The 64760-nt window shown below is 32.9% G+C and overlaps 1 protein-coding gene, 2 long non-coding RNA genes and 1 other non-coding gene across 4 annotated transcripts; 2 read left to right on the top strand and 2 right to left on the bottom strand.

Moving 5' to 3' along the window:
* Positions 1-1970: 1970 nt before the first annotated feature.
* On the bottom strand, positions 1971-5317 carry LOC127266523 (FT-interacting protein 7). Its single transcript, XM_051296783.1, has one exon. It carries the CDS (start codon positions 5244-5246, stop codon positions 2235-2237), a length of 3012 nt encoding a protein of 1003 aa, XP_051152740.1. The 5' UTR covers positions 5247-5317; the 3' UTR covers positions 1971-2234.
* Positions 5318-21254: 15937 nt separating this feature from the next.
* On the top strand, positions 21255-23190 carry LOC127266440 (uncharacterized). Its single transcript, XR_007842142.1, has 3 exons — positions 21255-21335; positions 21770-21826; positions 22946-23190. It is a non-coding gene; the product is annotated as an uncharacterized LOC127266440 (long non-coding RNA).
* A 3681-nt stretch (positions 23191-26871) lies between these two features.
* Positions 26872-28820, top strand: LOC127266439 (uncharacterized). Its single transcript, XR_007842141.1, has 3 exons — positions 26872-26952; positions 27387-27443; positions 28563-28820. It is a non-coding gene; the product is annotated as an uncharacterized LOC127266439 (long non-coding RNA).
* Positions 28821-44375: 15555 nt separating this feature from the next.
* LOC127266656 (small nucleolar RNA R71) lies at positions 44376-44482 on the bottom strand. Its single transcript, XR_007842190.1, has one exon. It is a non-coding gene; the product is annotated as a small nucleolar RNA R71 (small nucleolar RNA).
* Positions 44483-64760: the final 20278 nt, after the last annotated feature.

The following is a 64760-nucleotide window of genomic DNA, read 5'->3' on the forward strand; positions in this document are numbered from 1 at the left end:
TCATCGTTATCCTCACCTTAGTCATTTTTGTTACAACTGAATTTCGGAATTTACAATCTTCAGAGAAGAGATCAACACACGTTCGTCATCTTCTTTGGACTTCTAGATTAGATGTCTTCAGTTGGATCACCTTCAAGAGATTAAGCCCAAATTCAATTGGGCTGCCGTAGGCCACTTGACTTCATCGATTGATGATTTTTCTACTGCAACTATTGATCAAAACAAAAAATCCATATCTACTATCAACATACTTGATCCAAACAAATAATTTGGATCGATAGTCTTAAAAAATATTTAGATCGGGCCTCAAATTTGGCAGGACCCAACTCATTGCTATTAGTTATTTCAGTTGGAAATTACAACCAATAATACTATTTCTATTGAAAATCGTATAGAATAAATTCTATTCATTTTAGTTTAAAATTACAATAAATAACACTTTTTATATCTAAAATAATCGAAGCATAACCATTCCGAAAAACACCCAATGCTAATTGGATCGAGTGAAAAATTATTGCGCATAATGAAATACGAATTAAACTAATATTTGATTATGTTGGAAAGTGTAAAGGCCTGTTTGATTTGTATTGATTTATTTTTTATCTTATTATTTTTTTGGATTTCTGTATTTTACTATGACTTCTTTTGTTTAAATGATAGATGTATGTTTTATAAATATATATTATAAAAAAATAACAATGATGATTATGATGATCGTATATTTACAAGAAAAAAAATTCAAAGATGTCGTTATAGTAGATAAATTTAGTAAAAAGATCAATTTTAATAAACACTAATTTGACACTCATGTTTTACAATTTTATTATTATTAATGATGTAAAATTTCGCTACAGTTATTTTCTTGTTAAACTCAAAAAAAAATAATTCGCTGCAATTATTTTCTTATTGAACCAAAAAAAAAATTAAAAGTAACATCATTTTTTAAGACAATATTACTGTTAATAGTGATAAAAAGTATGAATATTATTAAAATACCTAATTCAAAAGTTTTTCGATAAAAATAAATTGGTCAATTTATTAGCTTAGTATGTCGGATCGGCCAAATCCTTTTAACCCAAACCCTTTGACCCAATTGTTGAGCCCAAACTCATATGTCATATCTATTAGCCCATTTGTTTGAGAGATTAGTTTTTGGGGGTAGTTATGAGATATAGAGAGATTGGGGGTTTTGGAAAGTTACTAGTTTCGAGAGGTTTGTTGGGTGTTTCCGATGGTTTCCCGGGGGGGTTTTCGATGAGTTCCAGTGAGATTTAGAAGACCTTTATGATGGTCGGTTCCGGTATATGTCACTGATCTCCACTTGAGATGCGGTTAGCTCCGGCCATTCGCACCACAGGGATAGGGATGACCGCTGCTGCTGGTTGCTGTTCGTCGTTGTCAACGGAAATTGCTTCTTCTCAAATTCCAGAGATAGAGTGGTGCTCTAATTGCTTCCTTTAATTAAGGCCTATTTGTGTTTGTTTTAATCTCATTTTCAGATTTTATCTTAGTCTTTGTTTAATTAATTATTTTGGATTTTGCTTCTACTAATATTTAAAACGCACAAATAAATCTTTCCTCATGGCTGATAATCTTATTTTAAATTTTTAAATTTTTGTCTGATTACACACTTTAATCTTATTTTAAATTTTTAAATTTTTTTAAATGAAAATTAATTAAATTAATTAATTATCTAGATAATTAATCTCATTCTTATTTAGGAATATATCAATAATAATATACTTTAATTAACAATATATATATATCGATCGAAAACAATAAAAATTAAAAACAAATAATAAAAGTTGGTCTAGATTTTCAAATTTGTTTTCAGACGTTATTATCCAAACGGTGTGTATACGCAATACTTTTGAATTTATTCAATTTTTAGGAAAACATGCATAAAATACATTTTGAAATTCCAATAATCTCTAAAAATATTTATCAAAACAAAACATGTATTTAAAATATTATCTTAAAAAATTATTTTGTATTCAAACGTAGCCATTGTAGGTAAAGCTTAGCAGCAGCCGAAGAACAATATAGCAAGTACCGCATAGCGAGTTTATAGACAAGAAGACGGCTTTGGCCGCTAAAAAAAGCATAAGTCACCTCATCCCCGATAGCAATAGCCGCGATTCGAACCCTAACAGCCGAAGAATTTGACTAACTAATCCGGCAGCCGGTAGTCGCGCATTTAATTCGATCCATAATCGTTCAGTCCAACTCCGGTTTCAAAGAAGTGAATCCGATCTAGCCGGCAATCTTTTGAAGAAATTGACGGGTACCGAAGGCAGCTTGCCCCGAAAGCGCGGATGGCGCAACACGTAAAGGCCAATTAACACGGCGACAACTTGGAATGGCGTAACGTATAAAAACACGGCCCAAATCAACGAGAATATTATGAAGATCGCCGTAGCTCGCGGATCTCTCCAGCTCAATATCGACAGCGCACGCTCACCCTGCGTCGCCATATCTCCGATCACAGTTTGAACTCTCCCGGCGACACTCCGCAACCTGTCATATCTCATCCTCACAATGTCCGTCGGACGCGTCGTCGGGAACGTGTCGAATTCCTCGTCCAATTCGTCGGGGTTAGTCATTTCGGCTCGCGAGAGCCAGGCGTCCATGTGGGGCGGAAGCCTCGGCCTAAACCGATAGTTCCACAACCCGATCACGAATAGGTAGAGGAAAATCGTCGGCAAAATGAGCTCCGGATAGCAAACGAGTATCAAAAACAGGAGGTGCACCAGAATCGTCGTGAGTGGGTTTTTCCAATGGCAAATCCCGTCAAACCACCGGAAAACGTATGTTACGCCGGAAAGTAGCGACATTATCCGGTGGAAGTTTGCTTTGCTACGCCTAAGGCTCCACATATGGTAATCGACGTCTAACATATACTCAACGATTTCCCTCCGGAGAGGGGGCTCGGCTCGGGATAGTTTCCCGGCCACAATTTGCATCGCCTGGTGTCGCAACCAGTCGATGTGCCTAACCGATATCGGCTGGACGTAGTGCATTTTCGGTAGCAACGGCTTCCCGTATTGCACGACCATGTTTGCCCACGCCGTGCACGTAAACCGTATCGCCAAATGGAGTTCGCCGTGCTTTTTCAATCCCGACGGGGAAAGAACGAGCAACGGATACGCGTTCGTATAGACTCGATCCGTCTCCAACGTCGAGAGCCGTATTCGAACCTTCCCGATTCGTTGATCCCTCGAATCGTCCTTCCCGTTAATGTGGCAATTATCAAACACTCCAACGGTTATCACTGTGCACGGATCGTAAACTTCCCAAGTGTACTGCTCATTCCATCGAGGATGCAGCGTATCGAGCAGCGTCCTCGTCCGAACCCACTTATTCCCGTACTTTGCGACGCAATACGCATCCGTCATTTTCCCATCGCGACCCTTCATCGGAAGAAGATTCCTCGCGCTCAAAATCCCGACTTCGAGTATCCCGATACTCGGCTTCCTCAAATGCTTCGAGGACGGCTGCAAATCGCTGCTAAAATGCGTCGACTCATCGAGCACATGATACCCGGCGTCTATACAAAGCCGGAGAAGTATCCGGCTCGCAAATTTCACCTCCTTTTTCTTCTCCCCTTCTTCCTCGACCAGCGACGGTTTTTGCAACGGGAACCACCGCGGATCCGGCAGCTTCGCCGTCTCGACGCGCTGCGGAACTTCCCTAACCGGAATTATAATTCGTCCGATGGGTTCGTCCTTTCCCGAACCAACCCGATCCTCCACGCTAATCATAATGTACTCGTCAAAAGGCTCAGATGCGACAAACATTAACTCCTCATTCCACTCGGGATTCATATTCTTCGGCGACGGCCTCGTCACGCGTATTTGATACCCGAGCTGCACTTTTACGAACGCCTCCGGCATTCGACCTTTATCGGATGGCGATATTAAATCCTGCGCCGCGATTATATGTGCGCGGAGGTAATATAATTTGGGCGAAAAATATACTTTGGATCTGGTGCTGACTAAGCTCTGCTGGCTGACATTGTGTGCGTCGGAATGCCACGCCTCCGGGAAGGCCTCGTCGGCCTGAGTGCCCATCCAGACGGCGAGCATGATCTCGCCGTTGTCCGGCCGGCCTTCGCCGCGCTTATTGGCCAGACGGTACCACTGCGGCGCCAGGGGGCTGTCCGGCGGGACGCGCTGGGGGACTTCGGCGACGTCGAAAACGACTTTTCCGACGAAGTCGTCTTTTCCGATGTCCTTGTCTTTGACGGTGACTTCGATCAGATTGCTCTGTAATCGTTCCTTGGAGAAGGCGAAGACGCTGTTCCAGATCGGGTATTGGTTTTTTTCGAGATGTTTGGTGACGCCTTTGTAGTTTCCGACCTTAACTTCGACGTAAGGATCGAGGCTGCCGGAAATGTCCATCACCGGAAGATCCCGAGCTTTGACGACGTTCACGTATAAGAAGTTCATTTGTTCTACTAAATCGTATGTGCTCGCGGTTTTGTCTCTTCCCCAGTATCCCATACGCGCCGCAACCGGCGGCCGCGTCTCGACGACGCCGTACTCCGGCTTCTGCCCCGCCGGAAATTGCATCTGCATTACGGTCGGTGCTCCGCCGGTTCGGGCGAAATCGGTCCGCGAGGAATCGACGAAAGGGGGTTTTTCTGAGGGAGGGGGGCCGCCGCCGGAGGCGACGGAGTAGAAAGTTCTAACCTCTTTTTCCTTCTTTTTCTTCTTGGGCTTTTCCTTGAAGTAGAAATACTCGTTTCCGCCATTATCGTCGGTAGGGGGGGAATGATTCTCGGCCGATTTGTGGTGACTCCGATCGGCGGCGGTTTCGGAGTGCGGCGGCGCGTCGTCGTCGGAATCGAGTGGGTCGGCGGGGGCGGCGTAGATTTTTAGAGCGATTTCGCCTCTGACGTGAGAGAAGAGGCCTCGTTTGTCGAGGGGGTAGCGGTGGACGGCGGCGTCGGGCTGGGAGGGGACGGAGGAGCCGGAAATTCGAACTCGGCCGAGGAAGTTGCGGTGGTGGCCGTGGTGGTTGTCGTTGTAGACGGAGACGTCGATGGTTTGGTCGGGGAGAGATCTGGGATTGGGGATTTTGAAGAAAAGCTTTTCGTTCCAAATAGGGTTGAGATCTTTCGGCTTTGTGGAGGTTCTGTGGCGCTGGTTCTCAAATTCGACTTCGACGAAGGGACTTGCGCTGCCATGGCCGTCTTTTGGCATGAGATCGGTGGCTTCCAGAGCTTCCACCACCAGTTTCGCCATTGAAGGGAAGGTTGGTGGAGAGAGAGAGAGAGAGAGGGGAAAGGGGTGGGCGGATAAACAAGAGCTGTAATCGTCTTGTCTTCTCTTGTCTTTACGGGAAATAAATATTAAGCCTCTGTTTTTTTCTTTTTTTTTTCAATTTCTATTTTTATTTTGGAAATATTTTGAAAATAATATATGAAATGTGATACTATTTTATTATAAAATAAAAAATAATATTTTTGATATTATATTTTCTTAAAATATTCATGTTCATGAATATTAAAACTTTTAAATATATCTCTATAAATAAAATAATTAGCATATAATTTTTTTATTCATTATTTTTATTATGTTTCTTTTGTTTAAACTTTTAAAATTTTGTATTTTTTAAGATTTTATTAAATATTTTTTCAAATATTATTTTCATATTAAATATTCATGTTATGTCATAATTAATAAATATTTTCTACATCCAATAAATTTATACATTTTTGTCTAAAAAATTATGTATTTTATATGGATAACAATTTCTTTTTGCATATTCTTTCATTTATATTTTTAAAATTTACAATTATTTACAAATATGTCATAATTATTTACATAATCAATTTATCTAAACTTTTCTATCATCTTATTAATTAACTTATTCATATAATTTCAAAAAATATATATCAACTAATATAATACTCTTTATGTCTCACATATTTTTTTCGATTTGTATTTTATATAATTTGTTTTTTTTTAAATAATAATTATAAATTTTAATTATATTTTTTTAAATTTTTTTAAATTATATTATTTTAATTTTAATTTTAATATATAATTATTTTTTTATATAATAATTATTTTTACTAATATATTTTTTAATATTTACTAATTATATATTTTTTTGGACTTCTTGTATCTATATATATATATATAAGAGTTTGTTTCTTTAATCAAATTTTTTCAAATTTTATTATTTGAACTCTGCGTTTTTTGAAAAAAATATATTTTTTTCTATCACAAGATATTTCACCAAATATTATTTTAATATCAAACTCAAATCAAATTTTCTCAAACTCAAGTATATATATTTTTGTAAACAAAATAATTATAATATCATTATATATTAAAGTATTTTTTATTTTTTTGAATAATTTCATATTTAAATAAATATTTTATTTTATGAAATACTATATAAAAAAAAATTGAATTTATAAAGTTTTAAAAAATAAAAAATTCTAAATATATTGAAACAAAATAATATCTCAATAATTAATAAGTGAGGGCGATGGCAAAATTAGTTGGCGGTGGGGATATGTTACTGACTGTGGTGGGTGGGTGGGTGCGTTTTTGTTTTTATATTTATATTTATATTTTCCAGTATATTATTATTAACCAATAACAGAAACAGTCACGAGGATACAATTAAAAACAAACAAACAAACAAAATTTGGCTGTATAATTAGGTAGTAACCAAAATAAAAATAAATAAATATAAATATAAATAAATAAAAAAATAAAAAGAAGAAGAAGAACGTAACTACACATATATCGATAATTGAATAGACGATTAATTGGGTGGAGTGGGGTGGGGTGGGGTGGGGGCAGGCACTTGTATTGAGTGGAGGATTGATGGCCTTATAATGAATGGATCAATTCATGCAAACGAAGAAAAACTTTTCCAAAGTCGTTGTTTACTTGATGGCCTTGCTTACTATGTAAAATATATATATATATATTTATATTTAAACACGAGTTTTAATAAATATATATTACTAAAAGAAAATGATGATAATTGAAAAAAAAAAATAAAATTGTGAATTTTAATTCTCAATTAAAAATCATGTATAGTAATTTTGTGATAGTATTATGTTATAACTTTTTGTGAGGATTGTTTTGCATGTAATATTTGTATAAAAAAAAATTACTAAGAGCTTTTCATGATTTCAAGTAAAATTTAAATAATAAAAATGTTATAGATATTTGTATTTGTCTTTTAGTTATTTTGTCACAAAATGTCATATAATATTTTTATGTCTAATTTAATTTGTGGCATAAATAAGATATATATATATATATTTATTTACAATATTTTAAATTTTAACAAATATGAATCGCTTTGCTCCCTCGACACTATTTTTTAATTAAGATTCTAAAAAAATAATAATATAAAAATACAATATTTTATATAAAAGTCAAAACATTCATTATGAAAAATCAAAAAATTATTGCAAAAAGTAAAAAAAAAATCAAATATTTAACCTAAATAATATATTTTATATTTTACACAATTCCTCGTATCATACTCCAAAATTGTTTCATCTAAAAACGTTGTGTGAACGGAGCTAATTATCATATAATTTTGTGACTCTTTAAAGTCAAAACATAAGTAATGATAGTATCCATAATTTTTACATTACAATAAAATATTGTTCACAACTATTTAAATTAACAATAAAAGTAACAAAATTATCTCTAACACTTTTTATTTTTTACATTATGAGTTTAAGGGGTTATTCTTGCACACAAACAATTTTTATTTCTATAAAACAGTAGGAAAATCATAGTAAACAAAACCTATTTTCTTTTATAGAAAATAGGGGTTAGTCAAAAAATTCATAAAAAAAGAAAATTAACTAAAAAAATTTGTTTCTCTTCTAACAAAATGTTAGAATCCCCGAAAACAGATTGTGATTTCACAATATCGACACAATGAACAAACACAACCTGAGAAGACTTAAAGATTTAAAGATTTCAAACGCGATTTTAGTTTGAAAAATTATAAAAACCTTAAAAAAGTTTACCAACTCTTAAGGTTTACAAAACCTTTTTGTATTTTGACTCCAAAGAACATATTTGTACAAAACAGTGACTATTTACTCGATTTACACCTTTTATTTAAAATTTTTGAAATACAAAACAACGATTTTGTAACAAACTAACCAAATTTAGTGTCAAACTTAACCAAACTACACAGATCTGTAGCGATTAAGCCACTAACAACACAAATCACACACGACCGATGCTAAAAAGCACAGATCGAGTGGGATTTTGGCCGGTATCTAACAAATCTATTAGGAAAAGAATCGAAACACCAAAAATTGTTTGATTCAACCAGATCCTTTCGTAGATCTAAAGACTTACAACAAAAAAACCTCAAAACTGAAAATAACACTCGATTTCGAAACCGAAAAACACCAAATAGTTCTGATACCACTTGTTGTTACTAATCCAAGATCAACAACTCATATTTGCATAAGAATATCCCGAATCTAACGAAAACTTAAAGAATCTTTTATTATTACGGAAACAATTTACTTGGACTCAGTTTTACCCACGTATCAACCAAACCGACATCGAACATACATCCAAGACCCAAACCACAAAGACTCGCCACAGAATCGCAACTAACACACAAACCCGAACCCTAATCTACGGAAACACAACGATTTCAAGCCTATTACACCACGAACAACATATACATCGTGAGACACTAATACAGGCACAAATCGATTAAATTAAACCGTAGAAACATCAAGGGAGAAGGTGCGCGTCGAAGGAGAGAGAGAGTTTCCCAACTCGCTGGAGAACGCAGGCGACGTTGAAGGAATCGCCTAGGGCTGGAAGAGAGGAATCGCGATATGTTCTCGTTCTGTATCTCAATGAATGAATCATTTGAACCGGTTTAGGGCAGCTTTATATATATAAAAAGCAAACCGGTTCAGACTGGCCTGGTTCAGGCCGGACCGGTTCAGACCCAACAGATCAAGCCAGCAAGTCTCACACATATAGGTTTAAAGGCTATTGTGAAACCAAGGTTACTAAACTCCGATCCTCACTTTGTGAGTGATTCTCGAGTACCTCGGTTGAATAGTCACGAGTGTATGTTGTAATAGATAGGTTATATTTTTCTTTGATTGCCTAAATTGCTTGCTATGATTGCCTGATTATTTGCGATAATCTGTGATTGTTTGTTTTTCGTGTGATTATCTTGCAAAACAATCTGATTTTGTGTGAAAATTAAATAAATAATTTTCTGAATTTTTTGTAGAATCCGAAACGGGTCTTTTTGGGAAAATAAAATCTATTTTTTATTAAAAACAAAAAATGGTTGGTAGCTCTAGTTTTAATATACTGTATTTTGATGAAAAAATGAATTTTGCAATTTGGAAACAAAAAATGAGAAGCATTTTAGTCACTCAAAGAATAATTAGAGCTATTGAGCCGGATCATGTAGCTCAAGTTCCTCTAGAGAGGAGAGCTGAGTTAGATGAAATGGCTCACTATATTATAATACTCAATTTAGCAGATCATGTAATTAGGAAAGTAGGTAAGCAAGAATCTGCTTTGGAATTATGGAATAAATTGGATGAACTATACACTCAAACTTCACTTCCTAGTAGGTTATATTTGTTAGAAAAAAATTTCAGTTATAAACTTGATTTGTCAAAATCAATTGATGAAAATCTGGACAATTTTTTAAAATTAATACAAGATATAAAACTTACTGGTGATAAAAATATTGATGATTATAGTGCTATAGTTTTGTTAAATGCAATTCCTAATTCATACATGGATGTGAAATCTGCTATTAAATATGGACGTGATTATGTAACATTAGATGTAGTTATTAATGGGTTAAAATTTAAAGAGTTAGATTTACAAATTCATAAGTCCAATAAGGGTGAAGTCATGTATACTATGGTAGGTCTCTTTTTAGATCAAATAAAAAAGGGTAATTTTGGAAATAATAATAATAGTAATAAAAACCATAATAATAGAAATAAATATAGATCTAAAAGTAGAGGAATCAATAGATTTAGAACTCCAAATAAATGGGGTGAAAGATGTTTTGATTGTGGTGATCCTAACCATTTTATACGTGAGTGCCATAAAAGGAAAATTAATAACGTTACAAACAATAATAATAATAGTAGCCAACAACATGTTAGTGAGTTAGCCAATATGACATTACTTGATCGTAATTATGGTGATGTATTTACTGTTACTGTCGACTGCTTGAATGTGAACAATGTATGTATGAATGAATGACTTATTGATTCTGGATGCACTTACCATATGACTCCATTAAAATTGATTTTTTGTGAATACAAAATTTTAAAAAATTGCACTGTTTCCATACTGATAATAGTGTTTCTAATGTGCTTGGAATAGGTAGTGTAAATTTGAAATTTAACACTGGTTTTGTACTAAAATTAAATAATGTGAGGCATGTACCTAGTTTATCAAATAATCTGCTTTCTTTTGTTGCTTTATCAGATTTAGAATTAGAGGAAAATAGGGAAATGATTGTATGAAAATTACTAAGGGATCTTTAGTTGTGTTTAAAGCTGTAAAACGTAATAATCTATACGTTACTTGTGCTGAACCAATTAATATGTCTGTAAACACAATAAATTCTAATAAAGAGAATAGTGATTTGTGGCATAAAAGATTAGGACACTTAAGTAATAAGGGATTAGAAATTTTACATAAAAATGGATCCTTAGGAAATGTAAAATTTAATCCAGTGTCCTTTTGTGATAATTGTGTGTATGGTAAACACCATAGGGTCCAATTTCCCCATCCCCCTAGTGAAAAACGTGATTTGTCTAAATTTGTGTTTGATTATTTACATGTTGATGTGTGGGGCCCAACTAGTGAGCCCACACATGGGTCTAGATATTTTTTATTCATTATTGATGATTTTTCAAGAAAAATCTGGGTATTTCTTATGAAAAATAAATCTGATGTGTTTGATGTTTTCAAAAATTGGAAAATTAAAATTGAAAATCAAACAGCAAACATCAAAGAAAATTAAATATCTTAGAACTGATAATGGTTTAGAATTTTGTAACTCCTGGTTTGATTTTTTTGTCAAGAAAATGGTATAAATAGACATAGAACTGTCCCCTATACACCCCAACAAAATGGGGTGGCTGAGAGGATGAACCAGACTCTCTTGGAGAGAGTTCGAAGCCTTTTGGCTTCATCCGGCTTGTTTAAAAAATTTTGGGGAGAAACTGTTATGACAACAACTTATATTGTTAATAGATCACCCTCAATTCCTTTGAATGGTACGTGTCCTGAATTTAAGTGGACTGGTAGGAAAATCAAATTTTCAAATATTCAGGTGTTTGGGTGTTCTGCTTTTATACTAATAATGACAAATTAGACCCTATAGCTGAAAATTATGTTTTCTTGGGTTATCCGGAAGGAGTTAAGGGTTATGGTTAAGGTCTAGACCCAGTTTTAAAAATGTCATTAGTAGAGATGTTGTTTTCAATGAAAATGAGATGCCTTGTTTAAATGTTGAAAAATCTATTTTGGATAAATCTGAAATTGATATTGAAAATTTAGACTATAATAATACTCCAAATGAGGTAGAGTATAATATTGCTAGTATAGGTGAGGTAGAAAATATAGAAAATAATGTTGAAATTTGAGTAGGATCAGCTGTGATAGAGGAAAATATTATTGAAATTGATAATGGCATGTTTGAAAATCAAAATGAATCTGATTTCGATAATAATAATCAAAACGAGTCTGTTTTCGAAAATAACAGTAATAATGAATCTGATTTTGATAAAGATAATCAAAATGAATTACAAAATTACCAATTGACTAGAGATAGGGGTAGAAGAATCCCTAGGTTGCCCACTAGGCTTGGTGATTTTAATTTATCTTCTTTGGCTTTTAGTGTATTTGAGAATTTAGATGGTAATGAACCTAAGACATTTATGGAGGCCATAAATTTTGAAAATAAAAATCAATGGTTAAAAACAATGAAAGAATAAATGGATTCATTATATGATAATAAGACTTGGTGTTTGGTTCCTAAACCTCCTAATTGTTCTCTTGTTGATTTTAAATGGATTTATAAAGTTAAACAAGAAGATAGTGGAATTAGGTTTAAGGCTAGATTAGTATCTAAGAGTTTTACCCAAAATGAAGGAATAGATTATAATGAAATTTTTTCCACTGTTGTCAAATTTACCACTGTTAGAGTCATGTTAGCTCTAGTTGTATTTTATGATTGAGAGCTAAAACAATTAGATGTTAAAACAACTTTTTTACATGGTGAATTAAATTAGAAGATTTATATGAAACAACCTTAAGGATTTATTGATAAAAATAAAATAAATCATGTTTGTTTGTTAAATAAATCTTTATATGGTTTAAAACAGTCACCTAGACAATGAAATATTAAATTTGATAATTGTATGAAAAATCTTGATTTTATAAAGCAAATTTGATTATTGTTTGTATTTCAAGACTGTTCAAAAAAAACCAACCTATTTTTCTTCTCATTTATGTTGATGATATGTTGATCATTAGTCCATGTTTAAAGCTTATTGATCACGTGACTAAGTGCTTATGTGATAATTTTGACATGAAACTGTTGGGTGATGCCAAAGTAATTTTAGGCATGTGTATCACTAGGGATAGGAAAAATTCAAGACTGTTTTTGTATCAGTCTATTTATATTTCGAAAATACTTAAGAAATTTTCTATGAGTGATGCTAAATCTGTTTCTGTTCCTATGGCTTTTAATTTTGTGCTAAAGGGATCAATGTCCCAAATCAGAATCTGATTTTGAATATATGAAACGTGTAACATATTCTAATGCAATAGGTTCCATAATGTACTTAATGGTTAGCACTAGGCCAGATTTAGCTTATGCTATTAGCTGTTTAAGTAGGTATATGGCAAACCCTGGTTTAGAACATTGACATGCATTAAAATGGGATTTTAGATACTTAGTTGGTACAATAAATGTTGGTCTTGTGTTTGGAAAATATGCTTGTTGATGTATTTTTTCAACAAACAAAAAGTAAAATTCAAAGATATGGAAATATCCTCAAACTTGATTAATTAGTACCTGAGATTAGAAATCTCTAAACACTGTACGGTACATAAGAAAATTAACTGGAAAATAAAATGCTGGAAATTTTAAAGTGGTGATCCCCGAATCTGACTTTGCTTTTGTCGAAGTTGATTGAAGATGGTTTCTCCAGAAAAATTCAATTCCTTAAATATTCCTTCAAGAAAAAGCTTGGAGCCGTCGCCAGCAACCGCCCAAGACGAAATGTTTTGAAACGTTGTTTGGTCGGTTACATCAACCGTCTCGCCAACCGCATAACCCATCCGACCAAATCAGAGACTAACTGGTCGCTAGACCAAATGACTCCTTGACCGCCCCACCAAGCGACCAAACTACTGTTCACTTAAATGGGCAATCAATTACCAGACCTTATTTCGCCCGACCTCCGTAGTGGCCGTCTTCACAGCCGCCGACCTACTCATCCGACTGCGGACCAACCGACTTGCCTATCCGACCGCAGACCAACCGACTTGCCTATCTGACCGTAGACTTCCCGACCTGCCTATCCGACTGCGGACTTCCTGACCTGTCTATCCGACCGCAGACCAACCGACTTGCCTATCCGACCGTAGACTTTCCGACTTGTCTATCCGACCGCAGACCAACTGACTTGCCTACCGTCCAACTCGCAGACTATCCGACCTGTGGACCTTCCGACCTGCGAACCAACCGACCGGACCAACCGACCGAGGACCAACCGACTTGCCTATCCGACCGTAGACCTTCCAACCTGCCGATCCGACCGAGGACCAACCGACCTGACCAACCAACCTGACCGCAATTTTTTCTCTTTTTCCACCCGACTTCGTGTCTAACTTCCTTTAAAATCCTGCTGTCCTTATTATTATTATTATTATTATTATTATTATTTGTGCTTAACAATGCTGAAAATGTTAAATTAGAGGGTTTTGTGGATTCAAATTATGCAAATGATAGAGATAGTAGGAAAAATACTATTTCTTATGTTTTTACTTTGTGTGGAATTTGTATAAGTTGAAAATCTCAATTGCAACACATTGTAGCACTATCCACAACAAAATATGAATATGTTGCAATAACTGAAGCTTTAAAAGAGGCATTGTGGTTAAAAGGATTAATCAGTGAATTAAGTTATTTACAACATATTGTTATTGTTTTTTCGGATAGTTAGTCGGGAATCCAGTTGTGCAAAAACTCTGTATTTTATGATAGGACCAAACATATTGATGTGCGTTTTCATTTTATATGTAATATTGTATATAAAGAAATTTCAAAATTGGAAAAGATTCCATCTGAGTATAATCCATCCGATATGAGTACTAAAGTTTTGCCTGCAAATAAGTTTGTATCTTGTTTGAAATACATACATTGTGATACTTTTGATTAGTCTCATATTACTTAGAGTAGTAGGTAGGCTAAGTTAATGTTTTGTTCCAACATTATTTTTGGGTGCAGGTAAAGATTATATGGGCGATGATGTACCTCATATCACTCGGACGAAAAATCAGGTGGAGGATTTGTTGGATTTTATAGTCCTTTCGGATCCACCCCAATAATACATAATATACACACTATGCAGCCCAAATTACATCCAGGCCCTGGCCCACATCACAGGCCCACGAACATTAACCCTGGCTCTGAGCCCGCGCCTCGACCCGATGGGGCTTCGCGCTCTTCTTCGACCCGTGACCCGATGGGGCTCCGTGTCTTTTTGAGATTGAGCGCTGGCCGTCCGATTTGGTGCTTGTATCCTAGTCGTTCGTTGGTGATTGACCTAAGTATATATACAGAGAGAGTGAGGGGCGCTGTCATTCGATATGTTCTTCCTCTCTCTAAACACTCGCCTCTCTCTCTCTAGCCTAATTCCTCTCTATCACTCTCACGATATTCCGGCGACTTTCGGCTGTTCCACGGCGGTGCCTTCCTCCTACTTTTGTGTGGACCTTCCCTGGCACCTTTGCTCCCTGTTTTGTTGATTTGTAGCCGCAAGGGGCTCTTTTCAACATGGTAGCCTTGAAGTATTGTTTTGTATGCCTCGCTACGTTCTGTGGGGGTTATTTTTGTCTTGTATTGTGGGTTTCGGGCCGGTGTTATTTGTGTTTGTCGCTAGTGTGTATGTGTGTGTCGATTTTGGCTTTTTCCGAGTTGGTTGACGTTAAGTCTAACCAAACTAGTCTAATATTTTTATTTTTACTTGATTTCGTTAATAAAACTTAAAGATCTATTCTGTATTTTTCTATTATATATATATATATTGTAATTAATAATTTTCGTAATTATTTAGGATGATTTAAATTTTCATAAGATAAAAACCCGAAATTTTACAACATTTTAGTTCTACTTATTGGAATTTTTTGTAACTATTCCTAGTTAAAATATTAATAATTTTATTTAATATTTATTCTACGTATATGCTAATTTAGTTTATTATGGGTATTAATGTCAGTGAATATTTTATATAACTATTTATAACTATTATATAAATAATACGATATATTAAAAAAAACAATTAAGAAAATTTATTAAAAGAATTGACATAATTCAAGAAGCCATTTGCAATACTAAAAAATATATATATATATAAAATAATAATAGATATGATCAAATTTCTTATTAAAAATATAAGTTGAAATATATATATATGTAAATGTATATATTGTTTAATTAACAATGTATACAACAAATAAATTTATAATTAACAATATTTATATAGTTAAAATATAATAACAAACAAAAATATATATTTTAAAGACGATAGCTAAATTAGTGTGCAAATAATTAACGACTATAATGCCACTCGTTCAACAGAAGTGTATGCATTTTGCGCTAAAAATAAATGTAAATAAATAAATATAAATTTGGTGGACGAAGAATTATGGATGTATTCTTTTACTTAAAAACATATTTTTTTAAAAAAAAAATAACATATTGCATACATTAATTATTTTAATATTATTTACACAATTATCTATATTTTATATAAAAAAATATCTTTTTAAATTATTCCACTAAACAAGCAAACCCTATATGCATACGAAAGTTTTGATACTCCCTTCATCCCGCTCAAGATGACCCTCTATATAACACTCCCAGTTGGCTCATACTGGAAATGCTACCGCCATATAGCATCATGAGGTCGTCATCTCCTACTTCATCAAGCCCCACAATACAATGTTACGGCTAAAATTAAGTATAAAAATGCATTATCATATAACTCAATCTGATGTATGAATATTTACAAAATCACGCCCCTAAACAAGAGATTTTCCCGGTTAAGAATTTACATATGATGCATCAGAGACAAATTTACTCACTAAATCCGTCTTTCTATATCCCGAGACGTCCCTGTCCCGGAGGTGCCATGCATACTTGAACAAAATATTTTTCTTAAAAGTAGTTTAGAGTTAAATCTATTTTAAGAACTAATTATGTCATGTCATACTCTTTTTAAAATAAAGTCTAATCACAGTCAATCAACTAATACATGTCATGCTATGTCAATAGTGAAATAATGCAACAAAGATATCGAACTCGGAAACCATGCACATGCACACACATATATATATATATATATACATCTTGTCGAAGTGAGCAGACGGAATAACTTCGGCTTAATAATAATAGACTCACTATATCTGTCAAAATGAGCAAGCCGGAATAACATTGGCTGCATAATAACAAGCTCACTTGATCATCATCAATAAATAGCCGGAAAATTCTCGGCTCAAGGAAGGACCTGATAAACCCATAATAGTATAACGGTCATATGGTTACTTCCATGTACTCACCATATGATTCCCAAAATCAATACATGGATAGCCAAACGTTGTCACCATTAACCATGTCTAGGCCTACCCTGTGTAATGTAGTATACAATCCGTGTAACTTGGAATCACCCGAGGGAAACCCGAAAACTCTACTCTTCTTCGCGCGCCCTAACGAGATCACGTTTGGAGTTTGACATATGACCCTAAACTACCGGTAGACCTCACTAATAGCTAGTCTAATGAGTGGAACAACATCTAATACGAATGATTAGACCAAATACGTTTCAACTACAATAGGTCTAATTCCTGAATGACCGTGCAACTAAGTCACCCAGTTGTCCGACTACTATCGTCCACGATCGCCAAAGTGTTACGGTACATTGGGGTCGAATACCTTAACCTAAGATGATGCCCTCGCCTAGCACTACCGTACACAACGACTAAACGATAAATCCACCGTGCAATATGTGTACAACATGTCAAATAAGGGGCTGTTTGGTTCACGGGCTTTTTTTGTGGGATTGGGATTTTATAGTAGGACATATTTATATGTGATAGGATTTATTGTATTTAAGATTTGGAATCCTATCCTATGTTTGGTGAGTAAGATTATTCGGGATTTATATTTCCCAAATTCAGTTTGCTTTGCAGATTAATTGAAGGATTCGGATTTTTTATATTTAAAATGACATAATTGTCCCAAAAAGGTTTTATTTGTTTTGATAAAAACAAACCCATATAGCATTTTTCTAAATAGCATATGCAATTTAATTATAAAATAACAAAAAAATTAATCAAATCAAATAATTAATATTCACAAAAACAAATCATCCTGCATAATTTACAAAAACAAATCCTGCCTATTTAGCATTGAGGGCATCAAATAACATTAAAACAAATCAAACCAAATAATTAATATTCATAAAAACATATCATTCTGCATAATTAACATTGAGAGCATCAAAGAACATTCAAATAAACAAATCAAATCAAATAATTAACATTCACAAGTTGGCAGTTGAAAAATTATGAATTGAGAGCATCTCATTTCACAGTGTTTAAAATTTGTCAGATGGCCACTTCCTCTAAAACACTTCAATTTAATACAACTACTAAGCAAATGCTATGCAACAAGCCGACATCATATATTATAAACAATAACAACACAATAACAACACAATACCATCATCCAAATGCCACAAGAATGTAATATTTCAGGACATTTGAGTCTATATAGATTCCTAAATCAACTGAACAAGTATTAACATATAGTTCGTAATAATTCATAAACTAGTTAACCAACACAATAGTCTTATGGCAACCCAATCAAAACAATAACCCAAAAAAGATTCATATTCAAATGATACTTAACATTCATTGCTCTAAAATATACTTAAGCCTATTTGTCACCCTCATCCAAATCCCAAAACAATTTGACCTTCTCAATATCAGCTCGTATTTTTTCACTTGCTTTGAATTTTTCAATTGTAGTCAAATATTGCATCTTTGAGATTTCTAATGTGATCATTGAATGCTTATTATCAAAGTCCTCCTCTCGTTCAACTCCCTTACTAAGTGTATTAGACATTTTTTCAATTCCACCACCAAGAAGCATAACTGCATCTTGAAATACTTCGATCATAGGATCAACTCAGCTTTTTTTTTTTCTTACTTTGACTTGGTTTTACAACTTCGAAGGAATCTTTATGAGACTCTTGTGTTTCTTCTTCCTTGTCAGCCTCCTTTTCCATCTCAACAAAATCTCGAACATCATTTCCTTGAGCCCTATCTTTTCCAAATACAATACACAACTCTTCATAATAAGGAATCACTTTGTTTTGCCATTTTTTAGCTCCTTTATTCACCTGTTTCATACCATATGATTATATAGTCATTCTCCATAGCTAACAATAGTTATTTCACTTTTTTACCTTAAGATATGCATCCCAAACCTCAGGTTCAGCAACCAGACAATGGGTAACTGGATCGTAGCTAAATCCACTAGTATTCGATCTATTGAGCATGTCATGTACAATATGCCAATCTCTTTTCATCACTTTTACTTTGATTCAATATGATGTTTACTCAACAAACTTGAATTTGGTAGTTCTTGCTTTAGTACTTGTTCCAAATGTGCTAGATATCCCGTCTTAAAGTCGTTGTCAGCTTTATATTGACCACCATTGACCATGGTCACCAAAGCCTCCACAAGTTTTGTTTCCTCAATATTTTTCCAGGTTCGATAGTGTCGTCCTTCATTCGTCATACCTACAATATACAGGAGTATATTTATAATAATCCTACTAGCTAATTATATAGCAAGCTTTAACAATTATTAAGTAATTCAAGGAAATACATAAAGACAATAACATGCAGTATTATCCGAAATAAGATAAAAAATAAACACTTACTAGAATAGAAAAACTTGTAATATTAAGAAACATGTATGGACTGCAATCCCACTAAAGTAGTACTTATTATTGCAACGAATATCTCTAAGATAATATAAGTCCAAAAATATGACCTCAAATAGTTAAAAAAAAAACAATATAGAAAGACAATAATCCAAAATTAGTGGGAAGCTCGTCAAGTCTAAAACATAGACTGAGCTAAATTATCTCTAAATGCAGTCCACTCGTTTGAAGCATCAATAGAAATTCTATTATCCTCGTCTTCATCCCCATCATTTCATGTTTATTCATCCAATGTGAACGTAGTTTCCAATGGATCAATGATTATTTCTTGTCTTATAAAATTATGAAGAAGACAACATGCCATAATGATACTATTTTTTAATTGAATGGGATAAAAGGATCTGTCACTTAAAATCTTCCATCTTTCTTTCAAAATCCCAAAACATCATTCTATAGCATTTCTCGTAGATGAATGCTTCAAGTTAAAAAAGCTCCTTTGTTGTTGTAGGTTGGTATCCATCATTCAAATGATATCTTTGACCCCTGTAAAGAGCTAGAAAACTCTCTCAATTTGTATAGGCAGCATCAACCAAGTAATAACCTAATAATAATAATAATTAATTATTATTACACTGACTAAACCTATATTATGAAAATTATATTTAGTTACCTGGTCTTGAAACTTTCAACCCATGAGGTCTAATAAGAGCATCTCGAAGTACTCTACTATCAGTTGTTGATCCTTCTCATCCAGCTAATACATAAATAAACTGCATATCTTGAGAACACACCCCTAACGCATTTGTTGCGATACCATTCTTTCGTGTTCTATAACTAGGTTTGTCTACAAGAGGTACTAAGCACTTTATGTATGTCTCATCTAACGCCCAAAGACAATTCTAATAAAAAAAGTATTATTATTTATTTTTACAAAAATCAAATTACAATTAAAAAAAAATGTATAAAGAAGTACGTATCTCCCTTAAACTATTTCCATCTCGAATCGGTTGAGTTTTCAGGAACCGGTTCCGGTTTCTTACGAAATTATGAATATAATTGTAATACCGCATTACAAACACAAGTAAAATACATACTAATGGCTTTATCCGAACGATAGAAACAACTAATTATTGTTCGATTCTTTACATTATGTGTAATAATACGAAGAAAGATAGCAACTTGTTCTCTAATACGAACAGTCCTATTTTCTCGCAACCCTCCTAATGTTTCCAGCATCACACACAACTTTGAAAAACACCTCCGGTTCATTCTAATTTCTGGTATGGTTAGCGTATCACTATCATAAACAAGCCTATGCAATATCGGGTACCGATCGATCTTCGGAGAAAGGTTTGAAATTCTAGGTTTATATTTTTTTTCCTTTGGACTATCAATATCCAACTCGATAAAATGAAGAATACTACAACCATGGAAACTGCATAACAAGATTCCATGTAATTTTCCATTCTTCCTTCTTTACGTTTGTGTGTGCTTAAACTTAATCGAGGCATATCTTGCAATAAAAATAAAAATCCATACAATGAGATACCACAAAAATATACCAATAAAACTACAAAAGGGTATTGCCTATAAATTGAAACAATAGTTAAAAGGAAATAATATTTTTTAACACAAACTGTAATGCCCCGATTTCGGAATGTATAAAATAATATTATTATAGCAAATAAATATTTGACAATAGTAATGGAATCAAGAAATTAATATTTTGGGATAAATTATATTCCAATTTTGTATATTAGTTATAATTAAATAGACTGTTAAACGGATAAATATCGATAAAGATAAATATAAAATATAATATATATAATAATATAATAATAATAATAAAGGTAATGATGATGAAGATAATATTTGTAATAATAATAATAATAATAATAACGTTAATAATAATAATATAATATAATATATATAATAATAATATAATTGTATATATTTATACAAACTCAAACCTTACCTGCGAAGGACGACCAAAGCAGAAGAACGCGAAGGAGAAAGAAGAGAAAAAAGAAAAGAAGAAAGAAAAAGATTTAGCCGTCCGATTCCAATTCCGACTTGGGTATGGTATTCCTTGCTATTCGTAGAGTCCGATTATAAATTTTAATACGAATTTTGATATTGGAGTATTAAATTAGAAATTCTTCAAAAATTCAAAATTGGCTATTTAGCTATTTAATCGATGAATTTCTTTAGCTAATAGCCTATTCGTAGCGCCGACGTTATATTTTGAGAATTTCGTACCAATCCAAGTCGAATAAAAAACGGCAGTATATCGCACCTGCCTGCTTGTTCATACCTTTGCGTATTTTTATTTAATAATCGGGCAATATAAATATTATGAGGTAGAAGGATTTTATAGCTAGAATATCATATTCTACTAAATATAAAAGTTTGGAGCCCGACGAGTTAATTATAGAAATTAGCTTTTGAATAAGCAGGTAGCTCTTGAGAATAAGCATAAAGCTCATCTGATTTGAGTAAATAATGGGACAGGTGTACGTTGGAGGAGATTTGGGTGAAGTTATAAAATCCAGAAAGTATCGGTAGGAGGTAAGCAGTAGGGAATTAAATCTAATTTTAAGAAATTAGGTATTTATGTTGCATGTGATTCTGATTCTGATATTGATATGATATTATGTGGAATCATTTGGTCAGTGCATCTATATATGTATATATGTGTGTGTATATGCATGTGTGAAACTTCGTTTTACGATATTTGATATACGTATTTGATCGTGTTGGTGAATTTATAAAAAGGAGGATAGGTGGGCCGTCTCACCAGCCCTTTTCATTAAATTCACTTATTGACATGCTGCACACATCGCACGATTTATCGGATATGTTTTATGGATCTATCGTTTAATCGCCGTGTGCGGTAGTGCTAGGCGAGGGCATCATCTGGGGTTAGGATATTCGACCCCGATGTACCGTAACACTTTGGCGATAGTGGACGATAGTAGTCGGACAACTGGGTGACTTAGTCGCACGGTCATTCAGGGATTAGACCCATTGCAGTTGAGACGTATTTGGTCTAATCATTCGTGTTCGGTGTTGTTCCACTCATTGGAGTAGCTACTAGTGAGGTCTACCGGTAGTTTAGGATCAGATGCCAAACTCCAAACGCGATCCCGTTAGGGCGTGCGAGGAGGAGTAGAGTTTCCGGGTTTCCTTCGGGTGATTCCAGGTTGCACGGATTCTACTACGTTACACGGGGTAGGGCTAGACAGGAGGGTCCTATCTTCGCTATCACAGACTATGGGGTGTCTTGTGGTTAATGGCGACAACGCTCGACTATCCATGTATTGATTGCGGGAGTCGTATGGTGGGTATATGGGAGTGACCGGGTGACCGTTATATTATTATGGGTTTACCAGGTCCTTCCTTGAGCCGAGGATTTTCCGGCTATTTATTGATGATAGTCTAGTGAGCTGTTATTATGGAGCCGAGGTTATTCCGGCTGCTCACTTTGACATATGTATATGGGTATATGTGCATGAGTTGTCGATTTTGACATTATTGTTACATTATTTCAGTATGGGCATGGCATGGCATTTATTTTGCAAATGACGGAAATTAAACTCTATTTTCGAGCATGACATGGCATATTTTATGTTAGTTCTTAAAATGGATTTAATTCTAGACTGCTTTTAAGAAAAATATTTGATTCAGGTACGCATGGCACCTCCGGGACAGGGGACGTCTCGGGAGATAGAAAGACGGGCTGAATGAGTGAACTGCATCTGATGTATTATATGTAAATTCTAACTAGAAAAACCTCCCGTTTTGGGAGTATGTTTTTGTAAATATTTATAAACTTGTTTTTTTGGGAATAATAAAATGCTTATATAATTAATTTTAGCCTTAACACTGTGTTGTGGGGCCCGAAGTAGGAGGTGACGACCTCATGATGCAGTGTGGCGGTAGCATTTCCAGTACGAGCCAACTGGGGGTGTTACAAGTTGGTATCAGAGCCTAGGTTTGATAGATTTTGGCTCTTTGAATTAAAAAGGTTTTGAAAATAATAATGATATTGAATTGGTTTGGTGAGGTTTGGGTTTTGCGGGTGCATTCATGTTAATGTGATCTATCTTTTATTGTTATGCTTGGTTTAGCTGTGTGCTGAATTGATATTGAATCAGGAAAAATTGGGGGCAGTATCTCGAATTCTCGAGGTGGTGGTGTACGTAGGGCTATTCAAGGCCCAGAGTTTGATCCTTCGTCTGATGAGTCACAGTATCCTGTGCCAGCGCATGTACCAACAGAGGCACCTAGTCAGGATTTCTTTCGGCAGTTTATGGCCGCGATGATGCCTCAACAGAGGAGTTTCATTGATGCTGTGATGCGGCATAACCCACCAACATATTCTGGTTCAGTGGAGCCAGGAGTCCTTGAGTTTTGGGTTGAAAAGATGGAAAAGATATTTCGTGTTGTTCAGGTTCCGCCAGATCAACGAGTTAATATTGGAGCCTATTTCTTGGAAGGCCGAGCAAATCGGTGGTGGTTAGGTGAAGAAGCTGCAGGTGTAGACCAAGTGGATATGACTTGGGATGAATTTAAAGCAAAGTCACGGTGAAGAACAAATATCCTCTTCCGAGGATTGATGATCTATTTGATCAACTGAGAGGTGCAACTATATTCTCAAAGATTGACTTGAGATCTGGATATCATCAGCTAAGGATTGCAGAGCATGACATTCCGAAGACAGCTTTTCGGACTAGATACGGGCATTATGAATTCACGGTTATGTCCTTTGGGTTGACTAACGCCCCGGCTGCGTTTATGGAGTTGATGAATAGAATTTTTCAACCATACCTCGATCAGTTTGTGGTGGTATTTATTAACGATATCTTGGTCTATTCCCCAGATAAAAAGACGCATGCAAAACATTTGCATGTAATATTAAACATATTGCGTGCAAGAAAGTTATATGCCAAGTTATCCAAATGCGAGTTTTGGTTGAAGGAGGTTGCTTTCTTGGGGCATGTTGTTTCTGGAAAGGGTATCTCAGTAGATCCTTCTAAAGTGGCGGCAATCATGGATTGGCCAAGACCTACCAATCAATCAGAAGTAAGAAGCTTTTTGGGTTTGGCAGGATATTATCGACGATTCGTTCTTGATTTTTCGAAGGTTGCAAAACCATTAACTAATTTGCTGAAAAAGGATGCAAGGATTAACTGGGATCACGAGTGTGAGTCATCCTTTTTAGAATTGAAACATCGATTAACTTCAGCGCCAATTTTGGCTTTACCAGTGGAAGGTGAGGATTTTGAAGTGTATAGTGATGCTTCGAAGCAGGGATTGGGATGTGTCTTAATGCAGAATCAAAGAGTTATTGCTTATGCATCACGACAACTAAAACCTCACGAAGAGAATTATCCAACACACGACTTGGAAATGGCAGCAGTTGTGTTTGCTTTGAAGATTTGGAGACACTATCTTTATGGAGCCCATTGCAGAATATTTACTGACCATCAAAGTTTGAAATATATCTTCACCCAAAAAGAATTGAATTTAAGACAAAGAAGATGGTTAGAATTGGTGAAGGATTATGATCTTGAAATTGTGTATCATGAAGGCAAAGCAAATGTTGTAGCCGATGCCTTAAGTCGAAAACCAAGGCATAACTTGGGCTTCATGTCAGTTGCTGATGAACTGTGCCAAGATTTAGCGCGGATGGAAATTGAGGTACTTGGACGGGGTATGACTCGGGGATATTTGCAAATGATACAAGTTGAGCCTGAAATTTATGATCGCATTAGAGCGGCTCAAATGGAAGATAATAAAATGGTTGAGCTTGCAGTAAAAGTTCAGTACGGTCAGACTCAAAATTTTAATATTGCTCCAGATGGGAGTCTTCGATTTCACGGGAGGTGGTGTATCCCAAAGGATCGAAATGATTTGAAAGAGCAGATTATGAGTGAGGCTCATAATACACCATACTCAGTGCATCCGGGGGGAAATAAAATGTATCATGACCTACGTCAACATTTTTGGTGGAAGGGCATGAAGAAGGATGTAGCCAAATTTGTTGCACGATGTTTAAATTGTCAAAAGGTAAAAGCAGAACATCATAGACCAATGGGGTTGCTACAACCTTTAGAAGTTCCACTCTGGAAATGGGATTCTATCGCAATGGATTTTGTAACAGGACTTCCAAGGTCAAAGTCGGGAACAGATGCAATTTGGGTAATTATAGACAGATTGACCAAGTCAGCAGTGTTCATTCCAGTACGTATGACTTGGAGTATGCAGAAATTGGCCAAATTATATGTTCATTATGTGGTTAAACGACACGGTATTCCTGAGGTGATCATATCAGATCGTGATCCACGTTTTCAATCTCGATTTTGGCAAAAATTGCAGGAAGCCTTTGGTACTCAGTTGCATATGAGTACTGCATTCCATCCTATGACTGATGGTCAGTCAGAAAGAACTATCCGTATTCTGGAAGATATGCTAAGAGCTTGTGCTATGGAATTTCAAGGGAGTTGGGAAGACCACTTGGATTTAGTGGAATTTTCATATAATAATAGCCATCAAGCAAGTATCGGAATGACTCCTTTTGAAGCTCTTTATGGTCGAAAATGCAGAACTCCTTTAAGTTGGGACGATATGAGTGATCGACTGATACTGGGTCCGGAAATGATTGAGGAATCGAAAAATAAGATTCGAATTATCAGAGAAAAGATGAAGGCAGCTCAAGATCGTCAAAAGAATTATGCCGATAGAGCCCGACGTGAGGGTCAATTTCAAAGTGGAGATTTTGTCTTATTGGAAGTATCCCCAATGAAAGGTATTAGAAGGTTTGGGATTAAAGGAAAATTGAGTCCGCGTTATGTTGGACCTTATGAAATTGTCGATCGAGTTGGTGATTGGGCTTATCGGTTGGCACTTCCAAATTCTATGGAGCGTATCCATAATGTGTTTCATATATCTCAGCTTCGTAGGTATGTTGCAGATCCTTCTCATATTTTATCTCCAGATGAGATAGAGCTGAATGAAGATCTTTCGTATGAAGAAAAGCCTCTGTGGATCATGGACACAAAGGTCCGAACCATGAGGAATCGAGATATTCGTATGGTGAAAGTAATGTGGTCCAGACATGGAGCGGAAGAGGCCACGTGGGAAGTAGAACAAGAAATGTTCAAGGCATAACCACAACTGTTTAATTAAGTTGCCTTGTTATGTGTTTGAGTTTAGATTTCGGGGACGAAATCTTTTTAAGGGGGAGTGGATTGTAATGCCCCGATTTCGGAATGTATAAAATAATATTATTATAGCAAATAAATATTTGACAATAGTAATGGAATCAAGAAATTAATATTTTGGGATAAATTATATTCCAATTTTGTATATTAGTTATAATTAAATAGACTGTTAAACGGATAAATATCGATAAAGATAAATATAAAATATAATATATATAATAATATAATAATAATAATAAAGGTAATGATGATGAAGATAATATTTGTAATAATAATAATAATAATAATAACGTTAATAATAATAATATAATATAATATATATAATAATAATATAATTGTATATATTTATACAAACTCAAACCTTACCTGCGAAGGACGACCAAAGCAGAAGAACGCGAAGGAGAAAGAAGAGAAAAAAGAAAAGAAGAAAGAAAAAGATTTAGCCGTCCGATTCCAATTCCGACTTGGGTATGGTATTCCTTGCTATTCGTAGAGTCCGATTATAAATTTTAATACGAATTTTGATATTGGAGTATTAAATTAGAAATTCTTCAAAAATTCAAAATTGGCTATTTAGCTATTTAATCGATGAATTTCTTTAGCTAATAGCCTATTCGTAGCGCCGACGTTATATTTTGAGAATTTCGTACCAATCCAAGTCGAATAAAAAACGGCAGTATATCGCACCTGCCTGCTTGTTCATACCTTTGCGTATTTTTATTTAATAATCGGGCAATATAAATATTATGAGGTAGAAGGATTTTATAGCTAGAATATCATATTCTACTAAATATAAAAGTTTGGAGCCCGACGAGTTAATTATAGAAATTAGCTTTTGAATAAGCAGGTAGCTCTTGAGAATAAGCATAAAGCTCATCTGATTTGAGTAAATAATGGGACAGGTGTACGTTGGAGGAGATTTGGGTGAAGTTATAAAATCCAGAAAGTATCGGTAGGAGGTAAGCAGTAGGGAATTAAATCTAATTTTAAGAAATTAGGTATTTATGTTGCATGTGATTCTGATTCTGATATTGATATGATATTATGTGGAATCATTTGGTCAGTGCATCTATATATGTATATATGTGTGTGTATATGCATGTGTGAAACTTCGTTTTACGATATTTGATATACGTATTTGATCGTGTTGGTGAATTTATAAAAAGGAGGATAGGTGGGCCGTCTCACCAGCCCTTTTCATTAAATTCACTTATTGACATGCTGCACACATCGCACGATTTATCGGATATGTTTTATGGATCTATCGTTTAATCGCCGTGTGCGGTAGTGCTAGGCGAGGGCATCATCTGGGGTTAGGATATTCGACCCCGATGTACCGTAACACTTTGGCGATAGTGGACGATAGTAGTCGGACAACTGGGTGACTTAGTCGCACGGTCATTCAGGGATTAGACCCATTGCAGTTGAGACGTATTTGGTCTAATCATTCGTGTTCGGTGTTGTTCCACTCATTGGAGTAGCTACTAGTGAGGTCTACCGGTAGTTTAGGATCAGATGCCAAACTCCAAACGCGATCCCGTTAGGGCGTGCGAGGAGGAGTAGAGTTTCCGGGTTTCCTTCGGGTGATTCCAGGTTGCACGGATTCTACTACGTTACACGGGGTAGGGCTAGACAGGAGGGTCCTATCTTCGCTATCACAGACTATGGGGTGTCTTGTGGTTAATGGCGACAACGCTCGACTATCCATGTATTGATTGCGGGAGTCGTATGGTGGGTATATGGGAGTGACCGGGTGACCGTTATATTATTATGGGTTTACCAGGTCCTTCCTTGAGCCGAGGATTTTCCGGCTATTTATTGATGATAGTCTAGTGAGCTGTTATTATGGAGCCGAGGTTATTCCGGCTGCTCACTTTGACATATGTATATGGGTATATGTGCATGAGTTGTCGATTTTGACATTATTGTTACATTATTTCAGTATGGGCATGGCATGGCATTTATTTTGCAAATGACGGAAATTAAACTCTATTTTCGAGCATGACATGGCATATTTTATGTTAGTTCTTAAAATGGATTTAATTCTAGACTGCTTTTAAGAAAAATATTTGATTCAGGTACGCATGGCACCTCCGGGACAGGGGACGTCTCGGGAGATAGAAAGACGGGCTGAATGAGTGAACTGCATCTGATGTATTATATGTAAATTCTAACTAGAAAAACCTCCCGTTTTGGGAGTATGTTTTTGTAAATATTTATAAACTTGTTTTTTTGGGAATAATAAAATGCTTATATAATTAATTTTAGCCTTAACACTGTGTTGTGGGGCCCGAAGTAGGAGGTGACGACCTCATGATGCAGTGTGGCGGTAGCATTTCCAGTACGAGCCAACTGGGGGTGTTACACAAACAAACAATAAAATAAAATAAAAATACAATACATGGAATAATACAAATTGGAATTAAAACAAATATTTGGAATAAAAAAAATAATCATTCGTATCTATTGTAGCATCGATTAATCGAAAAAGAAAATATTGGAGAAGAAAAAATACAGAAGAAGTGGGGTATTCGAAATTTCCATCCCTATATTTAACCGTCTTTTCAATGTGTGTTCCTATAATATTAAGGCAAAACAGCAAAAAACCCCCTTGTGGTTTACCAAATCTGCTAAGAATCCCCCGTAGTCCTAAAACTCCAAAAAACCCTACTCGTGGTTTGTAAAACGTTGCACACTCGCCCCCCTTTTAAATCACACTGACGGCGTTAAATTTTACCCTCATCAGACCGTTATGCCGTTGTAGTTCTCTCTCTTCTGTTCTTTCTTCTTCTCTTCTCCACAACCTCTTTTTTCCATTTCTTTTCTTCCCCAAATTCTTCTTCACACATCTTCTTCCTCAATTTTTCTCTTCTTCTTCTCCAATTATTTCTCTCTCTTCTTCTGTTTTTTCTTCTTCGCTTCATTCTTCTTCTCTTCTCCTCAACTTCTTTCTTTCATCTTCTTTTATTCCCCAAATTCTTCTTCACACATCTTTTTCCTCAATTTTTTTTCTTCTTCATCTTCAATTCTTCCTTTAAGAATGAAGAATTGGAAAAGAATAAAAATAGTAAGAAGATGATGGGCAGAAGCGGCTGGAGTAGGAAATAAGGAAGGAAGAAAAGAAAGAGAAGAAAGAAGAGAAGGAAAAGAAGAAGAAGTGGAAGAAGGGTTGGACCAGTTTTTTTTTTTTTTCTCAATTTTTTTTCTTTTTCTATTTCTTTTTCTCCAATTTTCTTTCTTCTTTATTTTTTCTCTCCAATTCTTCCGTACGCCGTTGCAACCAGAAGCAAACAGGTTTTTCTTTCTTCTTTCTCTTTCTCTTTTTCCCCAATTTTCTTTCTTTTTTTTATCTCCCTAATTCTTCCGTACGCCGTTTCTTTCTTTCTTTCTTTCTTCTTAGATTGATTTCAAATCTTTATGTCAAATTGATTTCTGAAATTTTTGAGTTTGCTATTTATGAGTTTTGTAGAACACAAGAAGAAATATTTGTTTGGTAAAATAGAAGAAGATCCATGTCCGGTCGATTAATTGTGATAAATTTGGGATTGGTGTCGAATTTGATTGTATTTAACGGATTTTAAATAAAAAAAAATGAATTGAGAGTAAATTATGAAAGTATAGATAAAAATAAGAAAGAAGAAGAATAAGGAAGAAGAATAAGGAAGAAGAAGAATGAGGGAGAAGAAGAATAAGGAAGAAGTCATTAGGGTATTTCAGTAATTTTACACATAAATATATCACTTTATGGACAAAAAATCGCATTTCAGGTGCATGGTATACAACCTCCGTTAAATTCTAACGGATGGGGGATTTTTCGTAACGTTTTACAAACCACAAGTAGGTTTTTTGGAGTTTTAGGACTACGGGGGGTTTTTAGTTGATTTGGTAAACCACAGGGGTTTTTTTTGTTGTTTTGCCTATTATTAATTTCGTAAAAAATGTCCCTCTTTTTTGCTAATCTGCGCAAAATCTAGTCTAAACGGTAATTAGAAGAATATTAAGGGTAATTGAAGAACGCCGTTGACGGAGTAGGCACGTGCCACCCACGTGACCATGCGTTAGACCGAACCGGTTGTCATTAGACCCGGTTCTCCACCGAACCGGTTTGGTTCGAACCCGGTTCGGTGGAGAACCGCTCTATATCTTCTCCAGACTGATCCCATTCCCCCATTTCTCAGTCCAGTCGCAAGAAGCCCTAGGTCCTTCGAGCATCGTCATCCTTAAACGAGCTAAATTGAAGGTAGAGTTCAGTTGCTCGTTCCTCCAATTCTTGCCGGATTTCTCAGAGAATGAGCTCGACGTTTTCATCCTGAACCAATTTCTCAAGAAATCCGCGGATTGTGGAGTCCCCAATCGAGGATATTCCACAGTTGGTGTGTAGATGTGGATATGAGCTCCCATTGCTTACCTCATGGAGCACAAGCAATCCGGGTAGGCGATACAGAGCTTGTCCTAACTATGCGGTAATTTCATTTGTGTTTTTTTTTTTAAAAGAAATTATTATTATTTGTGTTCTTCATTATGAAAATATTTAATTGATTTTAATTTTGTAGAAACGTGGAAATTACTGTGGTATGTTTGAATGGTGGGATGAGGAACCCACGGATAGATATAAGGAAGTGATCAATGCATTGGTGTCTAAAATTCATCGGCTCGACAATATTCAGAAGCGAAAGAACGTCATCAACGTGGATGAAGATGTTGTTGAAGTTGACGTGCAAGAAAACCAATTGATGAAAGAAGGTAAATCTATTGGAAGAAGAAGTTAAAAGGATGAAACGCCATAACAACAAACCTCCGTCGGTGCACGTTGGCTATGTTAAACAGCATAGCAGTTTAATATTACTTAATATGGCGGTTATTGCGCTCATTTTTCTGGTATTCGGCTTTATGGCGATAGTGAACACCACCTCACCTCCGAAATTGGCTATCGCCAAAGGGTAATATTAGTGATAATGTGTTGCGTGATCCAGGTGTTGGATTGTTGTTGCTATATCGTAAGTTGAAATGTTTATGTATTGTGTCGGTCTATTGTGTTGTTGTAATATTTTTTGCTTGAAACTCATCTTTGGATTTGGATTCTCGTGTTGGAAGGAGCATTGCTTGTTATTATATGAAGAAATGTTGTAGTCGTAATATATTTCGCATCTTTAAGTTTGATCGTGATCAATTCGTTTGTATGGAATGTGATTACAAATTGGAGCAGCTTGTGTTGTGTATAGGGGGGACCTGTGTTCGTCTGTATGGAATGTCAATAGTGTGTAGTTATACAACTCAGTGCATGAATCAACCTATGCAAAAATATAAAATAAACAGCCACAATTAGGCAACAGTTGATGAACCTGTGTGCATTGCCAAGAAAAAATAAATGATCAATCTTAAAAGTACATCACATAAACAAATGCCAATACCTAAATCCCCAAATATTTCAAATTGCATATCACATTGAAATACCAACAATCCATGACGTTCCCCATCAAAACATAATTCCCAAGAGTTTTCAAACATATTGATTCACAAGCTGAAATGCAAAATTAAGGGCAGTAAATTTTTATTAGGTGCATGAAGTTTCTACTTCTTCTTTTTGGTGGGTTTATCTTGCTTTCTTAGATTGGCTCTCTTTTTATCATTTGAGGCACCTCCTGCTCTTGTTTTTTATGTTGGCTGGATGTGTGCTTCGATTGGTGCCACGACTGTCGTGCTGCCACCATCTACTTTATTGGAAACACACGATTGTAGGCTGGATAAGGTAATGAAGGTGTTTCCTCCTTTGACAATAACAGGTGTATGAATGGTGTTGGACGTCGAAGGCATCTACAAATAAAGAGAGTCCGTTTAGTACCAGAGTTGTAATAAAAATTGTATCTAACATTCCCAAGAAATGTTACCATACTTTAATTGAAGCCATTTTTTTCCTTGGATTGGTGCGGATTTTCGCTTTTGAACGAGCAGTGGTGGTAGCCTAGAAATACAAACAGCAGACCGGACAGTGAACTTGTGAAATGAAAGCACATATAAGCAGACCATACAGTTACCTGAGTTGGTGTTTTTTTCTTCCTTGGGCTAGTGCATGATCTTGTTGTTGATGGAGCATCACCATTATCCTGTAAGCATTGAAAACAAACACGACGGTTATCAAGTGAAATGGAATTGAAGTGAAGTTTTACAAAGCATACCATTGTCAGATTATCCGACTCCCTAATATAGGGCTGTGAGGATGCGTTAAAGCACACTGTGTTCTGGACATCTCCTCCCAAATCCTCATCATGAGCATTTTCCAGTGGCTCACTAATAGAAGCTCATTTGGGGCAAGTTATAGAGTTGTGCCCAAAACTCTGACACGCTTTGCACCTAATTTTTCTAGGTGCACCCTTGAGTCTATATGGATTTTTTAATTTTGGAGGGGGTTCATTGGGTTCTTTGCGTCGCATGGTTACTGGTCTTCCAACACTTTTCTTTTCAACTGGTGGGAGAGGTGCTTCCTTTACCGTTTTTTCCCATAAATCAGGTCCACTCAAAGGTAAGATTGGATAAGCATATGACTTCTTGTATGTAGACACAAAATAGCATTTGTGGACATAAGCCAATGGATCTTCTCCTCTACACCAAATTGCAACTGCATGCTTACATGGGATGCCTGTTAAGTCCCATTTCCTGCAACTACATGTTCTATCCCTCACATTAACTGTATGTTGGTCCAAAGATCCGGTAATCTGAAAATTCCAATCATCACTTCTCATTGGAATAAATTCAGAAGCCTATTCCATCATTTTTCTTCATTATTTTCATTATTTTCGGACAAAGTGGATCGTCCCATTTTTCTGCTTTCTCCTGATTCAACTGCATCCTTACCATCAACAAGTTTCTTATCTTCTCTAACATGGAAATAATTGGCTTATCTCTCGCTTCCATAATAAAACTATTGAAAGACTCACATGTATTGTAGAAGCATGTCGCATCTAGGATACACACTAAAGTGTGACCTAGACCAATGATCTGAACTCTTATTTGCTAACCAATTAAACACATCTTCAGAAGCCTTTTTCATTTCCTCCATCCTTTGTTTAAACTCCGGAATGGTGGTAGCTTTAGCTGCTGCCCATAACAGCCTCTTCACTGCAATGCCTGTATACCCATCACGCTTCATGTTTGTATGTAAATGTCTCACACAAAACCGATTGTCAGCCTGGGGCAGAATGGATTCGAAAGCAGGAATCAATCCCTTCTGCTTATCACTCATGAACGTCCAATTATGTCCATCTTCAATATCCAAATCCCTCTTCAACCGCTCTAAGAACCACAGCCAACTATCTTTGTTCTCAACCTCAACCACAGCGTATGCTATAGGAAAAATGTTGTTGTTCACATCAATACCCACAACACTTAACAACTGCCCTCCAAAGCTATCTTTAAGCCAACAACCATCCACATCTACCACCGGCCTACAGCCTTCAAGGAAGCCTCTCTTGTATGCAGAAAGACAAACATATATCCTTTGAAACCGTTGTAATCCAGACTCTTCATCATCTATAAGTTTCAAAGACAAAGAAGTGCCTGGATTACATATCTCAATCTCATTACAGTAATCCCACAACAAGCCATATTGCTCCACATTAGACCCGTGCAACAAGTCTAAAGCTTTCTTCCTAGCTCTATATGCCTTCGACATCGAGACCTTACATCTCAATGTTCTACATATTTCATCCCTAAAACCACCAGGATCCAACTTCGGATTCTCCTTCAGTTTTTTCATAAATGTCTTCCCAATCCAGGAAGACTTAATACTTGTGTTGTCATAAGTCCATCCACATTTGCTATGAACTTCATTCATGCTACGCAACTGCCATGCTTCATCACCCTGCACCTTGGACACGAGCACGAACCACCCACACCCTTGTTTCTTGCATGTGGCTCTCAACCTACTCTTGTCAATCTTTGGAAATTTCGCACTCATCCCCCTCCTAAAACAATGACTTTCAATGGCAAACTTAGTCTCAGCCCTCGACTTAAATAACAACCCCAATTTCAGCTCTGGATTTTCACCACCAGTGTTTGAATTATATATTTCAAACTGATTTCTCCCCTCCTTTTCACTTCCATCACTTTCCATCCCACTATTTAACTCACTATCACTACCCATGACATCTGTCTCACCATCCTCTTTTTGTAAAGTGTTCAAAACATCTTCAACAACTGTGGAATCGTCCACAATAGATTTTCCTTTCATCCTACCTTCAACTTCAACCCCGAGTACCCCACTCTCTAACTCAATTTCATTATCCGAGTCATCAAAATTAGAATCATTTTCTTCCATTTCACCTTCTACACAATCACTAGCCAGAGGAACTTCACCACTTAAATCTTCTATTCCACTAATTAAATTGGATTGAGGATCTTGGCTAAGCCCGATATCCAGATGTTCTAAGTAGATTTCGAGTTCATAGTTGTCTGGAATATGTTTTGTCATCCACAATATATCCTTATCACTTTCCAAACACTTGCATTGTCTATCAAACTTGTTACCATACTTCAACCAAAATCTAACACTATTCGTTTCTCTATATCCCAATTCCTCTGCATATCCCCACATTTCCAACACACTCAATTTATCTATATCAACAAAATCAAAATAATCATGTTCTCCCTCTAAATATTCCTTACGAGGCTTATGCCTCATCACCCCGCCAAAATAAATTTTCAAAGTAGCAGAGGAATCTTCATTGAACATCGCCCCTACATTTCAGTAATGCTACGTGTTTAACATAACGTAATATATTCATTCAAACCAGTAGAACAAAAGAACATAAATCAACACGTAAACCATATGCATATTTCAAATTAAGGGCTTTCAACTTACTGTAATTGGGGGTGAAATCAAGAGCGTGCTTGCTTCTACGCGCCATTGTCAACCACACACTGGAATCTACGCCTCCACGACGGAATTGAACGTACGAACTCCTGAACTAACTCCGCCTTCAATCCAGCTCGACTAGGGATGGCAATGATTGATGGGAATTAGGGTTTTGCAATTGTACATATGGGCGGAGTATCGGTGGGGAAAATGGGATGGCGATGCTCGAAGGACCTAGGACTTCTCGCGACTGGACTGAGAAATTGGGGAATGGGATCGGTCTGGAGAAGATATAGAGCGGTTCTCCACTGAACCAGTTCGCTGGAGAACCGGGTCTAATGACAACCGGTTCGGTCTAACGCACGGTCACGTGGGTGGCACGTGCCTACTCTGTCAACGGCGTTCTTCAATTACCCTTAATATTCTTCTAATTACCGTTTAGACTAGATTTTGCGCAGATTAGCAAAAAAGAGGGACATTTTTTACGAAATTAATATTATAGGGACACAAATTGAAAAGACGGTTAAATATAGGGACGGAAATTGCGAATACCCCCAGAAGAAGTATAATTAGCGCTTTACTGAAAAAAAAATTAAATTAAAAAAGAAATATGGCGCATGACGTAAAAACAAAAGAGAAAAAAAAATATAAGATAATTAGTTTATACCTGTACGTGGAATCCAGTGAAGTAAAATGGCAGTGGGAGGAAAGATGGATAAGAAGCAGCGAGCGAGAAGAAGAAGACGAAAACGCAGATGCGACAAGAAACAAGAACAACGGTCCCCAGGAGCAATTCCGCAAATGCGAAAGAAAGAAAAAAAAAGTATACCTGTAATTGGAATCCGGTGAAGTGAAATCGCAATGAGAGAAAAGATGATGAGAAGAAGCGAGAAGAAGAATACGCATTTGCAGAAGAAGCCAGAAGAAACTTTTCCGTCAAATGAGAAAGAAAAGAAGAAAAATAGGATTTTTTTTTTTGGAAGGGTATAAAAGCAAAATCAAAATACAATAGGAATGATTTAAAAGTAATAGGGTACCCTATTATTAAAAAATCTCTCATTTGCAGGATTTTATACCGTTTTTAAAAATCCTAGTATTTTAAATTTCATTATTTATTTTGTAACCAAACATGGATTTGGTAGGATTTTAAAATCCAAATCCCACGGAATCCTGCCAAATCCGTAAACCAAACAACCCCTAAGTGAATTTACAGAAAAAGGCTGATGAGACAGCTCACGTATTCTACTTTTCATAAATTCACTAACGCGATCAAATACGTATATTAAATATCATAAACTGTGAAATCTCCCACATGCATACACGCACACATATGGATAAATATATACATGTACTGACAAAATGATCCACTTAATAGCACATTAATATTATAATTGTAATCGCATGCAACATGCATGCCTAGTTTCTTAAAATTAGATTTAATTTTCTACTACTTATCTCTTATCGACACTCCTTAGTTTTTGCAATCTCACTCAAATTTTCTTCAACGTACACCTGCCCCATTATTTATTCAAATAAGAAAAAAAAAAAAAAGAGCTATATGTTTATTTTTAAGAGCTACCGGCTTATTCAATAACTAATTTCTATAATTAGTTCGTCGGGCTTCAAAATTTTATATTTAAATAGAATACGACATTCTAGTTATAAAACACTTATACCTCATTATATTTATATCGTTCGATATTAAATAAAAGTTCTTAAAGATATAAAAAAATAGACAAGTGCAATACACTTCCGTTTTTATCGACTTAAGATCAATAAAAAATTATCGGAATATAATCATAGTATTACGATAAGGTCATTAGCTAAGGAAACTAGTTGATTAAATAACCAAATATCTAGTTATAAATTTTCGAAGAATTTTTAATTTAATATCTCAATATCCAAATTTATATTAAAATTTATAATTAAACTCTACGTATAGCAAAAAATACAATACCGAAATCAAAATAAAAATCAGACAGTTAAATCTTTTTCTTTATATTTTTCTTCTATTCCTCCCTTCTTCTCGTGCGTCTCTGCTTCTGCTCGAAGAAATGGATGGGTTTGGTTTGTTTCTTTGTTTATTACGTTTATATATAATATATATATATATAATTATATTATTATTATTATTAACATTATCCTTAGATCACCTTTAATATTATTATTATACTATCTCATTCCACTTAATTTGTTCACTTCTATTTTCGTCATTCCCACGTCATTTGTGATTTCTTTTTTTAAAATATAATTATAAACATTAATTACATTTTAAAATTCCTAATTTATAATTTTTTTAAATTTAAATTAAACTATTTAGTCATATTAATCTTAATCTATTATTATGTTTATTAAATCATAATTATTTTTACTAATACACTTCTTAATTAGTTACTAATTACATAATACCTAAAACTCCGTGCCTAAGCAAAATGGGACAATTTAAGTGAGACAGGGGTATTATATATATAGTATTATATTTTATATTTATGATTATCGATATTTATCTTTTTAATACTCATTTCAATCCTAACCAATATACAAAATAGGAATAAAATTTATTTCAAAATATTAATTTCTTACTCCCGTTAGTATTATAAAAATATTTATTTGATATAAAAAATATTATTTTATACATTCTGAAATCAAGACATTACACTTTAGTTAGGGACGCAATATTTTAGTTACTGTAAATTAGTGAGTTATTAATAATAAGTCATAGGATCCAATCAAAACTTCTTTATTTTCATTGCTCTTCAATTAACAAATATTTTTATTTACCTTTAAAACTCTCCATTTTTTTTTATAAAACTAAATTATGATAACGACAAATAAATAAATAAATAAATTTTTTTATCTATTTATATTATATAAAATTGTATTCTCTACAAAATTATATTCATATTGTATAGTATATTTTATTAAGATATAATATTAAAAATATTTAAGTACATATTTTAAATTTTTTTAATCATTAAATAACTAATTTTTACTATCTAAATAATTAATTTATACCCCCTCCCTTATTCACATCTATTCTCAATTTTTTTTTTTGTTATTATCCAACTTTATTCTCATTTTTTTTAAGTAACAAAATACCACTTTTTCTATTTTCTTTACCCAAAAAAATAAAATTTTTATTTTTACCTATTTATTTTAAAACTCATACCCGATCAAATAATCACATAATTGAATGAGGGAATAAGTACTATATAAATTTTCATTTCTAAATAGAAAGCTTAATCTTTGATGGAAGAAAGAGAGTATTTATTATTTTCAAAATTTTATAATATCTCAAACTCTTTTTTTAAAAAGAAAAGTCCGGAGAATTATTGAAATCTTTATTTGGTAATCATATATAGGAAATATTATCAAAATAGAATCTAAATTATATTATTATAATATTAATATAGAAATAATAAAGAAAAACATATTGTTATTAATATTATCATTATTTTTTACATTGCGTAAATGTGTAAACTAATTTTTGTGGGTTACATAAATTATTCAAGAAAAAAGAAAAATTAAGGGAGGAAATTGTGTGAAGTGGAGTTGAAAGAGGATTTTGTAGGAAATTTATTTTGTTTTGGATTGAATTTGATAATTCTATTTAAATTTTTATTTAAACAATCTAATTTTGTGTAAGAAAAAAGAAATTTATTTTGTTTTGGATGAATTTGATAATTCTATTTAAATTTTTATTTAAACAATGTAATTTTTTTTAAAAAAAAAAGAAAAAGAAAAATTGATACTCATTTTGTCCAAAATAATAGTTTTATTTTGTCATTTTCGTTCGTTTCAAAATAATAGTTTTATTTCTATTTAACAAGCTCTCCACATTTCTACAAAATTATCCTCGCTTTTTCATAATAATTATATAAAGTAAGGACATTTTGGTTTTTTAGAAACACCGTTGCACCCACTATCAATACAATACTGTTACTCTTTAATTCTCGTGTCCATCTCAAATATATTTATTGATTTAGAACAGAGAAAATATATTTTAATTTAAAAAATATGCCGTTTGAATACCAATAATTTTGATTTGAATCCAAAACCAAACAAATCCCTTGTTTTAAGGAGATTTGAAATATTTTACAAAGAACCTAAGATTTGTGTAGATATATGGGTGTGTTCTTTGAACATTTTATACGTATATTTTCTAAAAAATATTAATGTATCATACACAATTATTATTTTTATATTTACGATACAATTTTTTATATTTTACATTAAAAAAAAATTATTCATTCATATTATCTCACAAAACAACCACACTCATAATTATTTTTTCCAAATTAAATTTTGATGAATGGAAAACAAATTGATCAAGGGCATGTTTGTCAATTAGCTGATAGTTGTTAGCTGATTCAATTAGTTGGTTTGACTAGCTGATTTGATTAGTTGTTTGTATTAAAATGTTTGGTAAAACAACTGTTTGATATTAGCTGTTTATACGTAAAATGACAATTGAGGATATTTTTATTTTATTCTTATTTCTAATATATTCAATTATGTTTTTTTGTTTTTAGAATGTTTAAAATTTTTTGTTATTAGTTATTGAAAATTGTAAAAGTGTTATAAAAGTATTTATTTTTATTATAGTTAGATTTAAAAAATAATATATTTTTATTAAAATATATAAATAGTTTTTTTATTGAAAATGATGTAAAATATAAAATAATAAATTTTTTTCGTGTATATATTTATTATGTTAGTTATCGATTAGTTCATTATATTTATAATTTTCAATAAATTTAATTTATTTTAGTATAAAATTTATATAATGTAATTTTAATAAAAAAATAAATTATTAATATTTATATTTTTTATCTTATGTTGATTTTAATAAATTTATATATTTTACAATTAAAATAATTTTTATATAAAAATTAATTATTTTAAATTTATAAAAGTAAAACTATAATATAATAAAATATTCTAATATAATTAATAAATACTCAAAATATATTTATTTGTGTAAAGTTTATAATAAATTTTTAAGCACATATAAGGAATAAAAAAAATTTCACAGAAAAAGCTATTTCAAAACGTTGGGTAAGTTAGCTTTTCAGAAATTAACTTTTTTGGTCCAAAAAACTATTCCAAAAAGTTAATTTACCAAACACCTAAATTAACTTTTTGACCGGTCAAACAGCTAAAAGTTATTCAATAAACTAAAAGCTCTTAAAAAAGCTATTTGCCAAACACATCCCAAATTATTCATTATAATTTTTTATTGTAATGGCCATGCAAATGGCATGTTACTATTCCCAATCAAAATTACTATCCTCAAATGTAACTGTTTAATTATTTGATGGAGTGAAAAGACTTATATAATTTGCATTTTTTCATTAACACAATTAGCAAGTCTTGTAGAGCCTTGAATTTGATGTTTCAATGTCTGTTTGCCACGAATTTCGCTGCCCGATCAACAAGTAGGGTTGGGGGCAACATCCCATTTTAGGGGTTGGAGGGCACAACACAGCCCCTAGCGGAGTTCGGGGGCAATGCCCTCGAACCAATCGGCATATATTAGCTCCATAATTTATTTTGATTGTTAGACCTATTTTTTAGTCCAGTCAGCTAGGTTTGATTTAAGTTATTATAAATATCCATTATGATGCAACACTATGAGTACTATACTTTGAAACTCTAATAAGATTTTTTTTTTTCCATAAATGTAACCAATGTCATTTGTTGTTGAATCACGTAATTTTATTTGTCGATTCTTTTCATTTTTTTATTATCTTTACTACATTCATCACAACATCGATTGTGGTGTTGCTTTTGCAAAGTAAATAGTATATCTTTCGGCATGCATCGTCAATATTGAAGCACTATCAATGCTTATTTTTTTAGCAAGAAGATGACTCATTGACTATAGTATTACCATTAATGAAAGAGTAGCTAATAAAAAGACAAAATTAAAATGCAATTTTAATTTTGTCTTTTTATTAGCTACTCTTTCATTTCACATTATTGTAATGCATATCAGTAGAAAGAAAACTATGTAATATATTACTGTAATAACGGAGGTTAAATATATAGCAGTGAATGCTACATAGACCATGCCCGTAACTCCTCTGCATTGGCTACTAAACCATCTTTTCCTTGCCACTTCTTCCTCCATTGTTCTGATGGTGAATCAATCGATGTTGCTCTCAGTACAAAATATTATGTTGAAAAAGCCATAAAAAATATTTAGGATCAAATTTAAGATCTATCATCAAAATATATTATTCTAAATAATAGTATTGAAAATTACAGACTTCTGAGAAATACAAATATTTGGTTTTATTGCAAAAAAAAAAAAAAAAGAATTTGTATGTAAAATATTTGGTTTATTGCAAAATATTACGTCTAAAAGACCATAAAAATATACCAATATATGTAAAGTAAGAAATAATACAAATAGCCGTGTTATATGTTTTTTTTTACAAAATTATTTATATGAAAAACTTTAAGAAATATATTCATTATATACATAATTAATGGAGTGTTCAACCACGCTCATTTGTGCGTGTACACCCAAAATACATAAAGACCTTCGTAGGTGCGAATAGTTTGTTCGAAACAAACAAATTTTCATTCTAATGATAAAGAAATATCAAAAATGTAACTTTGATTGTTTTTTTTTTTTTTTAATTGTGTCATTCTTATTGTTTGTGGTAAATTTAAACTTTTTGTGTTTTTTAATTTACCATTACAATAAAAATTTGAGAAAATGCAAAAAATATCTTTCATGTATACCATATTATCACTTTTGTTTTATATTTATTTCGTTGGCAAAATATATCTTAGATGTTTGCAAAATTCGCTATTTATATCCTTTAGTCGCGCGTGACGTTCACACCATGCGCGGTCATGCATGGGTACGCCCAACCAAATGATATAAATAGCGACTTTTGCAAACATGTGGGATATATTTTGCCAGCGAGATAAATACAAGACAAAAGTGATAATGATTATATATGAGAGATATTTTTTGCAATTTTCCCATCATGTAATTTGTTTCATATCATAACTATTAATTATACAATAAACTAAATATAAGATAATTGTACAAATATATATATATATAGATACTACAAATATTTGTATTGAAACTTACTCTACAAATAATGTCAAATAATTTTAACTTGAAAAAGTTAAATTTCATAATTTATATTCCAACTACTTTATATAAAAAAATTGAAGGTGTGTTTGATAGTCAGAAATCGCATGCGTTAAATATTCATATTATTTGCGATATTTGGTTTATTTTGATTAGATTCTACCTGATTTGTGTATATATTATTTATTTATGATTTGAGTAATAAAAATAATAAAATTGGTAGAATTAGAGGAAAAAGAGAACAAAAAGACCCAATGACTTGAAAAATTAATTAAAAGACCCAAAATTCAATTGTTACAAAATTAGGGCAAATATAAAGGAAATAAAGAAGATGGAGGCGCGACTTGCCACATTCATAGCAAGGAGGAGAACACCGTGCAAAAAAATTCCAGGGAGAAATCACGCAATGGTAAGAAGGAAAAAGACTCTTTCAAGATGATTTCGAGTTCTATCCCTACCAAATCATTCTCAAGCGATTTTTATTTTTGTTTTCTTTGTTTTTCATCCTATGATTAGCGTGTAGTTTACTTTTTTAATTTAGCAATGAAAGAAACAATTTTGTATGGATTTGTGAGATTAGATTTTGTTTTGATCTTATGATATTTCTTCGCTCCTAAGCATTTTTGTGATTTCTGATTTTAATGTTTAATAATATCTATTTGGTTGGGTATTGTGGCTAGGTATTTCAATTAGATTAAAAATTAATTGCTAAACTAAATTAGGCATCCGTAATTGCGTTTTAATTTGGTTCAAATGGCAACTAGTTGCAGACACTATTAGAAAATCAAAGACTCAATTTTAAACAATTTCGCATAGGTAATTGTTAAATTCAATTAGGCTCTTCTAGTTCGCAAGATGGTTAAACTAGTAAATTATTTGTGGCGTCACTAGGGTTCTAGTCTAATTAGGGAAGCAATTGACCGGCGTACCTAGACTGTCGAAAAATTAAGGAAAAGTTGGTTATTAGGCGCGTCTCGGTACTATAACTAATTTATTTAGAAACTAATAAAATTAAATATTTATCGATGATCAAATCTACTACCCAAGTTGTTAATTTCATTCTTAGACTAGAAACTTATTTTTATTGAATTTATCTTTTAGTCGTAGATTTTTTAGTTTGTTATTTGAGTTTTATTTCCTACTTCCAAAACTCCCAATTTTATTATATTTATATATTACACAATCGAAAATAAAATTTTTTTAATTCCCTGAGGAGACGACCCTACTTCATCTATACTACATTATTTTTATTGTAGAAGTAGGTTTATTTTATTTAAATTTTGTAGCGTGTAACGAACACCTGTCAAATTATTCCGCCGTTGTCGGGGAACTCTAATTGGTTCAATTTATCTTTGGTTGTTTTATATTATTTTTAAAATTCTGAATTTTTCCGGTTTATGTTGAGATCTGATCACATAGGAAACTTAATTTTTGACCCCGTGATTAAGAAGACTGTGCGTCGATTAAGGAAAGAAACTAAGGAGCGTCGCCAAAAAGATTTAGCTTTAGAATCATCTAGCGATTTGAGTTTTGACGAGTTTGAGCTAGAAGATGAGATGGATCAAAGGACACTAAGGGAGCTAATAGCTCCTTATTTGACGCAGCAGCCCCTCTGCATCACCTTCCCAACTGTAGATGGTGACACTAGTTTCGAATTGAAGTCGGGAATATTCCATTTTCTACCTTTTTTCCATGGCTTGGCAGGTGAAGAGCCACACAAGCACCTTCAAGATTTTGACATCGTATGCACCAGTATGAAGCTGCACGGAGTAATAGAAAATCAAATCAAATTGCGTGCCTTCTCCTTTTCACGAAAAAGTGCTGTGAAAGATTGGTACTTCAATCTAGCTGCTGGAAGCGTCAACACATGGAATGACATGAAGAGAGTTTCTTGAGAACTACTTTCTTGCCTTACGAGCTCCGAACATAAAGAAAGAAATATGTAGGATCAAACAACAAACACGGGAGTTTTTATTTGAGTATTGAGACCGATTTAATGTTTTAATTATGCGATGTCCTCAACATCAAATCCCTGAGCAGTTACTAATTCAATATTTCTATGAAGGTTTGACATCCATCGATAGGAGGATCATAGATGCAACAAGTGGAGGAGCTTTGATGAACAAGAGCCCTAAAGATGTGTGGGATCTACTGAATGATATGGCTATGAACTTGCAGCAGTTCGGCCTAAGAGACGTAGTGGCAGTGAAAGAGGCAAGTGAGGTAAGTACCCTGCAACAACAATTAAGCGAGCTAACTTCAATTGTTCGACAAATGGCTATAGGGAATGCTCAAATTAAGGTGTTTGGAATATGCACTAGCACGGAACACCCTTTTGATGTCTGTTCCACAATGACTCAATGAGTGAATATCAATGTTGCGGGATTCGCCCTTAGAGCGTACAACCCTTTCTCAAATACCTATAATCCAAGATGGAGGGATCACCCCATTTTGAAGTATAGAAATCAACAAGCACACGTCGGAGGCCTTTCACAAGGATTCTGCCACCCAATCACAATCAACAACCTCCTCAAGCGGTTCCAGATAATTATTTACAGGATATGATGAAAAATATGGCGTCTAATGTACTACAATTTCAACAGAAGACTCGGAACAACATAAAGAGCTTAGAAGAACAAGTAAGTCAAATAGCGAATGAGATGCGCGAGATGAAGTCAAGGGAAAAAGGTAAATTGCCTATACAGCCTGACACTAATCCAAAGAACGTGAGGCTCTTTATGTTGTTAAAGGGCAAGGATAGAGATGAGATCGAAACAGAGATAGAGAAAGATGCTCATAAAAACCAAACAAGGTAACTTCGGAAACGCCTATTTATCCTAAAACTAACGCTGCACCATTTCCTTGCAGATCAAAAAAACAAAGGAAGAGCGATAAAAATAAGGAGATGATGGAGATTTTTAGAAAAGTGGAGTTGAGCATACCCTTGTTGGATGCTATCAAACAAGTTCCGAAGTATGCCAAATTCTTAAAGGAACTTTGCACGGATAAAAAGAGATTGAAATGAGATGAGTGCATTATTGCTGGCGAGAGCGTATATGCTGTCATACAATATAAACTCCCTCCTAAATGTGGCGATCCAGGTATGTTCTCAGTTCCCTGTAAGATAGGTAAATTAGAGATTAAGCGAGCAATGTTAGATATAGGAGCCGCAATTAATGTGATGCCTAAGTCTATTTATAAATCTTTAAATGTTGGGCCATCAAAAGAAACTAGAATTATTATACAACTAACCGATAGGACTAATGCTTACCCTGAAGGAATGATTGAAGATGTCCCAGTGCAAGTTAATGAATTAATTTTTCCATTGTATTTTTATGTGCTTGACATGCGTGATGATAACTCTTCAAATCCTTTATCGATATTGCTTGGTAGACCATTTATGTGCACTGCACAAACTAAATAGATGTCAAGTAGGGTATACTTTCTATGGAGTTTGATGGTGAGAAATTATAATTTAATAGTTCCGATGCTATGAAATACCCTGGAGAATCTAGCATTTTGTATAGAGTGGATGTTATTGATGAGAATGTGTAGGAAATTTTTTACTTAAGTGAAAGAGACTCTTTAAGATTTTTATAGCATACCATATTGATGCGCAATTTAGTGCAGAAAAATTGGTGAATTCACGACTAAGAGAAGCAATCCATGCACTACAATCTTCATAATTCAAAACCACTAGGTTAGAACAAGCAACGTTGCCTTTAACTTAATCTAAACAAAAAATTTTACCATTTTCTTTGCAGGCTCCGGATCTAGAGATGAAGTTACTGCCTAATAAGATGAAATATGTTTTCCAAGGAGGAAAGAAACCTTACCTATTATCATATCAGCTTCCCTTTCTCAAATCCAAGAGAAACGATTGATTCGGATGTTGAGAAAGCACAAAGAAGTTATTGGTTGGACCATAGCTGACATAAAAGGCATCAGCCCCTTCCTTTGCACACATCGCATTGTGTTGAAGGAGAATGCAAAAGTAGTAAGGCAACCTCAAAGGCGATTGAATCCTGTGATGATGGAAGTGGTGAAGAAAGATATTTTAAAACTATTTGATGCCGATATTATTTATGCTATCGCAGATAGCCCATGGGTAAGTCCGATACATGTGGTGCCTAAGAAAGCAGGAGTTATGGTTGAGGCTGACAATGATGGTAAGTTGATTCATATTCAAAAACAAACTGGAGGGCGCCAGTGTATCGACTACCGTAGGCTAAACGCCGTCACAAAAAAAGGACTACTTTCCATTACCTTTTATTGATCAAATGATTGAGCGATTAGTAGGAAAATCTCACTATTGTTTTCTAAATGGCTTTTCAGGGTACTTCCAGACTGTCATAGCAGTGAAGGATCAAGAGAAAATGACATTTACATGTCCATGTGGCACTTTCGCATATAGGCAGATGCCATTTGGACTATGTAACGCTCTAGTACTTTTCAACGGTGCATGATAAGTATTTTTTCAGAATATGTAAAATCATTGAAGTATTCATGGATGATTTTAGTATGTATGGTGATGATTTTGATGCATGTTTAGATAATTTGGCCTTAATTTTGTAAAGATGCATTGAAACGAGATTGGTTCTTAATTGGGAAAAGTGTTAGTTCATGGTTGAAGATGAAATTGTTCTAGGTCACTTGGTTTCTTCAAGAGGAATATAGGTTGGCAAGGCTAAAATAGACACTATTACTACCTTATCCTACCTCACTTCGGTGAGGGAATTGCGATTTTTTCTTGGTCATGTAGGTTTTTATCGACGATTCATCAAGGATTTCTCCAAGGTGGTGAGCCCATTGTTCTTACTTTTACAAAAGGATATTTTAGTTGAGTTTGATGAGAGCTGCAAGCAAGCTTTTGATCAAATCAAGAAGCTTCTTACCACACCACCTATCATTCAACCTCCAAATTGGACATTTCCATTTGAGTTGATGTGCGATGCTAGTAACACAGCCGTAAGGACAGTTCTTGGACAAGATGGCTAGACGTCTTATGCAATCTATTATGCATCGAAAGCACTTAATGGAGCCCAATTGAACTATTTGACAACAAAAAGATTAACTCCTTGATGTGGTTTTTGCATTAAAAAAATTCAGATCTTACTTATTAGGCATTAAAGTAATTGTTTTCTTTGATCATGCAGACTTAAGTTTTTAATGGAGAAAAATGAGAGCAAACCAAGACTCCTTCGATAGGTGCTATTGTTACAAGAGTTTGACTTAGAAATATGCGATAAAAAAAGGGCTCCAAAAATTTTGTAGCTGATCACCTGAGCCAAGTATCGAATACTCAAGGATATTTGCACTTAAAGGATTACTTCCTTGATGAACAACTACTTGCAGCAGTCTCTTCGAGTCCCTAGTACGCTGATTTGGTTAATTATTTGGTTACTAATCAATTTCCTACAAGATGATCAAAGGCAAAAAGAGATAAACTCAAAAGCGATGCCAAATATTACTTTTGGGATGACCCTTAATGGAGAAGATGCACCGACCAAATCATCTGAAGTTGTGTCAATGGAGGTGAAGATAATTCTATTTTTAAAGTATTGTCACTCCTTGGAATGTGGAGGTCATTTTAGGCCGCAACGAACTACACGTAAGATACTTGATAGTGGATTTTATTGGCCAAATTTAAGGATGCACATAACTTTTGCAAATCTTGTGATAGATGTCAACGAGTAGGAAATATATCTTCTAAAAATCAATTGCCTCAAGCGCCTATGTTGTTTGTTGAGATCTTTGACGTGTGGGGCATTGATTTTATGTGTCCGTTTCCTATTTCGTATGGATTTTTATATATTATATTAGCACTCGACTATGTCTCGAAATGGGTAGAAGAAAAATCTACCTGAACTTAACGATTCTAAAGTGGTTGCATAGTTTCTCAAATCATCCATCTTTACTCGATTTGGAATGCCAAGAGCCGTCGTCAGTGATCGAGGCACGCACTTTTGCAACAAAAATATGTCCTCTTTGTTTCACAGATATGGGGTTTTGCATAAAGTATCGACGTTGTATCATCCTCGAACGAATGGCCAAGCTGAGGTCTCCAATTGGGAAATCAATGGAATTTTGGAAAAGATGGTGAGACCAGACCGAAAAAATTGGAGTTTGTGTTTAGAAGATGCTCTGTAGACATATCGCATGGCATACAAGACACCGATTGGTATGTCTCTTTTTTATTGGTGTTTGGTAAGCCATGCCACCTCCCGGTTAAAATTGAACATCGATCGTATTGGGCAATTAAGATTTGCAACATGAATCTCAATGATGCAGGAGCCTATAGAAAATTGCAATTACAAAAGTTGGAGAAAATTCGTAATGAGGCATACAAGAATTTTGCGATTTACAAGGCGAAAAGCAAGGCCCTACATGATCAACACATCACGCGAAAAGAATTTTCGATTGGACAAAAAGTTCTACTATATCACTCAATGGATGGGTCCGTTTCTTGTGACTAATATATTTTCTTATGGCGCAGTGGAGATTCAAAGTTTAGAAACGGATAAAAAATTCTTAGTGAATGGGCATCACCTCAAGCCTTATTATGATGAATTTTCGAATGAGGAGGTAGAATGCATTATTACCCTCCTCAACTTGGATGATTGAATGGTTTCACTCGACTACGTCTAGCCAAAGACGTTAAAGAATGACACTTCTTGGGAGGCAACCCAAGTTTTCTAGCTTTATTTCTTTTATTTTCTTTAGTTTTAGTTTTTTTATTTTTTATTTTTTAAACATCGCCTATTTGATTTGGATTCTTTAGTAGGAAACTTCTTGGATAATTTTGAAAAAAAAAAAACATAATTTCTAAATGGCGATCCACCAAGCTGACACCTTTCTTCTTTTTCCTCTCTGCTCAGCTTATCCGACCTCGGTGAACCATCAATTTTGGTATTGCCTAAAAGAGACGCACAATCAAATTGAGGAAATTTGGAATCCAAAGCAAAAAAATGTAGTGGCACCAACCCTATGGACTTCAGGACCTTTTTTTTACATTGAGGACAATATATGCTTTAGGTGTGGGGAGAGAGTGATGCAAACGTTTTGGGCAAATTTTTCATTTTATGCTGCTTTTTATGCCTAATTTGTTGTCCTTTCACATGTTTTTTAGATTTTTCTGAAGTGAGTCAAAGGTGGTTTGTATAATAGGTTAGTCTGACATGATTAATGACATTGGATTTGAAATATGTTGAGCCATGTTGATATTTGAACCCTGTGAAAATTCGAGTCTATATTCTAAAAAGCTTACATTATAAATTAATGTACATATTATCAAGCTTTTTGAAATTCTTTCTTGTGTGATTTGTAGTGCTCAATTATATAATCTAGAATTTTAGTGAATATGTATGTTGAACTTGCAACTACCAAGTCTTGCATTTTGAAAATGAAAGGGCATTAGGTAACCCCATTGAGCATTTTTTTATCACCCAACACAATATATTTCCTCTAGTTAGCCCATTTGAGACTTTTTAGCTTATTTTTCTTCTATATTAAACCGTATTTTAGCCTCATACCCTTCTTTTGATATTAAGTCTTCTCCGATTTGAACCCTATGTTAGAAAGATTTACTTTAAGTTCATGTTGTGATGCACCTTATTTGTTCGGCACCAGTTAGAAACGAAGTTTGGGTATAAATAAATAATGTCTTCAGAAATGATTGATGCAATGAGAATGGGTAGTGAAAGGCGTATATACATATATATATATATTTAAAACAAGGCCAAAAGAAAAACAAAAGAAAAAAGATTAAGGCCCAAAAAAAAAAAAAATCATCTTGATGAAGTATTATTGATGTAATTATGTTATTGAAGTTTAGATAGTGAATAAAGTAAGGGTTTCATTGTTTATGTTGAACCGTTTTTCATATGCTAGCATCTGCTCAATTGTCTTCTTTTCTGACATATCTTAGCCTTCGTATATCCTTTCTTTTTTCTACCCATAGCCATGAGCCCCGTTACAACCTTTATAAAAAGTCCATTTGATTCTTGATGTTAGATTCGAATATCAGAAGAAGGGAGATTTGATTTTCATTCAAGTCTATGGGATAATTTTTTGTCACACTACTTGAGCGTTAGCTGATTATACACATGTATTTCTTTCAGAGAGCATGTACGCATACACTTTATCCTGTGAGGTTGATTTGGTTTGATATGTTGAATTTCCGTTTGATTTGGTTGTGTTAGATTTTCTTGTCATATTGAGTCGCTTGCGATTTCTTTTGGCTTGTTTCGAATTTATACTTGAGAGCAAACATGATCTAGGTATTGGGAGATTTGATAGCGAGAAATCGCATGCGTTAAAATTCATATTATTTTAGATATTTGGTTGATTTTTATTAGATTATACCTATTTTTTGTATATATTAGTTATTTATGATTTGCAGGAGAAAAATAATAAAATTGGTAGAATTGGAGGGAAAAGAGAACAAAAAGGCCCAATGACTTGAAAAATTAATTAAAAAGGCCCAAAGTCCAATTGTTACAAAATTAGAGCAAACATAAAGGAAAGAAAGAAGAGGGAGGCGCCACTTGCCACATTTATAGTAAGGAGGAGAACACTGTGCAGAACAATCCTATGAAGAAATCGCGCAAGGACAAGAAAGAGAAATATTATTCCAAAAAGATTTCGAGTTCTACAGCTACCAGCATCATTCTCAAGCGATGTTTATTTTTGCTCTTCCTCCTATGATTAGCGAGTGGTTTACTTTTCTAGTTTATGAGTGGAAGAAACAATTTGGTATGGATTTGTGAGATTAGATTTTGTTTTGATTTTATGATATTTCTTGGTTCCTAACTATTTTATTTATACACTTCACTCTCATTATATCACCTAATTTTCAAAATATCATACTTAATATTATCTACCTAAATTATATGCCAAAAATTAAATAGTCACATGTGAGAAGGAAATTTTGTTTTTATTGAAAACTATATGAAATTAATAATAATAATATTTATGTTATAAAAAAGTAACAAAAAAAAAATTTACCCAATTCAAAAAATATCATGTGAAATATGTCGTATATTCTAAAACTGTCAAAATGAGTTGAACACGTCAGATTAGCCTGTCCATTCACTTTTAAAAAGAGTTGAATTTTAATATTTTTAAACGCGTTAAAATACAGACCTAAATGAGCAAAACCAAGACCGTTGCGGGTTCGGAGTGGATTAACCCACGGTGAGACGAGTTAGCACATAGATCAAATAAATACAATTATTTATATTATAACTATATTATATTTTTAATAATTACTTGGTCTGAAATAAATATATCTATTTTATCATTTTGATTTGTCTAAACTCAATTAAAATTTTCCATTTTAGAAATTGTGCTTTCTACATAACTTTGAAATTTTTTACAATTTACATATTATTATAAAAATATTATCATCATTATTTAACTAATTCTTTTACGGATAAATTGACTATTCATATAAAATACTAATATTAAAAAGAAAAAAATTATATAAAAAAATAAAGAGATATATATATATATATCAAATTGAGGAAGTATTATATTGTATAGTAATTTTTAAAAATATTTGACATTAAATTTACTTGTACTTTACGATATAATTATTTGTATATTAGTTATAAAAGTTTATATTTTTAATATTATCAAAAAATTACGTGAGTTGGTCTGCTTAATTCACCACTCACTAGTGGGTTGGGTTGAATTGTCTAAATTATTGTTTATCCTACCGTAACCCGTTTATTTAAAGGTTATGGTGAATTATGGATTAATCTGTCCCGTTAATCCGTTTTAATAACTATAATATATTCTTATTTCAAATAATGTAAATACATTTGACAAATAATCATTCGACCGGTTACTTGCTAAATTGAGTAAATCAGCATCAATTAAGTACACATATAAAATAGAATTAGCACACATATGATATATAATCAGCACGAACAGATATTGTATATTAAAGCATGTACTTGCATTGTTTTTAACTGTATATTGTGTTGAAATCATCTCTAGATTATGTTGCCTATTATCATAAATTATATTAAAATCAACTATGAATTTTGTTGTTCGTTAATATTTTATATTTATATTATGTTGACATAGAACAATCGGTACATATCATGATTAAATAGAACACAATTTATAGTTAAAAAAAAAAAAAAACACAAAACAACACAACTAGATGTCCGATACGAGATGATTTGGTAATGTAAGAGTGGATTATGTGATAAATTCAAACTACCAGTATATGTCTGTGGCATAATAATTAGTATTCACTCATTTTTATTTTTATTTTTATTTTTTGAATTTATTATCATTAATGAGATGTATTTTGTCTAGAATCCTTATAAATTATAAATACTACACATAATTATAGAAAATATTTCTTATACGTTTAGAAACTGTCGAAATTTTACAGATTATTATTATTATCATATATTTGGATTGCATGCAATTGAATAGTAAATTTCTTAAATTAAGTAACAAATTAATATTTTTACTACTAAAGATAATTAGGTAATAAATTCCTTAAATAATACAATAAAATATTAATCAAATCCTTTAATTTATGTAAAAATATTTGTTGCAAGCCATTTATAAATCTAATTATAAATCTAATTATAAATCGATAGTTAAAAAAAAAAAAGGAAAAACAAAAATTAAGAGAATAATTTATTCATATTTTTTTTTATAAATTTTCATCCTGACGAAATAAATTAATCATTACTTTTTATTTATTAAAAATTTGACGCAATTAAAAATTTGACCCCGATGGAACTTTGAGAATATTGTGTTCATTCAATATTTTTTTTATTGACATAATTTTTAATGAATATTATTAAATATATATATACACCCTATATATAATATATACTCTATCTACTAAATATAAACAAGTTAACATAAAATTTTACTTTTTATAAATTCCTCATATGTAACCTAACAAATACATTTATTAAAACACAAAAAGTGATCACACCTTAAAATTTTAACTAATTTTTTTATTTGGTATTTTAAATGAAATTTAATGTTGTATAATATATTTTAAAAAATATATTAAATTTGAGTCTTAAAAGGGGGATTTAATTAGTAAATACTAGAGAACCAAAACTAGACAAAAATAATACTAATAAATAAAAATGGTCGCAACAAAGTTATTATTAGTATTCAATAATTCTAATTCTTGAAAAAGTCCAGAAATGTGATATTAATATTGAGCTACTTTCTACCCCATTATTATTATTATTATTATTATTATTATTATTATTATTATTATTATTATTATTAATAATTCGAGTCAGCCAACGCTAAAAAACAAAAAAATTGATTACTCGTTTTGGCAAAATAAAGAAGAGGCGGCCTCACTTTGAATCATTACACTAACCTATACAACCAACATTAATTTTAGTAATACTATATACTATACTATACTATGCAACAAATCTATAGACATTTTTAAGGATGTGTTCTTTTTATACTTTATTTTATTTTTTCTTATCCATAATATTTAATATTTAAAAATGTATTATTTCATTTGTCCTGGTTCAACATATCATTTTTTTTATTATATTAAAAAATAATAATATTTTATTGGTTAATGATACTATATAATATTATTTTGATGTTTTATCCTTAAAAGTATAAATAAAATAAATATTTTTGTAAAAATTAAAAGTATTTTGATATTTAGATATAATTATTTTTATAATAAATTGAAATAAATACTTTTAATGAGATTGATGAAAATAATAAAATATATATATATATATATATTGAACTGGAATGGAATGAAATTTATTTATTTTTGATAAAATTACATTAATTTTTTTTTTTAAAAAAAAGGTTTAGAATGAACACACCTTAAGGTAACCAAGAACTAACTTAGCAAAGGTATGTTATATTTTCTTAAAAAATTTTAAAGTGAGACTTTTAATATTTGAATAGAGTTTGTTTACTTAAAGATTGACTTCATGTTTTTATTTAAATAGAAATTTAGATCTAATAATTTGTTAAAGAAAATAATAATATTTTTATTAGAACTACTCCTAAGACTATTATAATTGAAAAAAAAAAAATCAAACTTAAGTAAACACGTTAATTCTTCTAAATAAATAAAAATATATAAAATAAAATAAAATTTATCTATTTTTATAGAGTAATTTATGTTGATTACATGTGAATACATATTTTACTTATTTGTATTATATAAATTTATTCTTTATAAAATAATAGTTGTGCATTGAAGTATATACTATATATCTTCTTCTTTCGTTAAATTTATTTAATAACTAATTTTGGTAAAATCAAATATTTAAGATTTAACTATCATCATTTATACAATATTTTTTTACCATTATTGTTATTAGTTTTTTTAATCCACTTGGATCCACCCTAAATAAGACACACATCCAATTATGCAGCTCATTAAAACCATGTCCCTAACCTGCAATCCACACCCGTGCCCCGTGACCTGCCTGTCTGAACCGCTCTCACTTACCCATGATCCAGCCTACGATACGTGACCCTTGGCCTGACCCGCAACCCGCTGAGGATCCGCGCCTTTCTTAGATGCTGTGATGACTGTCTGATTTGGGGTTTTAATCTTGACCGCTGGATCTATTTTGACCTAGATATATATACATATATATGCAGAGGGTGAGAGAGACTGATGAAATAATTCAGATTTTTGGATATTATTAACATGGTCAAAAGAAATTCAATTTCGTGATTAATGGTGGGAGTAATTGAGACATAATTGGTACATTTTAACTGTTTCTAGCAGTTTCAGAGCATTTAGTTTTCATTTGCTTTTATCTATTGTAATTTTTCATTCATAAAATAAGATAGTGAATTCCATAAAACACAAAAACAGAGTGTGTTGTTCTGTCATGTTCTTCTTCCTAGAATTTGCCTCGATTTTTCTAGTGTGATTCTTAATTCCAATCTAGTAGATAGCCAACACTTGGTACCAGAGCGTTGTGTCGTGTTATGCCCAAATATCTACGATTGGAAGACATGGCTTTAGTAGCTCAAGAAAAAGAGAGCGGTGGTGTATCGTACCAGTGTCCCATGCTAACGTCTTCGAATTACACCACTTGGGCGATCCGGATGAAAGCTATTTTGGACGTACGAGGGTTGTGGGAGTCTATTGAACCACTGGACGATGCGGTGGTCAATGCGAAGAAGAGTAAATCAGCAAGAGCTTTTATTTTTCAAGGGTTATCGGAGGATGTTCTGTTACAAGTAGCCAAGAAGAAGACGGGAAGGGAAGTGTGGGATTCATTAAAGTTGTGTTACCTTGGGACTGATTGAGTGCAGAGGGCACGATTACATACGCTAAAAAGTGAGTTTGAGGCTCTTCGGATGAAGGACGGGGAAACAATCGATGAATTCACCGGAAAATTGAGTGGGATGATGACCAAATACAACAGCCTTGGGGCGACGCTTGAGGATAGTGTTCTGGTGCGAAAATTGCTCGATTCAGTCCCCGACAAGTACCCACAATTGGTAGCTTCGATTGAGCAATATTCAAATATTGAATCCATACCGTTCGATGAAGCTGTTGGTAGATTGAAGGCATATAAAGATAGATTATGACTCTGAAGTGGTAATGGGAATGCAGAAACCAGTCTGCTGCTTACTAGAATTGAAAACCAGCAAGTTAACAAAGCTGCAGGAGGATCGTTGGGAGGACGAGGATGCGGTTTGAACGATAGAGGAGGTCAGGGAGGCAGTGGTAGAGCTGGTCGAGGCAGACCCAATTGGCTACGACATGCTGGTAACAACAATTGCAAGCCAAGAGATAAGAAACACATTAATTAGTTCGAAATGAATTAGTTCGTGGGATTCTCATTATACAACATCCTAAGCAAGTTTGTGAGGGATGTATGGTTGCAAAACAATCGAAACATCCGTTCCCCAAAGAAGTTCAATGGCGGGCATGTCAACCTCTTGAATTGGTTCATGCGGATCTATGTGGTCCTATATCTCCCTCAACGGTGTCAGTTAACCGTTACTTCATGTTAATAGTCGATTATTTCAGTCGTTACATGTGGGTTTTTATGCTGAAATCGAAGGATGAAGCCTTTTCCAATTTTGCGAATTTCAAAGTAAAAATTGAGAAAAATACATCGATGAAGTTGAAAGGATTGTGGACTGATCGGGGGAGGGGGGGAATTTACCTCTAAAAAGTTTAATGAGTTTTTTTAGCAGGAAGGAATTCAGAGGCAACTTACAGCCCCTCAACAAAATAGTGTGGCGGAGCGTCGTAATAGAAGCATTCTTGTAGTTACAAGGTCATTATTACGAACGATGATTGTGCCAGATGTAAAGTGGGGTGATGCTGTCAGACATGCTGTTTACATACTCAACCGTATTCCAACTAAAGAAGTGAAAGGGATGACGCCATATGAAAGTCTAAAAGGATTTAAACCAACACTTAAGTGCCTAAAGGTGTTTGGGTGCATTGGTTATGTAAAGAAGCTGGTAAATCAGGTTTCGAAGCTCAGGAATCGCAACACTCCAATGATTTATTTGGGAGTTGAATCGGGTTCTAAAGCCTACCGAATGCTGAACCCAGTTGAGCTGAAGGTTGTGGTTGCTCGTGATGTCGTTTTCGATGAAAAGAAAAAATGGAGTTGGGCCCAATCACACACGGAAGAGGCTGATGCAAATAAATTGTGGGTTAACGATTTTTCAATCATATCCCGGAAGAAGAAGTACCAGCCGACACCAACAGAGAAGATCAGCCTAAACCTTCTGTTGAGCATGCTGATGGAAATTTTGCAGCAGCTTCGAATACAGCTCCTCCGAGCGAAAATAGTGCAAAAAAAATGTGGACTCCTCGACGTATGAACACACTCCTATTAAAGGCTTTTGAAGTCTCACCGATATCTACAATGAGACGGAGGATGTGGAAGAGGAATCCGATGAATTGATGTTTGTAGGTGATAAACCTACAACATTTACAGAGGTTTCTGGTGTTCCTTCGTGGCAAGACACAATGAAAGCAAAATTGTGTTCGATTGAAAAGAATCGTACTTGGAAGCTTACAACTCTTCCACCTGGGCTCAAAACCAATCGGACTGAAATGAGTGTTTAAAATCAAGAAAGATGCTGATGGGAATGTTGTCAAACACAAAGCTCGATTGGTTGCAAAAGGATACATTCAGAAGAAATGGATCGATTTTGATGAAGTTTTTGCACCAGTGGCCCGATTCGAAACTATAAGGCTGCTATTGGCTATAGCTACGATGAAAGGATGGTTGGTCCATCACCTTGATGTGAAGTCGACGTTCTTAAATGAAGCAAGAAGAAGTATACGTGTTTCAACCCGATGGTTTTGTTGCTAAAGGAAACAAACATATGGTAGACCGTTTATACAAGGCCCTCTATGGATTACGTCAAGCGCCACGAGCATGGAACATACGTCTTTACAAGGTACTCAAAGATTTGGATTTAACAAGGTGTTCACAAGAGCAAGCGGTATATAAGCTTCATTGCTTCAACACAATTTTGATAGTTGACGTATATGTGGATGATTTAATTGTCATCGGATAAATGGAAGACCAAGTAATTTGGTTCAAAAGAAAAATGTAGCAGTTGTTCAAGATAAGTGACTTGGGGCTGTTGACATACTACTTAGGAATAGAAGTGCGGCAAAGTGAGAAAGGCATCGGGATAAGTCAAGCCGGGTATGAAAAGCGGATTCTACAAGCAGCTGGAATGTGGGACTGTAATCCAACAAAGTGGCCGATGGATGCAAAGTTTAGCCTATCGAAGGATGTGGAAGACACACCTGTGAATGCAACAAATTATCGCCAACTCATTGGTCGTCTTCGATACTTAACTCATACAAGACCAGACATTTCTTACTCTGTTAGGGTTGTTAGTCGATATATGAGCAATACAAAAAGAAAGCCATTTGAAGGTAGTGAAACAAATACTTGAAAGGTATGTTGCATTATCGTTTGGCATACACAAAAGGAGACGATGGAAAGTTAGTAGGCTACAGTGACAACAGCTGTGGAATGGATTTGGATGATCAAAAGGGCACCACCGGGACAATGTTTTACTTCTCAAATAATCCAATTACGTGGTTATCTCAGAAGCAACAAATTGTGGCTCTATCTTCTTGTGAAGCAGAGTTCATGGCAGCAATAACGGTTGCTTGTCAAGCCGTATGGTTAAGGAATTTTTTGAAGGACTTAACCGGATGGGAAAGCTCGAGAGTGTGGCTGTTCATTGATAATAAATTAGCAATATCGCTAATGAAAAATCCAGTGTTTCATGGTCGCAGCAAACACATAGATACGATGCATCATTTTATACGTGAATGTGTTGAAAGAGAGATCATTAGCGTGGAACATGTTAGTGGAGAAGAGCAACAAATTGACATATTGACCAAAGCATTACCACGAGTCAAGTATATCGAGATGAGAAGTCTATTGGGGTTGAAGAATCTTGACAACAAAAATCAGAATTAAGGGGAAAAATGATGAAATAATTCTGATTTTTGGATATTATTAGCATGGTAAAAAGAAATTCAATTTCGTGATTAATGGTGGGAGTAATTGAGACATAATTGGTACATTTGAATATTTAACCGTTTCTAGAAGTTTTAGGATTGAGCATTTAGTTTTCATTTGCTTTTATCTATTTTAATTTTTCATTCGTAAAATAAGAGAATGAATTCTAGAAAATACAAAAACATAGTGTGTTGTTTTGCCTGTTCTTCTTCCTAGAATTTGCCTCGATTTTTCTGGTGTGATTCTTAATTCCAATCTAGTAGATAACCAACAGAGACAACCGTCATTCAATACGAGCTTTTTCTCTCTCTACATCAACGTCTCTCTCTCGATCTCTCTGTCCATCTTCTCCGGCGACCTTTCCCGGTTGTTCTTGGCGGCGTCTTTCCTCCTGTAATTTGTGGAGTTCTTTTGGCGCGACTCTCCCCCTGTTTATTGTTGTTCGTAGCCGCAATGGGCTCGATCAACTTGTAGACGTTTTTTTATAACTGTTTCGCCTTGTATGTTCTTTCGGGGTTCGATTTTGTGTGTATCGTGTGGTATCGGACCCGTTCTTCTGTGTAGTCGCTAGTTAGGTGTGATATTTGTATCGATTTGTGTTCCAAGTTTGGTTTGGAGTTGAGCCTACAAAAACCAAAACTAATTCAATATTTTCACTCAATTTTGTAATAAAATCCTCGATCCGTTCATATATATGTTTATAACAATTGTCATTATTTATATTATATCATCTCTTCGTTCTATTTAATTAGTAACTAAACTTTCAAAAATATCTTCAAACTATTTTTCTTTTATTTTTTTAAATTTTTTGCGCCAACTTTCAATAAACTAAATTTTGCGAAACGAATGGAGTATTATTTTTTAAAATAAATATTATTAAAAGTAAAGAAACCCTTAAATACAATATTGATTAAATTTACACACGAATGTCTATACAATTTAAAAAGTTTTATTTATTTATTTTTCATTAATTTCCTTAGTACTTTTCTCCTCTTCAACACAAACATGTGTGTTCTTTTGCTATTTTTAAAAATTATTTTAAATTTAAATATTGAATATTATAATACTTTAAAAAAAAATGAATAAACATACTAGTCGAATGTAACATAACTGAATATATATATATATATATATATAATAAATATTTAGTTATATCTCAGCATTATTAATTTGTTGAAGTTTAGATTATTGATTTTTAAGTACATCTTAAGAAATATTCATTAAAAATGATGAGTTGGTGGTTAACTAACTGACAATTTTCTCTTGTAAAAAAATACATATATCAGTATTATTATATTGTTGTGCATTAGCAGCTGGCAGGCACGTGGCGTTATATAATATTTATTTATTTTTATTTTTTCGTTACAAAATATTTATTTATTTTGTTAGTCTTCATTTCAGTTCATTGCAAAAACAAATGATTGTCATTGACAATGACAATGACGGATTAGCCTCCAAGGCAAATAAGTTCACTTTTATCGATTCAATATTTTTTTTATTTTTTTTATTTTTTTTATTTTTTTGGCTTTAGTGTATTAGATAACAAAGAAGAAAAAAAAACGAACAAAAATAATACATTTGAAACTAATATTTTTTTAACATAATTATATAAATTATATTGTTTTTTATAATAAAATATTGATATTGAAAAATAAATCAATAAAATTATTTAATTATTTTTATTTTTTTATATAAAATAAAAATAAAAATTAAAAAATAAGGGAAGCAAAATTATTAAAAATACATAATTTTATTATCTTTTTAAACTAAAAATATATATATTTCCGGAGCCGGGTGACTCCAAGGCCCCACATGATACGTCATGGGCATTGATGTGGTGGGGGACTGACTCACTTACCATGCAAACCAACATATATATATATATATATATAAATATGTATATATAAGACTTGGACCGACATGTGTCCAAAACTAGCCTAGAATTGTTTTGACCTACAAACAATTCAATATGTTTTTTTTTATTATATATACTTTTTATTATATTTGATAGGGTGTTACATTTGATGATTTTAGACTAAATTATTTGCATTTAATATTAAAATAATATTCGATGAAATATTTTGTAAAAGAAAATAATAATAATAATAATAAGTAAAGTATTCACCTTAAAGTGATATTATTTAATTAGTTAATAATAATAATTTATGATATTATTTTATTAATTTTTTTATATATATAATTTTGTTAGTAATTTTAAAATAAAAATTAATATATAATTAAAATAAATTTATAATGTGTATTAAATATTTTAAAAGTTATATTTCAATAAAATATACTACATAGAATATAAATATTATTTTATAGATAATAAAAATTTATATTATAAAAATAAATATAAAAATGATTAATTTATTTATAATTAATATAAACTAATTTCATAAAAGATAGTGAATTATAAATATAAAAAAATATATTTATTTTTTTAGAAGAGTTAGAAATATAAAAATTTTTATGATCATACATGATGTATGATATTATATGTTATAAAGTTAATTACGTTGATTTATATTTGTTAAGTATATGTTAAATTAATAAATTTTACCAAATATATATAAAAAATGTTATTTATTATAGTATATTTTTTCCAGAAAATATAGAATCGAAATAATTAATTTTGCGTGATTTGAAAATTACCAGATCTATTGATATTTTACAAAACTCTACCCAATACTCCCCATTAATTAGTTCAAATTTAAGGAAAAATATTCCAAATGCTATTACTATTACAATTAAAAATGCAAGTTTGGCGCGTCAATCTCTATTACAGTCCTAACATATAAGACATATTTTCTAATAAATTTTAATTGATGAGGATTCAATGTATATCGTATACTAAATACAAATAAATTTCATACAATTGTTTAATCGATTAGAAAATGAGTAAACTTTTCTTTTTTTTTTTCTTTTTTTTTTCATAAATTACATATTATAAGATACAATATATTATAAAATAAATGATAAAGTCGAGATCGAGGTAGGGATAAAAAGTATAAGCAATAAAAGATATGTGGGGATGGGATTGAGATGTTTTGTAGGGCATGATGAGAGCCAAGCCATGTGGTAGCTTTACTTCACTCATCCTTTATGTTCAATTTTTTGTCGAACGACGTCCACAACTTTCGACGCCATTCATTATTGAACCCTTCTTTTTCATCGAAGTCGTCGTCTATTTCTATTCAAGGAAGTATTGTAGTGTAAATAAATAAAAGTGATCACCAAAATAGTGCTTTTTGTTAATTTATGTTTTCAATTTTTGTTTCATACTATTCATTTTACTCCGTAAAATATTATTGCAGATGCGCAGTGAAGAATAGTATACCTACATCTCAAAGAGGATATTGAATCTAAATTTATTCCGTCTTTTATTTATTTTAAGTTATCTGGTGTAAATAACATCAAAATATATAAATTTGAATGGAACTTATGGAAATCATATCATAATAATTAACAATCAAAAGTTATATATGCAAATATACCAACAATACTAAAATAATAATATCACATTACATTTTATATCTATCAAATATTGCTTCAAAAACCTTAAAAAACACTTCCCAAACCCTTGCAAAAAATTATCACTAAGTTACATGAAGATTTGGGTTTATTTTCAAATTTTAACTATTCAAATACTCCATTCAATTACCATGTTTTTTTCCAATAAATGTATATTTTTTTAAAAAAATATTATATCAAATAATTATTTAAGTCAAAACTCAAACATAAAATACAATAATAATAATAATAATAATAAAAACAAAAAAAAATGTATGTGTGTTGGTTTTGTACATACATATACAAATGTATATGTATTCTTCTTGAGACTTCTAAGAGATGGTGTATGCATGTATTTTTCTTCACTCCAAGACTATATATATTGGTCAAGTACTTTAAATAATAATATTAATATATGACAAAATAATATTGATCAGATATTGCTTATTTAATTTTATGTATATCTACTTTGTACATTTACTTATAAATTGTTTGGCAATCTCACATTTAATATATACAAAATCCAAAATTTCTCACAATAAAACACATTTTCACCGTCAATAATGTTGTTCTAAACCATATAGGAATCCATTTAATCTGTTTGCGGAGAATTTCGATAATTTTCTTGTAAAATGTGTTTGATACAAAAAAAAATGAGAATAAATAAATAAAAATATCTCCATTTTTTTGTTTTGTTGAGACAGGAAATTGAAGTTTAAGAAATTAAATTTTTATATTCTCTAGTTTTATTATTTTTTTTTTATGACTTGGGAACTCGGTCCCAGACCGAACCTAATACCCTCCAAACCAGGCTCAACGGGAAAATCATATTAGGCGAAGCATGTGTGGCAGATGACTTGAGGCGTCAAGAGTTTGAACCCATTACCTCACAGTCACAAGTTCAGGTCATCCCTTACTGGACATCTACTTTTATTTTTCTCTCATGAGAAGTGAAAAGAAATAAAATTGAAAAAGTATTTATTTTTATTTTATTTTTATTTTTTAAAAAATTTATCCTGCTCTTAAATGTGGGTATTCCGATCTAAAATTTTTGTTAATTAATTTGCTAATTACATTTTTATAATATTTATCAAATTTCTAATATCTTTCAAGGATTGTTTCTTTAGTGGTTTTAGGTTGAAGTATTTATTGATATGAGGTGTGAAATATTATGTTGATAATATAAAAATAATATTTTGTATTGAATATTAATTTTTTGTGAAAAATATAATATATATTATATATATTGAAAATCGTGTCAATAAAATATGAGTTGTGTTGGGTCCACTTGTAATATATGTTAATATAATACTTCTATGTCCTAGTCAAATGTATTCATTTGATTTTTGCATGTGAATTTAAATATATTAGTATTTTATGAATATGTAGGGTAAAATTTATTTTATCCTTAATATTAGCGTGATTAAAAGAATAAAGACAACAAAATAATTAGTATTTTGGTATTTAATTGAAAGATATTTTTACTAAAAAAGAAAAACGAATACTTTTGATTTTGCATGACAAAATAGATACCTTGACTCGAAAAAAAGAGGTATTGTTAATAATTTCTAAATTAGATACTCACTTGTTACATGTCTATATCCACTTGTACTTAGTTTATAAGCTTCTAAGTTCACTTTTAATATATACAACTAAAAAATTTCCCCAAAAAATTGTTGCAAATAAAAATTGAAAAATATCAAATAAATAAATAAAATAAAAAGATAAATACTAGTGTTTTATTTCCTTCAAAGAATTTGTTGTTAATATTTGAATCAATGATGATGATGATACACAAAACAATGATTAGAAGCAAGTGAAAAACATACGGTAAAATAGACGAAAATAAAATAATAAAATGAGTTTCTTTACTTGGAAGATGAAATACTCTCTCCGTCCATACATAAAATATACAATTACTTTTGACACAGTGTTTAATAAATAATAGTATTTTAATTATAGTGGATAGTTAAGTGTAATATAATGACATTTTTACCCTTACTTTTTGGTGTAAAAGTAATGATGTGAGGTAAAATATGAGTATTTATGGAAAAAAGTGATGTATTTAATGAAATATTTACGCATCCCAAAATAAAAATATATATACTTTTTAACTGGACGGATGAAGTATTATATATTTTCATAGAAAATCCTGATGGTTAGATGTTATAAAATTGAAATAAAATTTAAAACGAAAATCTTACTTATAGTTTTTTTTATTTAGTTTATTTTTTTATTATTATTTAATATCACAATTTTCTTAAAGAAAAAACATTAA

Source organism: Andrographis paniculata, unplaced genomic scaffold (genome assembly GCF_009805555.1).
Source record: "Andrographis paniculata isolate CXL003 unplaced genomic scaffold, ASM980555v1 Contig76END, whole genome shotgun sequence".
Taxonomy (NCBI): domain Eukaryota; kingdom Viridiplantae; phylum Streptophyta; class Magnoliopsida; order Lamiales; family Acanthaceae; genus Andrographis; species Andrographis paniculata.

Bases quoted from the DNA above. Each gene is read 5' to 3' on its own strand.
- LOC127266523 (XM_051296783.1), bottom strand. From the start codon at position 5,246: ATGGCGAAACTGGTGGTGGAAGCTCTGGAAGCCACCGATCTCATGCCA.